Consider the following 72,089-nt stretch of genomic DNA (forward strand, 5'->3'; position numbering starts at 1 on the left):
GTGTGTGTGTGTGTGTAATATCAGGTGCCAGTGGGGTTACAATCATGTTTTCCTCTCCCATATTCCCCAGGTTTTTGTTAGCGAGGCATTTCGTCTGTTGACAGCTAATGGAATTGCTCTTCACCTCTTGTGCGTATGATCCCGCGGAGATAAGGCAGGAAAATGAATGTGGAATCTGCGCTGTCAGTTGTGAGGCTGAGATGTCTTGGAAGCCGTCATTCATCTGCGAGACAAGTGTCTGAAACGGTGGGAGCGAATCCTCTGGCATGTTAGACCCCCGTCTCCCCACCGGAGCCTCAGCATGGCAGCTGACAAATGTTGATTCTACATTAACCACAATGCTGCAACGCTGTGCAAATAATGTTCTTTCAGATGGCAACCCTCATCCCCTTCATGGCTAAAACTATGCAATCCTTCCCACCTGTGCAGTTTAGCACCTTTGAAAAGTAAAGGTAAGGGGGGGGGGGGGCAAACTGTCTTGCACAAGACAGTAGTCTCTTTATTTGGCAGTGCCTGGGAAGGCCGAGGCCTCTCACTGCCCGTGTCGACCTAAGCAACAGCTGGTGTTCACAGCAACATTTCCTATTTCTGCCCAAGGTGGATCGTGTAACTCTCACTTTATCACCCTTAGAGGCCACGTGAAGGACAAAGCCAGCACGCTCGTAAACAAAACTAATGTTTTGATACTGGCCCCTACGGAGATTGATAGTTAGATCCGTGCTGCTTGCCTCCACCGATGCATCACAAAGAACCTCTTACCGATACGGTTTCCTCTATAGGTTGAGATCTGTTTGCTCATCTTCTTACTTCTCGTCATGTGTAGTAGTAATCTGGGGTCCCTTAGGGAGATTTTCTACATTTCCCGTCAGCACAGAGTTTTAGCTGTGAGGGTACAGTCACTACTCCCTGTGCCTGAGGCTTGTCTCAGCGTTAGACGAACAGAAACATGGTGACATGCATCCTCCTCAGGCAGAGACGAGGTGGTGACGGGAGACTTGCTTTCACCGTGACTTGACAATGAAAAAGATGAACTGGATATTTTATCAGGCTGAAATTGCTGAATGAGACACTTTTATACATGAGTTTCCAATCTGTCTCATAACAGTTACAACAGAGCAGTGTAAACGCAGCCGGACAAGGCAGCTTGCTTCGATAAGTGTTGTATTTTGTAGCTTTAATGATAGTTCGGTGGCTGGGAGTGTACCGTCACATACTGCAGCGTATTACCTTTGAGTATCTGGTTTATACATGGGTCTTTAAGAAGGTTATGTACAGTATTTGTCAATACTAATAAAAAATAATTTCCATTAGCGATTAATCTTTCAGTATTTTTCAATTTCAGAAAAATAAGCGATACAAGTTTCCAAAATGATGACTTCAAATTGCCATTTCTGTCCAACCGACAGACAATTCCCAAACATATTAACATTTCAATGACATGAATTCACAAAGAGGCAGAAAACCATCACATTTGAGAAGTTTTTTACTTCATAATGAACTGAAATTGATTATTCAAATTGTTGTTGATATCTGCAGCTTTTGATCGTATCAAATGATCTTCCTCGGCGGACGAGTTGCCCAGTTGTCATTTTGTTTAAGTCGATTACTAATCGTTGAAGCACTATTTAATCTGAAAAAGGTAGACCAGAAGTTATTGTTTTGAATGTATTGATTTCATTTACACCAGATGTATTCGTCATTTCCCTGTATTATACTACTAACTTACTACTAATAGTATTGATTTTTATTTCCCCTTTTCCCCATTTCAGAGGTTGGAGGTAAATTCCCATTTTCAGCACATCTTTCTAAATGAAATGGCATGACTTTATATAACCACATGTAATATAAGGGCAGGCCAACGCCTTTGCACCACCTCTAATTGGCCCCTTGTGTTCATGTCCTATTGTAGTAACAGTTAACTCAGATCTTGGGCTCCTATTTGTCCCCGTGTCTCATTATTGGCTACCGGCCTGGAGCCTCAGATGCACAGGCAACCCTCACTGACCTGATAACATTTATAGTTGTAATGGATTTTTTTATGCCCGTCATTAACTCGCTCAGAGATTGGAGAAAGAAATTGCTTGTACCTTTTTTTTCTGTGGTATTTCAACTTTATAGCATTATGTTCAGATATGTCACCTTCCATCATCTCTTTTTAAGGCCTGTCCTGTCGCTGGTTTTGTTTTAAATGAACAGGTCTTTTGTGCAGGGCCCTTGTAGTATCTAGGACTTGTAATGAATATTTAATGATGTTGAGTAAAAGCTTTGAAAGATATAATTTCTGTCCAATTATTGGCTCTGTCTCTGCCAGACTGTTAGGGGTGATTTAGCGGACTACTTGGTAAATGTAGACAGTTTATATGAAGCTGCTCAAAATTAAATCATTTTAACAATGTGGCAATAAAACTCGTGTTCACTTTAAAGTCATTGAGGATTTTTATTTATTTTCACAAAAACGAGGTTTGTACAAAAGAACTTCAATGCTGGATTAAAAAATATACACAGTAGAAAACCGTAAAAAAACAAAGTTCTCGTGAATTATGATCAACAGTTAACGCTAGACCTGGGACCAGTCCCATCCGGTATGCGTTTTAATCACGCAACACAAAGAGTAGGAACTGAGGGTGGACAAAATAACAGGAACACCCTACAATATCATTAAGTCTAGCACCACCACAATCTATGGCTTTAAAAGTTACCACAAAATGTAATCAACACCCCTCCCCGTGGTCTTAACCATAACGAAACCTTTCAACAGGTGTTCTTATTAGTGTGGCCGCCCCCTGTAGCTTTAGCATACAGACACAGAGCCATCTATGTGAAGGCTGCACACTGCTTGTCTATTTGTGATTGTTTGATTAGCCAGCAATAAGGTTTGAAGAGTTAAGTTTCATTGATCCAAGCAAAAATTCCGATTCAGATATGGTAAAAGAGGGGACGGATTTCCTGAATTTATTTGGTCCATACTGGAGAAATATCTCCATCCGTTCGTTGTTTTATGTCATCGGAGTTGACATTTTGTACTCCAGTGATTTTTCGGGCCACAATATCCCTTTAAGAAGCATTTATGTAGGGCTGTATCTAATGATTATTTTCCTTAACGATTAATCTGCAGATTATCTTCTTGGCTAAACATTTGGTCAATAATCATTTGGTCAGTAAAAATGTCAATTTTTATTTCAGGGAGCAAAGAAATCTTGTTTTGAGCAACAGCCTAAAACCAAAGATGTTCAATTTACTATAATGCAGGAAGAGCAAACAGATCAATCTCAGTTTGACTTAAATTATTGATTATCAAAATTGTTGCCAATTAATATCCTTTTGATTATTTGCATTGGGGACACGATGGCACGAGTGAAAGCCTTTATGCACATTAACAGCAGACGTAACCCGCGGTGTAACACTGGCTTCCCTAAAAATGTGCAGTGCATATCACTGACTCCATCAGTTGTTCTTCTTCTGGCTCTTTCTGCTAGGTGGCTCGCTGAACTGGACAATATTGAAATATATAAATGTTCCCAAGAAGTGCGCGAAAGCAGTAGAAGACACCAACACAGGAAACAAGTCGGGTAGATGTGGTGGAGGAGCCAGAGCGACAGTCACGACGCTCAGAACAGCCATGGCCGCGACGCTGATGTAGAACTGTAACACAGACGGGCGGAGTGGTTATCAAGCGATTCAACTGAGCACAGGGACACGAGAGCAGATAGTACGAGTTCATAATGAAACACTAAAAGACTTCACAAACCCGGACTGATGGGAAATAGCTGGTCAGGTGCTGCTTTAGAAAGACTAAACATTAGCTTGACAAAAAGCTGTCGACTTATGTGTATGATTTTTAAAGATGTGGAGGTGCAGGGAGGGTCTAATAACAGTTGTATTATGTCAAGCAAAGGATCCAGCATTCTTTAAGTTTGACCTTTTCTAGGGACTATCATTCAGGATATCTCAGCCTCTTGCAGAGATTCCCCTTTAACGTAGACAACTCTTTGCAGAATCGCTTATATTGTGATGACTGAATTAATATTCCAAACCAGAAACTGTTCCTCGTAAAAAACAATGAAAGGACCGGTCACCTTAGGCCAAGAACAAACTATTAGCTTTCCCCTCAATTTTAAGTGGAACTATAATGACGGAGCTCTCAAATGACATTGCCTATTTATCCCTGGATGACTTACATCAAATTGGCCATTTGAGAGTTGCTATAAAGTATCACACCGCCGAATAGCAGATTTGAATTAAGGCCTACAAAACTACTTTTTTGCCTTTTTACAGAGTTGCAAAGAGAACTGCCGGTGAGCTCATTCACGTGTCTATTTGGGCTTTATGAGATAAGTCGGCGAGTCAGATGCAGGAAACGCCTCGGGCCCACACCCGCCCTGCCACCCTAAACCCATGAAACCTTATCGCCGACATCGGGGCTCGCTATTTACGCTGCTTGTGTAAATAAATATATCTAGGCAAACCTGTGTTAATGACACGCGCTATAAAAAGACACCTTCTCTTAATCTCTGACACCCTACCGGGGCCCCTGTCGCTAAGGGGCTGGCGGTGCAGCCACTTCAGACGCTGTGGAAACTTAAATAAGTGATAAATAATTCTTCGCCTGGCAGCGGCTTTCATCCCCGGACAGCTTACACAACTTACAGCGGCACATGATATTTATTTATACAGTTGGGTATATCTCCTCACACGATTGCAATTTAGGTCTTGTGCCTCTTTCAAAGTACAGGCCACCTGGGATCTTAAACTCAGCCCCCGTCTTATTACAAATGCATCAGCTGTGCATCCTCCTTCACCCACGTACAAGAGCAGAGAGGAACTATTAACTGAACCAAGCAGCAATATCTACACTTTGTTCACTAAGCCCGGGCCAGAAGCAAAACCATGCTTTAAACTGAAAGCCCATGTGTGTGTAGGTTAGAAGATTTGTGATTCTGGCGACTCCTAGTGGTAATGTCAAGAAAGAGACTGTGGTAGAGGGAAACTAATGCCAGCTGACCTACTAACAATGAGATTAATGGGCTGAAGACATAGATTACACCATTGTTTTACTGGGATTGTCTCTAAAAACAAAACCTCATGGCATTAGAATAATTTGAAAAAAGCTGTAATCAAAAAGATATTCTGTGCACAGTGGCTTTAAAATGACTCCTATGTGCTGCTTACATTGTTGGAAAAGATGAAGACCTACAATACTGCCTCCCCTATCTGTGTTAATAGGTATTAAGTAATCTGCATGACCTTTATTTTATTGGCAGCCAATTAGAGCTGCAACCACAATGGCATAAATTACTGCCGACTGTACTAATCTTTGGGATTGCAGACCGCCGCAACCTCTGCAGCTTGACCTACAAAATGTACCTGATATATACCACAAAATCACATGAGCGCTTAGTTAATATTGCTCCCCCGAGAGGACAATATTGTTTTGACTTTAACATGACTGGGGACACAGTCTTTGGTGAAAATTGTGCTTTTTTTTGGGTCTATGAGTCGGATACAGGAAGCAGTTAAGCAACATGCTTAACTGCTTCCAAAATGACTATATACAGATGTCTTTGAATCAGTGCTGCTCGCAGTGTTAATCGTCGTACCAGGGCTCGGACCACACACTGACCTTCCATCTTACAATCCGGGCCAGGTCCAGTCTGGGCAGGCAGAAAAGCAGCTTGCGGTAGGCTCCCAGTCTCAACTCATCCTCTGAACAGTGCTCCAGTGGAGACAGGAGATAGATGCTGAAGAAGAGGAAGGCCAGCGAGGTCACAGCATAGGGCACCAGCAGACCGTCCTTCAGAAACAGAGGCAGCATGCTGCACAGAGGGACAAGGACAACAGTGCATCTAATGTTTAGAATTAGGCCTTTTTGCAGATGTCAATGTCAGACCAATGTTTAATGACTCTGAACTGAGTAAGCAGGGAATGTGTAGCTGGAGCTGTGATATACACACACGCAACAGATGATGTAAATATATTTAATTTATATATGTCCAGCAGTACGTTCTTATGTTTAGTATCATGTTTGCTGACCAGCACAAGCAGTCCGTCCCCTGAGGAGAGACGGCTCTGACATTCATGCCAAGCTTATCTTGGTTTAGCAGAGGGGCACGGACAAGAACAACAGTTGACTCTTAGTAAATCGCACATCACCCCAGCTTGTAAAAACCCATCCACTCACAAAGAAACCACTCATTCGGATTTTTACTCCAATAAAAAAAATAAAAAAATAAATAAATCCATTCAGCAGATAAATGTTTAACAATTTGGAAATACATACTTTGTCAATTTAAAACAGACTGGCTGCATTCTGTCCCCTTAAAATTGCTATGGTTGAGCATCCATTCAGCCAATTGGGCGAACAAAAGATGTATTTCTTTAAGTGGAGTCTGTAGAGGACGCAGATAATGTGAAAGTCCGAGTCAGACTGTACTGAGAAGCAGCTACAGAGGGACCTCCTGTCCCTACACAACACACACTTAGACAGCAGGCATGCAGACTATGCCGTGTAATCCCCAGATATCCTTATACTAAACCACACGCACGACAATTAGTGCTGCCGGAAGAATTTAACAGCTGGTGAAAGTTAGACAGCGTTTGTAGCACTACTTCTCTTTTCCATTCATGGTCCTCAGCTCAGCCCACATCCAAGATCCTTTTATCTTTTGAGTGTCTCATTTAAAAGTTGACAGTGGTGAGAAATGAAGAGGGGTGCCGCATTCAAGCGCTGCAGTTATGTGGTACGCGCCAACTTAGCTCCCACGTCATCACACAGGTCAGTATTTTTCTGAAAGCGAGACTTTAGAACTTTTGAGGACAATGACCACTGTGGTCCCAAGTGACAGGTAAAGTATGGAATAAGGGTAAATGATATAAACTCGATGTGATAGCAGCACAAGTAGAACATATCCATAGAATCAGTGAACTGACTCAGTAATGTCCGCAATATGTAGCCTAATTTTCCCAACATTAGACATTAAACGCATCTGGTCACACCAGACCAAGTGAGGCTTAACCTCTGATAACTTTAGGGTTGTAAATCGAAAATTGTGCAATTTCTTCTTTCCAGATACATATCTGTGTGCTTTAACGATAACATTTGAGGTCTGCCTTCTACAGTACTTTTGATTTGCTTTAATCTTTCTGCATTTTTTTGTCTTCACTAATAGCAAAAGATAACTGAAATAATTCAACAAAGGTTAGTGCAAAGTTACTGATGGTTGCATGGGCCATTATTAAAGGAATAGTTTAACATTTTGGGAAAAAGCTTATTGGCGTCTGATCGTTGATCAGGAAGTCAGTGTCCAAGCATACACTTTAGATTTTGGACAGATTAAACATTGGGATATCATTAATTAATAACTAATCGTTATTGGCAGATTTTGTGGTTTCCCGCTTCTTCCAGTCTTAATGCTAAGCTAACTTATGAGCATGGATCCCGACCCCCAAAAATAATTTAGCTTATGCACTGAAAAGCAACAGTAAAGACCCAGCCTGTAACCATCTTCTACCTGTGTTTAGTTACAGTCTCACCTGAATGTAGAAGCCTGCAGGAACCAAATAACCATCAGGGGGAGGTCACTCAGCAGGAGGCAGACAGGCCTTGAAAACATCAAAGTTGGACATACTCACTGTTAAACACACTCTGCAGTAAGCACCATTGAATAACGATTGGCATTAAGACAGGGAGTGAGGTCATGTTGGGTCGCAGCTGGATGTGAACTGATATCATGCGTGTATAATATTAAAGCAACGCCCACATCAATCAATTATTGACAGTCAAGTGTTTTTTATCATCTTACATCCTTATATGCTTTTTACTGCAACTGCCACGGCATGTATACATACAAATCCAAGTATTTAAATTCACCAATGAAGACGTGAAAATGTTTTTCCAAGAAGCTAAAATGATGACTTCACGGCACGTTCGGTTTAGTGAAGGCCTGTTAGGTGAACCTGGTTGCCTGCATCGCTGCTAGCCAGCGCTAGCTGTACACAGCTCCGAGGGGGGAACTTTCCACTGGTCCCCGAGCCCATAATTACAGCCAGTGCTCTTTGGCGATCCCGTTACAGCCCAATAATTGATCCTGCGCAAACAATGCCAAAGAGCTGCCGCCTGCCATTCTTTCCTAATCCCTGGACATGCATTACTGATTGATTCAGGCGGACAGGTGGGAGATATAACTCAATAGTTAATAAAGCAACAATCTACCCTAATCTAGATTAATAGATGAGCCCAGATCTAGGAACCATTCCCCCGCTGTCAGATCTTTGCCAGGCTTCACTTTGTACCGACACCGCTTATATATATATATATATATATATATATATATATATATATATATATATATATATATATATATATATATATATATATATATATATATATATATATATATATAAAGCGGTGTCGGTACAAAGTGAAGCCTATATATATAAAAGCCTATATATATGAAGCCTATATATATATATATATATATGAAGCCTATATATATGAAGCCTATATATATATATATATATATATATATATATATATATATATATATGGAGGTGAATGGTAATGAATCACATTTTAGGCTTCATTTCATGCTGACATTTGCAAGTCCTGCATTTAGTCATATCGTGACAATGGAAGCTGGCAGGGCTACCTGTGTGTCTGTGTGGCACAGAGTATGATGACGGAGGTGAATAAGCCGTCAGTTAGCAAGTCTGTACTTAAATAGATTGTTCCTCTGCAGAGAGGGGAGCACAGCAGGAGGATGATGTCACTTTCACAGAGCGCGCACATATTCAACTCATTAACAATCTGCAGGACATAAACTGTGATCTGAAGTGGGGGAACGGGCAAATGGCTCCTTTGTGAGCAGCAATTAAATCTATACTGGTGAATATTTGAGGTATCGCTACAAGACATAAGACGTGACATTGATGTTTGGTACCATCACTGTTGTCGCATGTCGAGAACGCAACACGTGAGAAGAAAAACCGAGAAGTGTTACCTCTGTACTTACAAGGCAACCAAGAGGATGGACTTCTCGTGGACTTGATAGGAGAAGAGGAAAAACGCCAGAGATGAGTTTGCCTAAAAGTGAGAACAACTACTGTTGAACAATTATACTGGATAACATACTTTTTAATAAAGGCAGGGAAGGCAATGTATGATTGGACGCATCAAAAATGTTCACATTGTACTTATTTTATATTATTTTAGACACTACGGTGAAATGCAGAAAGTTCTCAGATTAAAATGATTAAATTACACATATTTGGAGGTTAAAAGAACAGGCCTACTTTCTCTGTAAGGGGAGGCTCCGTACTTTCAGCTCGTTATTGTTTTGACATCAGTTCGATGCTACTAACCAAGGCCAGTTTAAACTGCCAGAAGGTGGGCTTCGTCAAAAGTCTGAGGCAGGATGGTAGGACTGCCAGGAGAGTGCAGGCCAAGCTGAAAAACAACGCAAACAAGAATTAAGATGATCTCACATCAGCATACTCAAATGCATAAAAATCCTCAGTGAGAGATGAAGATACTGCAGCAGGAAAACAAATGATTATACAGCAGAAGACAGGTCAAGTATCAAATCAAAGATAGAGTCAATATGAAAACGTGCATTTGCCAATTAATCCAGGCGTAAACATACTGAACACCTTTCTGTTGAGGTGACGTAATGTGAAAACTGATGGTGATGAACGGAAACGCAGTCCACTTACCGTTTTGCCAGAATGACAAAACATAACATTCCTTTTCAGTCAGTGGTACTAGATAATCTGATTTTGATGCAACAGGCAAAACAAAAGGTCAAACCAAAATCTAACTGTGGATCCATCTTGCTGTGTTTTGTTTTTGTTTTCAGACACCGCCTGCTCCGAAAACTAAGACCTCCGCTATGTGGGAAATGACCAAATACTGGCCCCTTCTTAGGGTTACAGGCCTTAGTTTAACCCTTCAATTGTCACCTGCTGGGGGTGGAGGCACCGGAAGAGAGTGACTATGTGTCAGTGTGAATGTGAATGTGCTGAGAGGTGGAGCAGCGAGTTAGTTCATGGCGTGAGGGCAACAATGTGTACAATTTGTACTACGACAGACAGATGGACAGAGATAATGATCCATAGATAGCAGTACGGCACCAGTAAGTGGGTATGACAGCGAGTGTGTTATGTGTGTGTTATTATGTGTGTGTGCATTATGTTTAGGGCAGGGTTTTGCGGTCCGGAAGGACGTGGATCACTTTTCACAGCTGATTCATTCTATGTACACAGTATGCCCACACCAGAGCATTTAGCCAATCCGCTGCCCGTGCCAAAAAGACAAGAGTGTTTTTCATTTGTTTGAAATGCGCTACAGTCAAAGAAGTCCAACTTGATCCCCGGACTTAGCAGTCTAGCAGAAACGTGTCCATGCTGCGAACATAGGACTCCTAAATTTAGCGTGCCGGGTTATTTAAGCAGGCTCCACCATGACACAACTGTTTTCTCATCATGAGCGGACAGGCTCTCAGCTTTTAGGCAAAATAACTTATCCGAACACTTCATGGGAGGCTCTGAGGGGTAGTGGGCAGAGAAAATCTAGTTGACTGTCATGAGTGTCAGTGTTTACAACGTCGTCTCCCCTGATAGCAGGATTCATTTTGCTCTCACCCACTTTAGTTTTGTTAAGGGATGATTTCATTTGCACCCAGCTGGATCACGGTTTTCATTCCCTTGAGCGACCACTGCTTTCCCAGAAAATGAAAGGAGCAAAAATAAGAGGCAGGGAAGGAATAGACACAAAACAGAGGGATTACCTGAGGTAGATCTGGGAGTCATTGGACAGAACGGATCTGATCTTTATCAGGATGTTCAAGCTGCACCACGTGTTGGCCACCTTATCCTACACACACACACACGCGCACACACACACACACACACACACACACACACACACACACACACACACACACACACACACACACACACACACACACACACACACACACACACACACACACACACACACACACACACACACTTGGTTAAATAAGAAATGATGTCAAAACATTTTTTAAATTCAACACCTCTTGATGCCTGTGTACAAAAAAAATACTCTGCGTTCCATTTGAAGAGAAAACACATAAGTGGCATTGCTGGAAATAATTATTTCCCATTGAAAGTGCAATAAAAAACATTCCCCGGAGCATTCCAGAGGGACATTTGTACGTAACCCTCCCTCATAAATTTACTCCCCTGTCAGACAGAGCACGGGACTTATTTGCAAACTTGGGGACCCAAGGTCAAGTGTCAAACCAGAGTAGTTTCTGCATAACCAGCAGACAGGAACCAACCACAGAGCACTACCGGGAAATACTATACATGTCAATATGTTCGACAATCCTCTATGTCATTTCATTTATTACATTTTCTTTTAAAACCATTTGACTACAGTAATTTGCTGAAAACAAAGGCTGCAACTAACAATTTTAACTATCAAAAAATGTGCCAATTATTCCCAGAGTGATGTCTTTAAATGACTTGTTTTGTCTGACCAACAGTCCAAACCTACAGATTCAACTTACAAAGATGTACAAAGAAAAGCAGAACATCATCACATTTGGGAAGCTGAATACAGAGATGATATGGCTTTTTCTGCTCGACTATATCGTTTGTAAATCAGATCTGAATAATATGGAAGACATGTTGCAGCCTTCTTGTGGTTTATAAGAGATGAGGAGGGCGTTGCTGTGAGATTCAGTTGATTTAAGTGCTTCAGCAGTTGTGCAGGGATCAGATGATATGGAGGCCCAGGTGCACCATGATATCACACGTCACAGAGACGGCGTGCGTAGATCAGCTTTATGATTCCACTGTGAATGGTTTGAGTGCAAGGCCCTGTCTAGGAGAAACTATTTCTGGCCTCCGCCCTCCTCCTCTGTGTGCTACAGCTGCTCACAGCACAGCTGTGTGGATCTTAAGGCCGCCTGGTCAGCAGCACTGGGCCGTCCAGCGTTGTGTTGTCTCAGCCCCATCGCTGTCTCTTTCCTCTTTGCCTCCCTGCTCCAAATAACCGCCGCGGGAATGTTCCTGAACGCCGCCTGAGGGCAACACATGAACGGTGGGGGGAGCAGTGCGGCTCCTTCACCTATAAGCTAGCCTGGAATTTCACAGGGAGAAGCATTTGGTGCCGTTTTTTGTGAGCAGGCAGCAACGTGAGACGCCAGAATGCAGCTCAGTGGGTAAACTTACAACTGCTCCCACCCTGAAGCAGCCACAGCCAGCAGTCAGCAGCCCACCTCTTCCCCACCTCACCCCTTGTCCAAAGCTTCTGCTTACGTGCACAATTTCACAATTAGTCCTGGACGACTCGACCCGGCAGCCTCTCGTGCTGTCGTCACAGGGGAGTATAGTGTCTCTCACACCCTGTGTATTATGTTTGCATCATTTCGTTGAACAAATACTGCCACAGCGCATGCTGCCATCTGCTCCCCTGGTAGAATTTTCAATTACTTCTCACATCCGTGACACCTTGCGGTGGGTGCCACCTCGGGGACCGGGGACAAGAGGAGGGATACGGGCTTTCAGAAATGAGAGCTGCAAACTTTGGCCTCTGAGCTGTCAGTCACACATGCAAGCACAGAAATACACACCGTTACTTTACCACCGCTCCTGCCATGAAAGCTCTTAACACGGCCAGCTGAAGTCTTTCCCTGTTCACAATCGCTTTCTTTTTTAAATTAATATCATATTCCCTTTCTCTAAGAGGCAACGACTGACTGACCACAGCATACGTGTGCATGCTATGAAACAGTCTATCATACTTATATGCTTTCCAAAGATAAAGTCGGCATCGGGCAACAGTTGTCGGACGTGCTCCGATACGCCATTAAATGTAGCGTTTGCCCCACTCTTCACTGTCCATAAGGCTAGAACATGGCTCTGCTATGAAGTGCTGAAAACAGCCAGGCCATAAATTATTTAGATTTATCTATATCCTCCTACTGTACTGTACGTCCCGAACCCCCCAACACCTCCCAGAGATAGAGTGAAACTGATCTCCTGACCTTTCACCATTTTATTCCTCTGTTTTCTTTGATCCTGCCGGGTATCCATTTCCCACCGGCTAAGCAGTGCCGGGTGGAGGGAGTTCACCGCGCTGAGAGTAAGGGGAGCAGTGTGTACGGCACGAGGAGTGCCACACTGGTTGTGTTTGACTTTCATTCACTGGTCAAAGCCCTGTGCTGTAAACTGTTCAAATTGAAAAAAGCTATAACTTCTTAGAGAAATGTCACTTCCTAGAAAACACATCCCAGACATCCCATAATATCAAACAGCCTTTCTCTCTTTAACAGGATTATAATTTAGAATGATCACTGTGTTACGTCTTGAAACAACATCACCTTTCAACAGAAATGATATTGATTTAAAGCCCGTAGATACCACCTCACAGGCATTTAATTCACACTGTTACTTAAGCAATATACTGATATTAAAAAAGAGCCAATTAATCACAAACTGATTGATTGAAAGCTCCAAAATTGTGAGACACGGTCATATCAGGAGACCAGTGCTCAAAGTAAGCTCTAAAGGACTGTGTGAAATGATTGGGAATGAAAAGGAGGGGGGGGGGCTAAATCTGTAGCACTGGTCATTTTGTCTTTAAAAAAAAACATGTAATAGCCTAAACCCAATACCTCAAAATAATATATTTATGGAAAACATAACCAAATAATTCCAATACAGCCATTTACAAATAAAAGAGTTGATAAACAAACCGTTATTACAGCCACAGAGTGAGTGAAAATAAAAGACCCTCATCTCCTCTCCAGGGGAAAAAACAAAACAAAACCCTTGACCCTCCTCCCCCTCTAATTATTTATGTGTCGCGTTGTACTGATCTATCAGGAGATATTACCTTCTTCCTCTTGTTTCTTTAAATGACACATGGGGATTGTGAGTAGCTATTCTTATATGCTTGCATGACAAATAGTACAAATGTTTTTTTGTTTTTTTTACAAGACTAAGAGTCTCAAAGAAAAGATCGAGCTTCTCAGATGTGGTTCTCAGGCCGACCTTTCATTCCAGACACTCTACTGTACCTCAAACAGGCCGCGAGCCACGGGAAAGATCCTCCTGACCACCTGCATGGCGTGACCGGGGTCAGACAGGAAGGGCAGCCAGCAGAGGGCAAAGGTCACCAACACTGCCGAAGCAATTCTCACCAACAGGAAGAGCCTACATGAAGAGGGTCACAAAGTGCAGGAGGTACAGATATGCCATCTATAATGGAGAAATACGTCAATGTCATTTCTAAAAAAAAAAAATACAAACATTGACATAAGTCATTAAGTTTATCTTCGTAAACTTAAAAAACAATGTCTACATTTCTGTCTGCAAGTCCTAAATTTGGGACTTGACCCTCGTGCCGAGGAATGCAGTGAAAGCCACGCATCAGCTGAAAGTCTCCCGTGTGGGTCAGGCTATCTCGTCAGCTGTAACTGTGAAGCTGCTGGTTAAGTTGCACACGCAGCATAGCTGAGGAGTTTGGGCATGGCGGGAGCGTCATCTGGACATATCTCTCCCCGGCCCTTCTAATCCCGCTCTCCATTTGCTACTAAATGCCCTTGGTACATTGTTACTAGATAAACAAGACACTGGACACACTGGTAACAGCATCCAATCTGATTACCTCAGTCATTCTGCGGCTCTCCTGAGGACACGGCTCGCTTATCGGCGGACATTACGTATCTGCTTTGAGCACTCACCTCACACCGACAAAACAAGATAACGAAACAATGACTGAATAATAATTATGAATAATTATGCCTTCTCAGACACAAAATAAATCCATATAATAATTCTCGATTCTAGCGGTTGCTTTATTGAGACGTAAGTTGTGATCTGAACTAATTCAGTATATTATACATTGACGTTTGACTGTATCCGACTTTCTCTTCTTTCAAGAAGGCAGTAGATGAAAATGACAAATCCATTTTGCTGCACTCCTCCTTGTTTCTTTCCTGGCAGTTCTCACATGATTCATTCTTTGGTCTCACTTTATTGTCAGTGAGCTGTGGCTTGAACAGCGACTCTCTGACTTCTGCAGTTACAAGCGCGCATGGAAAGATTGAGGAGCAGCTTATATAATCTAAAAAGAAAAAGACATGCTGATTTCATGATAACAATCCCAATCAAGAGGGTGAGAAACCAGTTAGCAGAGAGACAACAAAAAAAGCTAAAAGTCAAAGAGACGTGGTTGAAACATCAACTTCAAGTGATAGCAGTGAATGATAAAACACAAACAAACAGACTCACCCTCGCCCCATCAGGCCCAGTTTGACACTCTTCCCCAGCAGGTAGCAGAAGAAGGGCAGAGCGTGGTACAGCTCCATCTGTTTGTAGTTGAGAGCCAGACAAAAGGCCACGGAGCCCAACGCATCCCAGCCCAGACCCAGACCCAGAGCCCCCCACAGGGCAAAGCCCAGACTCACTCCATTGTACCCGATTGGGTTAAGGTCAGTGTTGTGGTAGGAAGGAAACAGCTCAGTGTACAGCAGCTGATCCAGGGTCAGTTCAGTTGCTCAGTTTACTCATCAACTCTTTTATTGTTGTGTGTAGTTGTGTCTTTTTCTAACTGTTTTATAACTCGGTCATGATAAGAGAGAATGACAGGACACTGCAGACATGAAATATAATACCTGTACCCCATGTCAGCTCATGTTTCTATAAAAGGGTGATTCTATGAAGAAAAACGGCACATTTAATATCTTATAATATAAGATATAATATGGATATTATATAATATAAGTTGTAAGCAATCTTGTCTAATGTAGCTGTGGGGCAAAATGTCCAAATAGTAGCTTCATAATGCCATTCAGAAGACACTCATTTAGTGGTACACATCTAAAATAATACAATTTCAGTCCTTAAAAAAACGTATTACATTGTCAATCAATACATAAAAAGCTACAAAACTGAGAAAATATATTATATGAATTATTAACTTGATATACTACTACTACTACTATTGGATTGGGACTTTAAAGCCAAGCTTTGCAACTTTGAAGGTCAGTATTTCACAGGAAGTCATCAAAGCAAATAACAATAATGATATCTCATATTACAGTGAATAAACGGTATTAATGAACCTGTACATAAAGGATACTGGAAATGTCCGTAGTCAATGAGAATTAGGCCGGGGTAAAGAAGGAAGCAGAACACAGTGGACACCTGGAGAAAAAGAGCATTTAGCTGTTAGAAGGTAAACATAACTACAGTCCAGTTAAAACTATACGATGATGCATTAAATGTTATGTTTCACAAGTTTGAGTCATCTGGTAACATGTGCAGACTTTATTGCGTGACAAATCAAAATAAAGTAAGCTGTTTTCTTTATTCAAAGTGCCTGTCCCACTGTGCACTCAACATAAGGCAATGCATGCTGGGATAGACTGTTCTAGTGCTGCCTGTTTACAGACTAAGCTGGTCTGTTGTAGCTACCAATCTTGTAATAACTGTTTGATAATTTAAGACACAATCAAAATATGACAAAGATCCCTCTTAATTGATTGAACTGTAAATGTATTCATACATTCATAACTTCCTGGAAAATGTAACGGCATCATATTTTATTGCAATAATGACTTTATAATTCCTCAATTTGGATGAGCAGCACTGTAATCCGTTTTAATAAGGGTGGGCTCCCCACACTAAGAGGAAAATGTGGCTCATTTGGGTCTTTAGCTGAAAAAACAATTAGATGTCATGTTAGGCAAGTGTGTTACCTTCTTTTTAAAGGATCCATCAGTCAGATATAAACAGTATAAAACCACAGCAGGGATGAATATCATCAAATCTGCCACCAGGACTGAAAGAGAACAAAGAACCATATTATATTATAAGTAACAGGGTTCCAACACATTTTCTATTTCACAATCCAAACCTTTCTGTTGATTTTTTCAGACCATATTTGACATCAGTGCTTTTGCACTTGCCTATGGCTTACAGTTGCCGCCTTCTCTCGTGTTGAAGGTGTTGGACGAGTTTACATAAAGTTTGCATCTGTCTTTCTTCTCACATTTAGAATCCTTCGCCAGCCAGTCTTTATATTTGGGATCGTCAAACCAGCCCTCAAAAAACTTGCCTTTACCCAATGTACTTGGGGTCGAGCTGTTTTGCAGAATGTGCCGTACAGGTGTAGAGGCAGCTCTGTGGAGGAGTGTGCGTTCTGGCCTTGCTTTTCTAAGTCATCAAGCACACTCTGGCCCGTGCTTTCTCACACGGCGGTGGACATTTTGGCTGCACTGGCTGCCCGCTCCAAACGCCATGAAAGGCACTCTGCTTTTGTGATGAATTTTTTGTCTTTTATTCCGTTAAGAATATGGGGCTATAATGTGTACACACAAATCATTTTCCATATTCTCTTTTATTTTTTCTAAACTCATCCAGACCTGGAAATGACTAAAAATCTAATTCCATCCCCTTCCATGCTGCATAGGAACCCTGGAGTAAGTAAATGAGTCTTTAGGTTGAGGTAGATCATGGTGACTGTACCTGTAGCTCTCATGAATAACTTGTGCGTTGGACTTTCATAACCTCTGGATTTGTGAAGCTCCACCCATTCAGGGTTTATCCACTTGGCTCTGCAGGAATATATAGGTATAGTATAACAATTAGTATAGAAATTATAGCATCCTAAAAAATAAAGCCTAAAATGACATGCAAGCTTTTGTATAGACAGTAGAATAGAATACAGAAGTAGAAACTAACATCATATGGAAACTCTTTTTACATGAATGCACTGCAGCAGAGATGTCCTTTATTACACATTCTCTAAATAATAAAAATGACTTACACGTAGGCACAGATCAGACTGTGGTAGGCAGTCAGAGGCGGGTAGTCAAGACCCCAGTAGTTCAAGTCATTCTCAGTAGTGTTGAAGTACCTGAATGAGTATAAAAACATGTTTATTTATATCTGAAACTGTGGAAGTGTCAGATAAATAGGATGGATGGACAATAGAGGATGCAGCCATTGATGTAAGGTTATCGATCCCTTTAATGTTTTTATGGTGCATGGTGCACACTTTACTGTTATATACATGCAGTTTCAACTTTAATTTTGTTACTTTTTTTGGGTGTTCTTTTGGGATATTTTCGTTATCCCACAGCAATTTACATGAGTGTGTTTTGAGGCCCATCATTACAATTATTTCCAGTCACTGTCAAAGCCCAAAAAGAGCTCATACTCTTTCCAGGTGGCCGAACGAGCTCGGCTTTCTCAAACTTGCTCCCCCGAGTAAACAAACTTCAGACTGACCATTCCTGGAGAGGGAGGTTGTAGGTCACTTCTTGCCAGTGCCTTTGAGCTTCATAGTCGCCAAACATGGGAGCTTTCCCCGCCCCTGGAGAGAAATCATTCAGTGTGATGAATGGGAAACTACACTAATGATTGACAGCGCTTAACCACATGCACACACATACACGCACAAACACGACAGACTGGCCAGCCATGTAGATGACCGCTAACAGCAAAACAACTTTCTGTCAATATTCTATGACAAATTAAATGAGCTACACTGAAATAAACAGCGGTGTGGCAAAGAAGACTGTTGTGACTTCTCTGAGTGGTGCAGGATGTTAACGTTAAACTCCACACTCTTCCTACCTGAATATGAATTTAAGGAAACGCCCCATCTCACAACAACGCCGAGCAACACACAAATTGACACGAGACTCCACGTTTGCATGACTTCGACCGGTAAAATTAGCTTAAAGGGGAGAAATAAAAGCTTAAAAGTCGTTTGCTTTTGGAAGCTATATACATGTCCTGGTACGTCATCCGTCAAGGATTCGTTGCGCGTTTTCATTGGGCACTGCCCGATGACGCGACAAGCCAGAGACATGAGGCATTCAGTAACATCTAGAGAAAGACGGTATTTTTCTTAAATCAAGGCATCGCAGCATAGCGTAGGCTGGAACCTTTAATCAAACGACTTGTTACCTTAGCTATAGAGGATCGTTTAAGTAGTATCTGGTAATCTAAAATTTAAGGTTACATCACTTGTGACTTTAATCGTTTTTTGTTCATAGTTACTACTTTGATTTGAAAGTTTCAAAATTCCCAGCCTCATGAATGCAACATTGGTTGAGACGAGATTCATGACAAATTGATGGATATTGTGCATTATTAAAAGTCTATTTGTCCACTAATATCTCAATAACTTACAGCTGAGGTTGAATTCAGGGGTCGGAACTTGAAGAACTGTTTTTCATGAAGCAGTAAATGAGAATGTCCAATAATATAATAACAAACTATGCTAATGATATAATACAGGCGGTGGAACTAAATGTATAACTTATTAAATGACGACTGAAATTCCCCTCTTTTCCAAACACTGCTAGTAAATTCCTCAATTATTATACCAGGGTCATACGATTGGCCCAATTCTGGATGTCAATTTGATATAGGCCCAACAACAACCTACATCCTACAATATCCCTAAAGGCACAATTTTATCATTTTTTGAGACATCTCTAAAATATGAATATAAGTTACTAACTGTAAACATATATTTCAGATACCAGATTTAGAAGCGCCCAATTAAATCCTTGTTTTGACTCAATGTAGGCGTCTATTTTAAACATTATAGCATCATACCATGACCTGGCAGTATCCACTGTATGGAGCAGTAGAGGATCAGCTGTCTCATGTTTGGTGTAACCTCCTGTATACAGATGTGTGTATGGTTATACAATGCAAGCCTCCCCTTGCCCTCCCTTCACAATGTAAATCTCAGCCCAGAGGCATATTCTCCTCTGTGACCTTTACTTCTGTTGACTCCACCGTCTTTGCTCCCAAGGTGTTGGAATTTGTTGGGTGAGACATGTTTCTTGTGGTTCCGGCATCAATTATGCATAAATAATAATAACCTCGGACAACTGCTGATTTGCAATGACACTTTCATTACAACGGCAGCAGCCTATAACTCACTGGTACCCATTAGTTATTAATGCCTGGCCACGCCAGCTTTACTTTGTCATTTATTGCTTCATCTCTATGCCTTTTTAAATATTCAGTAACTGCTGTACCTACATTTACTGTCTGTGGTCTCCGCCCAGAAGAAGGCTATAGCTTGTGGTGGAAGATGACCTAGTTATTATGGAGGCCTGGGCCTTGCTTGCCAATGTCATTGTCGTCTATCATATAAACAGTCAAGTTTGCTAAACTTCTGCTATTTTGTCACTTGTTAACATGAGACCAAATAAAGACCCATAATTCAAAACTTAATCCTCATGGTATCATCAGTGAATTGTTTGGTAAATCCTGCAGTACTATAAAATGCATTAACAGGTATTTCACATCTGTCTGAGGTTTTGTGTCAAAGCAGCATGATTGTGATACTTATAAGCATGACAGTGGAACTATAAAACCAAATGAGTGTGAAAGTTCATTCTTAACTAAAGTAAAAAAAAAAACTCCTCATCCATGTTGACTTATAAGTTAATATTGAAATGGATATTAAAACATCTGTATTTCCATGACGACTGGGCAAATTCCATCTGTTGATAAAAATCCTGATATGATCAGGACAGAACTTGTGGCCATTACATTGGTTATTGAGACACTAGAGTCACTCTGACGCGTCACACTGCAGGTGGCATAAGCATTACATACAGCAACTATTTATTTGGTGTGTGGACAAAAGACATTCTTAAAATTGTTAGTGTTGCTGTTGAAGTTATTCCCCAACCAGTCGTGCTCACAGTGATTATTTGACACCTAGTTTGTGCATGTGTTTGACTCCCAATTTGTACTGTCTGCTTCAGTGTTAAGACAGCTACTTCTAATCATAGACACAACACACATACACATAAACCATGAAGCATGTAAAGCACTAATGCTTTGACATTTTTCTTAGCTCGAACACGTAGTCCGATCAGGGCCTTCAGGTGAAACACTCAATTGTAATGAGCCCTTGTGGTTTCCTGAGATTTGGTCAAAGTGTTTGTGAGAGAATATTTGTGAGTAAATTAACCACATTGAGAAGTTAAGGCTGCATATGACCACAGCTATATACTTTGATGTGTTTGTACAAACAGCATTCATCTATTTTTTTCAATTGGGTCAGGTGTACTGAAACACTGTCGAAGCATGAATCTCATCACAAAGAAGGAATGATTGTGCGTATACTCGTGAGAGAAATGGTTACCTTTTTAGCAGTATGCATTTACTTTTACTGATATGTGGGCCACAGAATGGTAACCTTTGGGGAGGTCACATTCTTCGGCCTCTGAATCACTTTACCAAGTTAATTTACTGATGTGTATACTCATTTTTGTGTCTCTTTGTATTCTTGATATTCAAAACTCCCCCAAATTCCCTATTTTTGAAGGTATAGGAACTATATATGCATATTAATAGGACGAGCATTAATCATAACTTGATGAAGGTATTTGAAGGATGAGTGAACAAACCTTTTATGGATGTTTCTAACAAGATCAATGTTAACTTTCTCCTACTTAGGCCTACACAAAGGTATATTTACAGGTGTGCAAAACAAATAACACACACATTATTAACAAAAAAACTCACTTATTTGTTTCAACTTTTTAATATACTTGTCTAGAAGTGAATGATTTAAAGTCAAAATGAACTTGTCATGTTATTTCAATGTTTCCTCTTTTATTTAAGCTCTTCCTGCTCTGTATCTGAGTTCACTTGTTGGTAAAACAAGTCAGCAATCAAACACACAATGTGGACTTTATTTTTAAAAGACTGTGGATTGAGACTAATATAGACTGGCTGGTATAGAGCTGTGGGAACCACAGTCCAGGCTTCCCTACACTTGTGCACAAGCACGTGCAAAGGTCATTATCGAGTGTGCGCGCGCGCGAGTGCGACTGTTTGCGCTTCAAATAAGCGCATTCCTCCAATGAGCAAATTGAATTGTTGTTGACATAATGACGTGAAGCATTTGTTTACGGTAAAGAAATTGTAAATGGGTTAACGGCATAAAGGAGCCAGTTTCCTTAATGGGTTTAAACAAACTGCAGCGAGGTAGGCTACAAAATATATTTGTCTATCGCACAATTAAATTCATATTTGAATACCTCCTTATCACCCGTGGTACATCTTTTGTATTTTTTTTCAACACTGTTTTAGTTTAAGCTCACGTGGAGTCAGGTACATTTCAACGTTGTGTCTTCTGCTACTGAAACCCTGTTTTAAGTCAAAGATGAATAATGTGTTAACCTAATACCAGCAGTGGGCATATTGTGATTGCTGGGGCATAAGGATACGAATATTTACTATTAATTTCGCTCATCAACTATTGCCAATGAAAAGTAACGATTGGACCAGATTTTAATTTATTTCAGCTTGTCCTCCTTAAAAATCAATTCCGATGTATATTCTAGAAGATGTATCCATTTATGATTGTACAAAATGATTAAATAAATAAAAAAGATTGCTTGATTGTGTGGAAAGGTTTATCCTTAATGTTTTCAGGTTGTTGTGTCCTCCTAAATATTTATTTGATTTTTAAAATCCCTAATATAGAGCCAGGTGTCACTTAACGCCCCCTAGCGGCTTGAATCTCTTCCCCGGTGATGTCAGCCTGCGTGCTGCAACATCACAGCACACACAGAGACATCACACTGCCGTTTTACTGCATGTGAGCTGAAGAGTTTTGCTTAAGGACCCTGCTTAGGAGAGGACTGAACTCGTTTCTGTAACCACACAAATTGTATGACTGAAATAAATCAAATAATAGACATGACAACTATAAACGTGTTAATAAGCGCACGTTTCCTGTTTGAATGCTTTGATGCTTTCTTTTGGAAATGATTTGTCAAATACCCCTCTAAAAAGAAACACACAGAGCTGCATTTTACAAAATCCCATATTGCATATTCCCTAAATATAAATTATATTTTGTGACTGCACCCTGAAAGTGACCTCTGGTGGTGCCTGCACGTCTCTTTCACAACCTCTTTGAACTGTCTCTTCGAGTGATGTGAATATTTAAGACATCAATTCATATGAGAAAAACATAACGACAGAAATCCAAAACCCATTACATAGCCGATATTTTTTACAATTCTATTTTTTCTATGATATTACATGTTATTATTTGAGGATACTCAACGGGGGAAAACCGAGTTTGTTTAGCAATCAAATAAATACTAAACTACTATAATGATAATATCATACTGTACGACTATGTTACAATTAATAACGATAATAATAATGATATGATGCTAATAATAATGGCTCAATAATAATGAATGAAATACCACGGTGACATTGGAGAAGCCTTTTGCATCATCAGCACCTTCTTCGGTGTCTGAAAGTGAATTGAAGCAGAGAGGCTCCTTTCTCTTTCTCATGGGGATCAGATATATATAGCGCCTGTAACCCCCTCACACACACACGCACACACACACTCACACGCATCAACCCGATCACCATTTGCTGTTTGCGTAGAAGTGATTAGCCAGACACAACTGCGAAGCTGTTACCTTTATAGAAGCCAAGCCGCAGAATATCCTGTAAAACGACACGAGCAGTGATGTAATGTTGAATTAAAGGGTGTCTCAACTGTGACCTCCAGTCAGAGATCATTATCAGGAAACGACCATAAATATAGTTTAAAAACAACTGTTTTATTATTCACCCCTAAATGTTCATATGTTTACGCCGGTTTGTCTTCACGTCTAAAATATGATGTGAGATTTATATCAGCCTAAAAAAACTACTTTAGCGTTTAAATTTCAGCACATGATATGTCTTCCCTTTTACATCATAATCACCCTATCCACATCTTCTTTACATTTAAAATCCATGTAAATATATGTGCTAATTGCTTACTCTTTTTTAAAACGTCGGCAACAAATTTTGTTTTATTAAAAGAGTAATTTCAATTTTTTTTAAGCTCTAAATAATGTTGCGATGCAGGCTAAAAATATATTATACTGAAAATGGTTAATATAGTTGACTGTTTAGCTGTAAAAACTCGATACATTTAATTGTAATAGTAGCCTGGATTAAAAATTAACCATAAAAAGCCCAAATTAAAATTGTAGACTTTAAACACCGTAGAAATGAGATGATAATAATAATTAGTATAAGCCTGAAAATTCTTAGTAAAATCAAGCCCATACTATTCAGACAATTTTATATCTAGGCCTACATCTACAATTTAAATAGCCTTGTCTCTTTGACTTTCTTGCCATTATAGCGTGAGAGGTTATTTATATAAAATAATATTTGCCAGAATATGCTTCTCAATAAATCTGTTATCAAACAATTTAGCAATGTTAATCAAGAAAATTGATTTAATTCTTTCTTAGATTTATTTACAAATAAATTCAGTTTACAACACAATATAGCTACATAGAATTACATATATTTGATATTTTTTATTATTATAAACATACTTTTCAGAGCTTTTTGTGTCTCATATGAAAAGGAAGCAAAAAATGTGTCCAGTTGAGCTTCCGATACAAAAAGAAAACCACAGATCCCAAACAGGAACAAATGAGAAAAAAATACAGGTAAAATTGTTTCGTTTTTTTTTGTTTTTTACAAATATTTACAAATATTACCTGTACAGAAATATGTCCTTTTTCTTTTTTCTCTGTGTCTTTACATTGGCTACAGAGTCCAGTGTTGCCCATTGATTTGTGCTGTTCCCACTCCCCCCCCCCCCCCCCCCCCCCCTCCCGCCTGTAATAATAACGTCTCTATATAAAAATAAGAGTTTATTTTCTCATGGTTTAAAGTCAATGTGACGGCCATTTGGACACCGCCGCCGCTGCGGCTGAGGGTAAAACATGTCCAGAAAGCATACTTGACGGCATACTGAGCATGGGCGCGATAGCGGCTGAGGTCCGGGTCAGAGAGAGGGACTGAGCGCTCAGCAGGGCCGACTGAACGGTCACCGGAGGCCGCAGGAAAGCAGCGCCCGGTGAGACCGAGGAGGCGCTGGAGACCCCGATGATGTTCTCTATACTGAAAGACGGTCTGTTTGAAGGCTCGGATTTGATCATGGACGCGGTACTCAGACTGTTGAGCTGCATTTGAAGACTCGGGCTGAGCTGGGAGTTGAACGCTTTCCTGTTCAGCTCCGCCGAGGACAGGAGAGGGATGCCCGGGGGCAGCATGTGTCCCACAGGCGGGATGTACGGGTACTGCAAAGCTGCCGGATGGGCATAAGCAGCCGGGTGGATCCCGTAGTGCCTCCCGTATGGGCCCCCGAGGCTGTACGCGCCGAAACTTTGCATCATGAGGGCAGTATGGTCCCTGAGCATGTCCGGCTGAACTCTCTTGAACCGTTTCCTCCTCCTGAGGAAGCTGCCGTTGTCGAACATGTCCTCCGAGGCGGGGTCCAGGGTCCAGTAGTTGCCCTTGCCGGGGTTCCCGGGTTCCCGGGGGATTTTCACAAAGCAGTCGTTGAGGGACAAGTTGTGGCGAATGGAGTTTTGCCACGCCGGGAACTTCTCCCGGTAATACGGGAAGCGGCTGCTGATGAACTCGCAGATCCCGCTGAGGGTGAGCTTTTTCTGCGGGCTCTGGAGGATGGACATGGTGATGAGCGCGATGTAGGAGTAAGGCGGCTTCACCAGGCTGTTTTTGGGCTTCTGGATCCCGCCTCCCGTTGCGCTCTGGTCTTGACCCTCTCCCTTTCCGGTGCCCGTCTCTCCCTCTCCGGAGCTCTCGCAGCACGGACTCCCTCCACCGGACCCCGTCTCCTCCTTCTCCAAATCGATCTCGTCCTCCACCTCCTCGTCGCCCGCTTCTCCTCGGAGGTCGTGCAGGATGCCTCCCACCGGGCTGTCGCAGTCACTGTCCGCCCTCTCCATGCCCTCCTCGTCTCCCTCGCCAACCACGTCGATATCCACGTCCTCCGCCGTGAGCACGGTTTGGCCGGACATGTCGCTGGCTCTTTCGCTGCCTCCAGACAGGGTCATCTCACGGCTTACTTATACTTTTTTTTTTTTTTTTTAAATTATGGAGCCAAAAGCAGCCACAGCAGCCGGTTGTCGATGGTCAGCGCGCGCGCACACTGCTGGACTTCTGGTCTCTCCTGTCAAGAGATCGGGTCGTCTCCAACAAATCTAAATGCGATGGAGCCGGCAGCAAGCCGGTCAAGTCAAAGAAACTTCAACTTCTACAAATATTTCTCCACTCGGTAAGTGAGCAGGCCTGCGCGAAGCGGCGAGTCTTGTCTCGAAGTTGTTTGGGGATGTTCTGCGCTCCGACGTCCCTTCTCGGTGCGTATATTTCCTACAGGAGCGATATTTGGAGAACCAAGTCGAGGTGACACATGCCGCTTTTAAAGGCCGGGGCTTTTAAAAGGACTGTCTGATAGATTACTTTTCCCAGTATAAGATATACGATCAGCGCAGGACACGTGGTCTGGTGACGACAGACGCCCCCTCTCCTCTCCTCTCCTCTCCTCTCCTCTCCTCCCTCCTTCCTCTCCTCTCTGTTAAACCATGCAAACTGGAGTTGTTTCATGGATTTGTCAACAATGGGACATCAGCAATGCTGCTTTCCGCTGATTTCTGTGTTCGTCCGTCATAGACCATTTAACGGTGGCGGAGGAAGGAGGAGGAGGAGGGGGAGAGAAAATTGGCCCGCATGATTGAAATATCTGATGCGCATTAACGTGGCGGCGCAAAAACAATACAAACCTATAACTTTGCCCAGGCAAACTGCTGAAAGCTGCAGAATGAAAACGACGACAGCTAAGTTCACATAGTCCTCCTTTAACGTCGTTAAGGCCCTATGTGTTGTTGTTGTTCTTGTTATTGTGCATGCATGCATTTTTTTCCTCACTTTATTTGAAACTAGTTCCCGTGCATGTTGCTCATCGTATTGGAGACGTTGTCAGTGCGTAAGGATGCAACATTTGTGCTTTGTTTATTTGGTGCATGCCTTGATATTTCCAGTTTTGCAGTCCGCCGTGTAGATCCGAGCTACGAATGCAAAGCATGAATTCAAGTCTATTTATTCCTGCAGGATTAGCCGAAGGTGGGGAGAGCATTGAGCAGCAGCGGCGGCGGCCAGCAGCACCGGCGACTATGAATGGAGAGAATAAAGAATTTGGAAGAGGTGCTAACGACCCCAATCAGTGCACGGTTTTGCATTTGAAAAAAGTAGGAAATGCGGTCAGCGGGTGAATGCAAAGAGAGCGTTTATTCACAAGGTAAGCGGTGTAGGCTGGGCTCAGGGAGGGGACGTCGGAGCCAATGCGGAGTGGTTTCCTCCGCTGTGTGGGAACATTTGGGAAAAATAGTGAAAGATTTCGTACAGCGTTCAAAGCGACCGAAGAAATGTGCCGTAAAATTAACAGTATAGGAATTAAAACTCGGATGTTTTGCGAGGTGCCACACGTTCGATTGCTTTTTATCGGAAGTCTTTTAGCACGTTAATAAAAATATGTATATTAAACACCTGTCAGTTTGGTGACTGAGCTTTAATTGAATACATTTAAACATATAAATAAATTGAAAATATAGATATGGTGTTAACGATTATTTCTCAGATAAGCTAATTTAAAACAGAGTGAGGCTGCATGTTAATGCAATATTATTATTATTATTATTATTGATACTACCATTATTATCACTATTGTTACATTTCAATAAATTACACATGTCACCTATTAATGACATAATTATTAATTGATTAATTGACTCACATGAAGCAAACTGAACGTATCTGAACTAAAATTGCATTTTCATGAATTCATTTAGCATTTTACTTCTCTTTAAAATCCCATCAGTGTTATTTTGTATCTTATAATGTGATCCTTTAATTACCTTTAGCGGCGCACAGAGGTGCTGCTTCACGCGCCACCTCCGACACCTCTGCTCTCGGGATGAAAGTCGGATTAATCAAACGCTATCATTAATAACGCGCGTATGGGTCAGAGGAGGGAAACATGTCTTCCGATTAGACTCGCCTCGTGTTAATCTCTGTGACCTGTGTGATCTGGAGGTCCGTCAATACGGACTACTTAGCAGATGAAACCAGAGTCTACATCAACTTTTATCCTGCTTATCCGCGGGGCGCGTGTGTATTTAGGGAGGTTATATTTCTCTTTAGTTTCTGGCTTTTTCGGGCCCATAAATTAGAAGAAGCAACTTGTGTTCTAGGTTGTTGGTTAGGGGGGGTTTGATCAAATTAAAAAAATGTTTCTTTCTCTCTTGTGCACCGCTGATTTGACACAGTTGCATTTATCCATAGCAACATAGGTCCATTGAAGTCTTTTTTGATATTAGACAAAACCTCATTTTGAGTGCCTTTTTAAAATGCAGCATGAACTGTTTTTTAGCTGGAGCTTTATGAGCCACACATGGTTGCTATTTTCTTATTTTGAAGGATTTCATTGAAGGAATCAAGTCAGAGAGCCAAACGATTCTGACCCACTGATCTAAGAGTCTGTGTGTGCGTGTATGGAGAGAGACAGGTGCAGCCTGCCTCCTTTAAAAAAAAAACCATGGTCGCAGTGTTGTGTGAAAGGCGGCGTAACTGCTGATATAACCTGACTGCAACAGCAGGGTTTCAAACCCGTCCTTCCTGTGATCTTTTGAAGCCTCATAAATCCGCTTTTATTCCTCCGCAGTTTGTTAATGAAATGTACGTTTTAAGCACACATGCACGGCTTAGCGCGACAAAACCTTTTAGTATAATAAGCCAACTCACTCCGGCATGAAACCATTTGGGGGGTGGGGGGGGGGGGGGGGGGGGGGGGGGGGGTTTGGGGATACAGAAGAGACAGCAGCAGCAGCACAGGTGATGGAGAGGAAACAGTCACCACATGTGATCCCTGCAAACTACCAGCAAGGTCACCGAACAAATAATTGTGATCATAATAATGTGATGCTCTGGTGATTCCTGAGAGGGAGACTTTTTTTTTGTCTCTCTTGTCCCACTGTAGGATTCTCCTGCTGTCTCACGTGGGGTCAGAGGTCAGGGTCACCTGCAGAGGAGGACAGGGTGTTTGCTCAAAGACACTTCAGCGGACGCTTCAGACTATTGTCAAGATGAATGAGGGGGACAGATTTGAGATGCTAAATATTGTTTATTCATTAGTTTTTGTGTGTGTGTGTGTGTGTGTGTGGGGGGGTCGTAAATAGTGGGTGGTGAGATCATTTCACGGGTTTCCACTTTAAGTCAACTTGCTTCGATATTTTGCCCTTAGTGTAACATTATTTAAGGCCTCTGATTTCTGTTTAACAATTTCCATTTAATAACGTTTCAAAGAAAATCTTCAAAACTTGGCCAGTGCTCACTCTTGTGCCTTTTTTTAGACCTTAAGTCCAAACACGGGACTGACTTGTGGAGATTTGAGAAGATTTGAGACATTTCTTTTATGTGTGTGAGCGAAATGTGGAAAAGATGAAGCGGATTTTTTTTGGATTGGATGGACTTTGACCTAATCAATAGTGACTCTCGCTCTTCCTCCCCTTTAATCGGTTGATTTATTTCAATACGTAAATACTCGCCACATATGTACACAAGCTTATTTCTCTCGTGTAGGATTTTAAATTTCATTTCAGGAAAAAAAGCTTTCTAAATATTCGTTTTTTCCTGTGTTGTGAAATCGTCCATTAAAATTGATGATACTATTTTACATAATCTGCACATATGATAAGTGCTCAAAATACAAACACGCTAGGCTAATCAAAATCCAAAACTCACATTCTTGCATCAAAATCAGCTCTTTGTAAAATCAGATTTTTTGAAAGGCAACTCATTTCATTAATTAGGTGAGCGAGCAGTTGGGTGCAACAGCTAGTAAAACGATGTGATAAATTAATGGCATTGTTAGCCCGCATCTAATTACGACCATTATGTTAATTATCTTACACCAGTAGCCAAAATCTTCAGCTTGTCAGATTTAATAAAACAAGTTGATCTAAAAAATAATTGAGAAAAATAATCTCACCATATCTGCAAATATTTGTGCCTCACGATAGTTATGTTGTATGAAATATTTTTCATAGCCTATAAATAATAAATAATTGTACATGGTCGACAATGTGAATTCTGCAGAAACCTCGTTACTCTTCTTTGTGGGAATCACCATTTTCAGCTCTTCTTAAAGAATCCACTCTATCAACCTGCGAGTTTCTGTCAAACAATATGATGGAGCCCATTTTTAACCTGCAGGATCTCTCATAGACCCCTCTCAAGGGCCCCAAATAGACGACACTGATCCACGCTCGTGCATGTGTTGTTGGACACCAGCAGATTATAGCAGGTGATGTAGAAGGATAATGTCTTAACTGACCTACGATTTTAGTTTTGTTCATATAGTTTTGTGTTGAGATAGATTATATTATGATGAGGCCTGGATTCATGGTTCACAGTATGGATTACAATAGCATGTTTAAAACTGTTTCCAGTTGATTTGACTGGTGACCCATCTTCTTAATTATTGTTTGCAGGTGTTGCTGCTGATGTCAGTGAAAAAATATATACAATTAGGCAGAATCAGTGGACAACTGGATACTTCGGTCTGTGCCTATAAGCGACCCTCATCTACAATATATATTTTAATGACATTTCTTTCACGTTGTCATCAGTCTGAGGTCTTCAGGCTCTTTTGGGGCCTGTCTCCTCTTGCTGCCTTTCTAGGTGTCACCATCTGCAAGTTGTTGGCCTTTAAGTTCGCTTCGTCGTTTTAGAAATGATTGAGAGGGAGGCCTTCTGTGAAATGCATCTCATCAGCTGATTTTTGCGGTGTGAAAAATCTAATACAAGCAGCGAAATGAATCATCCTTGTTACAATAAGTGTCTGGCGTCAAAATGTTTTAACATGTTATGAAAAACCTTAACGAATATGTGCTCACACTGGCTCGTCGGCGAATGGTCTCAAACCCCCTCTCTCATTCTCATCATCTTTGATTATAATGCTATTATTTTCCAGTTAAAACAACAGTAATTTGCAGGACAATTGAAATATACATGTTCACATAATTCATTTATTAAAAAATATACTTGTATGTGTCCGATTCTGCAAACCACTAACAAACACGCTGCACCGTCTCCACGCAGCCCCTCCGCCCGTCCATCGCTCCTCTTCTCCGGGCGTCCGTCGGTGGGAAGCCCCCCGGGGGATGCCGCACGTTACATGCTCCTCGCGGGTGCTGGTGGGAAAGTGACACCTTCCGCCAAATGCAGCGGGATTACCATGCCAATGTGTATCTGTTAAATACGTGCGATGTCACCCAGTTTGTAGGCTTTTTGTCATTCAGATCGAGGTTGAAGAGTTGCACATCAGTTTATCACCATGTTGTGTGACTGCAGCAATTCAGGCTGTAAACAGTGCAAATTGGTTCAATAGCGGGCATTTAACACGGTGTCAAAACAGAGGCAGCCTGGCTTTGCACCAAATCATTGTCTGCATAAAACGATTGTTAACGATGTGCTAATACATGCCAGAGGGTGTTAAATGGTTGTGGTAAATAGTGACCAGGAAAAAAATGAAACAGAAGTCGCCAGAAATGTGTTTGTCCATAAATAAAAATCATATTTAGGAGCAAAATATAGTTTATTCAAATAAGCAAAGTAATAGCAAAATTGTCAGTCAGTAGTTTGAGTCACTTGTCATAGATAATAAGCAAACATTGACATATATTTTATGGTGCACTGATGCTCTATCCAACAGGAAAAACGATAATTTGTGTAAAAAAACCCAAAATCCAAACCAAAATCCTATACAAGGTTCCCAAAAAAGGAGTTAAATGTTGTGACTCCCCATGCACTAACCTTAATGTTTGCATGTGAAGTAGCTTTTCACATTGTTGACATCAAAAAGAAACTCTCACCCAGTATGACCCCTGACTCAATATCCCCTTGCCTATTGATGCATATATGTAACATCACACATAATTACCTCCTACATCCCCGCCTGCCCTGCCCATAATAATATTCCTTCACATAATCTGTCAAATTCTTCACAAAGACACTTTACCTCTTCTCGAACCCAATTATAGGAATTATAGAAGATGATGGTGAGGAGATAAATAAAGCGTTAGATGTGGAGAGGAATGATGTTTTGATTTTGATTGACCGAAATGTGTGTTTATGTTAAAAAGTGCCTATTTTACAATGTATCCTGAAGTGTTTCATAATATCACGAGTAATCTGTAAAATGCTTTATTCTCATAAAGGCCTAATGATATCACCTTAAGGCAAATGATCTAATAGTTCTCCTCTAATACATAGATTGTACTCCATCCTCTTATTTGCTTCATAAAAAGGTGTCCTTGTCTGTTAATCCAGTGGGGAAGTGAATATCCCACATCCTAATCAAAGTCATTGTGCTGTCTCTTGAAATTAAGGACTACACCTTTAAATTGTCAATTACTCAGAGGTTAAGTGGACTGAATAGACCCAATGATTCAAATCAGGTGTTACAATTTACTGCACATAGCCATCTGACTTCATTTCATTTGGGCCTGAATCTCTGCTGCAGACAATGAAGTGATTTATTACACAACGGGACATATTTACACTCCAAATCCATGATTATTTACTAAATAACACATTTTTATATGATTTTAAACTACACATCAATATATCTTTATTCTATATGATTAGATTCAAATTCTACACTGGGTAAAAATAACAATGTGGAGGAAGTATCTATTACCAACTGCAAAAAGTCTCCATTACAAGTAAAAGTACAACTGTTTAATCAGTTTGTTGCAGTTGAGGTGCAGCTAATTCTTAAATATTTTACATTCAGTAGAGCTGCAACTAATGACTATTCTCATTCTGGATTAATCTGCTGATTATAACCGGTTTATTACAGATTGTTTGGTCTGTACATCTTCAGGAAATAAGGAGAAATGCACATCACATTTACCTACAGGCAAAGTGACATTTTCAAATGGCTGGTTTTGTCTGACCATTAGTCAAACCTCAAAATTATTCAGTTTTCTGTAATTTAAGATCAAGAAAAAGCAGCAAATCCTTACTTTTCAGAGGCAGCAAACATTCATATTTGGCATTTTTTTGCATGAAATAATGCATGAAATATGTGTGACTGTAAAAAAATAAAGTAGCATGAAATATTATAATTATACTTATAATATAACTACAAGTTCCTCAAATGAAGCACACTAAATAACCCAAAAGTAATGTAATAAATAACACTAACAGCAACCCATTGGTACTGGGTAAAGTTAACCCAGTATATTATGTTGATGCTATATTAATCCAAACAGGGCATATAATATAATTTAGTGGATTTGGCTCATATTGCGGCGTTTGCTAATACTTTAAACTAGACTGTTAAACATGTCTGAAAAATAAAGTTATCAGCCGTTAGCACCCAAACAAAGTTACCACCCGCACACCCATGCCGGGAATCCAAAGACAGCCACACAAGCATCAATATTTTACATTCCCTCAAGAATCCTTTTTAAAGATGCAATCATGTCCTCCTATTCATTATCCATGTGTATGTCTTCTAGGTATGGCCTTTGTCATTAAGCAATAATTCTCCCCTCTACAGTCCCACATTACTCCACTGCTCCATACTTTTACAAATGCCTCGGGGCTATAAATACTAATGAAATCTCTTTGCTTAATTTGATTTTGCTGGTACACTTGCAGTTATGGCTGAACTTTCCCACGAGAGAGGCTGATTGAACACTTTCAAGTCCTTATGGAAGCAGGAAAACATTCCAAAGAGCTGGCGAGATCATTTCCATAATTACCCCGATTGGCAGCCTAATGACCTTCTGTGACAATAAAAAGATCTCTTGTTAATTCCATTTCTGTCGCTGACATTCAAGAGATTCCTATCTTACATGTTTGAGGGGTTCACAAGATAACAAGTGTACTTTTTTTTCCCCTCCCGTTTTCAGCCAGCGGAAAGAGCAGCCCCATTCAGCTTTGCTCCCCCAGCACACTGCAGTGATGTGGCTCTGGTCTGCTCTGAAAGGGATCTACTTGTGCCTGCACGGCTCGTCCACCCTGCCCCAAAAAGTTGGATAATTTATGGGCCTTGGGGAGATTATAAAGATGGATCTTTGAGGCAATCAATTCTCATGTTGCGTTTTGAATGGTGGGATAGAAATGAAGTGCAGAATAATTAAAAAGATCACAAGTCCCCCCTCGCATGTAATAATGAGTGGCTCCAGAGGCAGTGGGCTCTGCCACATTGCCGGAGGAAGCGCTTTTGATTTGACTGAGAGGACACCCAGCCGGTCCGACACAGTGCTACACAATGGGGGGGGGGGGGGGGGGAGCAAATCATGCTCTGTGATCTCTAAGTCAGGATGACTCAGAGCTGGCAGGAGAAGTGATGGAGGAGGTTGTTTGGAATATGTTTCACAGTGACCACAATGCTCAGAGTGTTGTTAAAATAAAATCCATCCGTTCTTTGCATATGAATCAGTGTCAAAATGTACCCTCAGCCCTCTGCAACTGTGATCTGTTGTGCCTGGTCAGAGTCAAATGGTAATCTAAGGCCTTTTTATACTTTTGAATGCATTACACTAAATGTGAAATGGCCATCTGTTATTGGCCTTTTGCATGCTTCTTAGGACAAGGACAAGCTTTTTTGGAATAAATGTGTGATATCTTGACCCACTTTTGCTGTATTGTACTTGTACTTTGAATAGTACACAAGATATTGTTCAAAGCATGGTAAAAAGCATCTGACACACACAAGACAGTCCCTCAATTATCAGTAAAGTAAAGGACATTACGGTGAGCTGGCGAGGGCGTCCCGGTAACAGATGGTGGCATGTGTGACTGCTTTCCTCTACTGATTGGGGAATTGTAATGACACCTGGCAGCGTGCTCACATTGAATATCATTCTGCTGGTCACTTGGTCAACTTAACATTGGCACACTGCACACACTTCCAGAGAAGTGCAGCGCTGCAGGCGGTAGGTAATTCAGTGAGGATTTCCCTTTTAAAGGTGCAAACATTTCGTAACTAATCGGACCTAGACGGATGCTGTGTGCGTGTATCTTATGTTTTTTGACCTGTTCTGTACCATATCTAACACAAATGGCCATGGTCTTTTTACCTGCACATGGAGCAAGCATCATTCCTAGGTTGCAAATATCAGTGGCATGTCATAGAAAAATTGCCAGCACAACGACAAAATAGTAGAAGAGGCTCTTCAGATGCAAAATAAGTACTTCTTTATGTGCAAAAGGTATAAATAGGACTTATAGGCTTTCAGACAAACAGTCCCTCGCCAAACTTTTTTGTCACCTTTCTCTCCATTAGATGAGTATTGTTATCAAAATATACAAATTTTTATTCTTTACGTCCAATCTAAACACATATGTAGTGGCAACTAATGTAAAACATGCATTAGAACACACCAACACAGAATGTAAAATTATAAATATATATAATTTTGACTTATTGTAATGTTTTTAATAGGTCATTGTTTGTCCATTAACACACCTTATTGGATCACTGCTGTGATTAATTGTGAAAAAAGGCCACTAATCTGCAGGATACATTTTTTATTTTATTTTTTAACGAATAAAATCATTTTCTTTTTACCCCTTGTAAACAACAACAATTGGTTTAAACTCAATCCTGTGGCTTCTGGTTTACTGAAGGAGCTTGTGGAGGATCAAGCAAATCATTTAAACATTTTCCAAAAGCATCAAAGTGCTGTGGTTAATAGTTACTTTGTTGCTTCTTCTTGGGCTGTAATGTCACAACTGAAGAACCAAAGCGGGGGCTAAATGGCTAATGGGCCCATGTGATTGGACTTGAGAAAGCAACCTAGAACAGCAAATTCAATTATTATGTTAGAATTCTCCATCAAAACAATCTATACTAGAAATTAGGGGTATTCCTGTCAGATGACTCGTGTTAGTGGCGCTAATGTGGCTAATGTTATTTGGAGCAGCCTTACACCTTCTTTGAATCTTATCAAATGTTTACAAAAGAGCTTAATGTACTAAAATGCAATAAGAGAATATACTGGTTACTTTGTGACAGCAGTGTTCCCTGGCTTGGTGAGGCATTGTGGGTAACAAACATTGAAACAAAGGTTGCCTAAATGTTTATCTTATATTCTTAATTTCCACAAGGCTGTACAAACTCACAATAGGAGGTTATTTCTATACATTTCTGGATAGTATCAATATGCTTTTACTAGACTGCAGACAGCAGAAATGTAACCTAAAATGGGGAGAGAGAGGGACGTCGGCGGCGCTGGGAACGGATGGTGACATTGTGATTACACGGTCAACACCATAAAACTGTACGCCACCAGGACGCCCTGATGACAGGTGAATCTGCAGTGACCACTCCATCACCATGACAGCATTCTGTGATCGTCTCACCATGTTTTTGTGTTGCAAACTGACATTTCTGCATAATTTCCGACACAGTTTTAGGTGTTGAAAGGTTGTTTCTCCAACACAGATGCTTGAGTGGAATTATAGTGCAGTATCAGGGAATCAAACTTATTCTTCAATGAGCTCTTCTTCTGTTGCTTAGTCATTGGGTATTTGTTGCACTTGTGTTATAGTTACCCGTCTTATTTGCTCCTACAGGGACTCGTCCTCCTGGGTCAGGTTTTGCTGCATCCTGCAAAGGGGCCTTCAAACTTTCGGAGTCTCACAAAGGCCCCATTCTCTTCTGTGTTGCTCTTCTTCATCACCCAGCTCCAGGGCATAGCAGATCTGCTCAAACCCTGGTATTGTCTGGGCAAAACCACATATTAAATTTGCCCCGCACAAGCCATTTCATTGAGAAGCAGAAGGAATTCCTTTGCTGGGTCATTCATCTGTGTACATGGTTTGGACACACATTTGAAACAAAGCAAGCCAGTCAAGGATAATATTGAGGAAGTTACATACATTTCAAGCTTTGCAGCAAATGTCATTTCTGTTTCTTGCTCTTTTCGCACTGGAGCTGGTGCAGATTCATGCAGCGGGAACATTGCCAGACTGTAGCTGCGAGCGATCCAAAAATGTCTCCCTGCATATGTAATGTTTTGCACTTCATTAGGAATTCTGGATTTTCCCCATCAGGAATGTCAACTGAATAGAAAGAGATGGAAACTAAGAGAGCTCTCTATCCACAGCAAACAATTAACAATGAATAATAAAAAGAAAAAAACGAGATTCAAGCCAGCCGCTTGTCCTGTGGATAATTCATCAGTTCTGTATTGGAATAGTACATGAACCTATCTCTTGTGTGTTCATTTCAGTTATGAATAGATTTTTTATTCCATATTTGTAACTTAATCTCTGAACAAGCACAGCGTGGTTTACAAAGCTAATCACTCTATGACCATGTTAACTTTGTATATTGTGTTAAAAAAGTGAATGCTTGGAAAATCTCGCCTTTCTAGGAGAGACTTCTTCACATGCAGAACATAGCTTGATAGATTAAGGATTATATATGACTTTACAAACCTACTTAACCATCAAGCACACCATTTTGCTCTTTGACAAACTTCTAAGATAAAGAAAACTCATGCAGATGAAGCATCGCGGAAACACACTGCAAATTCAGAAATGCACTGAAGTTGACTACCCTTCAATGTGTTTTAACATTCTGATGATTCTCGTGGTACTGCAGTGAAAACAAATCCCGTAAAACCCCAAAAACATTTTCTCCATAGATCACCATCATTAAAAAATGATGGCAGGACACCTCCAACTGCAAACACGGTCAATCATTGCTCTTTGTATTACACATTTTTAATACATAGAGATTTTATGTTTTTAAAACTTTCCAAAAGCCCAGAAAAACTTCAACTTGGGACGTTCCACCTCACAACCTGAAAGCTAGAAAAGCTTTTTGGCCTATGCACTCGGCTAGTAATTTTCTTTCTAAGTTAATGACATCTGGTATTGAGTTAATAATAATACTGGCAATGCGATCCAATCGCATCCTTTTTCTCTTTACTTTTAGTATATACTGCAACTGCCCTTTCAAAGTTTGCACCGTTGCATGCGGTATCCATTCAATTGGGACATACTACTTTGTTACAACATTGCGCCTTGAACTTTGACCGTCTAGTGTATTTGCTTTGCAGAGGATTGTGGATCAGTATAGCCAGAAAAGCATGTTGGCTTGTATGCTGCAAAATCCGACCGGATGCTGGAGGACATTCTGGTATTTTGGCATACTGCATTTGACGTACTATGTATTGGGACATACTGAATCTTTCCTGGCATGCTAAATAGTATTGTAGTATGGGTACTGGTATGCACAGATGCTCACATCCAAGAGCGTGTTCATCAGTTTTTTAGTGTGCCCTAACATGTATTTTAAACTGTTTTGTTCTGCACAACTTGCAGCACTGTTTATAGTTTTTGGTGTTTCCTACTTTTTGGTTCTGTTTATATCTGCAGTGCATTTTGTTACGATGTGTATGTGTTGTCAAATTGGTTGAAGATATTTTCTTTATCTACTAGTTTTGTTCTCTATTTGCATTTGTGTGGTTTTCTGTTTTACTTGCAGTGCACTGAGCTCTCAGGGCCACTGTCTCTCACGCCTTCTTAAAAATGTGTGAAGTCGGTGCTCAGATAATCAATTACATAAATTCCCACAGCTCACAGACCCTCATTAAAGATAGATTGTACATACAGGACACAGCTTACTTTAGAACATGTCAGTCCTGCAAGTTGAAAAAGGTCAAAGTGAGAGTTGAATGCTATTCATTTATCCAGCTCATTGAAAATGTTCGCACTTTAGTGTTGACCCACATGCTGGGTTGCTTTACAAACCCTCACAGCATACAGTAGTTTACTGTGGACCCAGTGTGCCTGAACTTCCATGACCCTTGGTTATTGTACCGAAATTCCTCTCAATTTAGCACATTAATCACTCCGTAAACATTTGATTTATTTCAAAGACGCTTCCACTTACCTTAAATTGTATTTGTCTGAAACCAAAGTCATCTGACAGCAATTCCTCTATCTGTTGCCGCTGCAGTCCAAACACAACTCTAATACAATATAAAACATCTGAGAGGTGAGCGGCTGAGGCTCACCATCATCATCTCACATGTTGTTGTATTTGCAGAGCAGTGGTGTTTTACAATAATACATTGATTTTAAGAGCCAACTTATTTATCACTGTCAGTTTCCTGTCTGAGGCTAAACTTCAAATAACAGCTGCAAAACAAGTTTTCATATGTTTTCTCTATGCTGTGTTTACAGCCTATCTTTGACCAAAAAAGATAATAGCTTAACTTCAGTTGGAATTGAAATTCAATTGAAAGGGACGAGATCTGTTGAGTGAAAGGAGCTTTATGTGAAAACAGGAGTCTACAGCCACACTACGGCTCTGTTAGGCTGTGTGTATTGGAGGCATAGGTGCTTAGAGCTAAATACTTACGTTGGCATGCTAACATGTTCAACGTTTGACGAATTTGGAGTGAGAATGTGTTGGATTGGAGGTGGATGGGTAAAACAAACCCAGGGCTTTCATCCAGGAGACCACTGTTTGTGTCCCATGCGAATCTAAAAGCAATTGTTGACATTTTGTAACATCAGTCAATGGAGTCGTTAGTGCCGTTTGTCATGTGAGTCAGATGGGAAGCCAGTCATGTGACTCCTTTGTCACGATTGCTAGTCTCGTGAGTCGTTAGTCAGTTGAGTTAACCACGCTCTTTTCCTAAACCGAACAAAGTGGTTTTGTTGCCTAAACCTAACTTCCTGTGAAGACGGAAGTGTATTTTGAAAAGACACTATGCATGTAATGAGTGGAAACTGACAGTGTGAAGTGTGAAGCTTAGGGCCAATGACCAAGCCTCTATTTGACGAGTTGGAAGAGAGAATGTGTTGGTTCAGCAGCTATCATTTTTACCATGTTAACCATCTTAGTTTAGCATGTTAGCATGCTAACTTTTGCTAATTAGCACAAACACCAAGGTCAGCTGTTTGAGGCTAATGAGAATGTAATTCGATTTATTTGTTCATTGGACAAATAAGAATTCTGACTTGATAATGGCGCTCAAGAAAACAATAAGAGATCACTTAAGTTATTGTATTTCATCCTGAGGAGGACATGATTGTACAAATGTTATCAAATTTCATTGCAGTTTATTCGATAGTTGCAGAGACATTTCACCTCAAACCATAACCTCATGTTGGCTCTTCAGGAAAAGTCAGAGGATCACCAAAGTCTGTATGATTCATCCTCTGAGCACCATAAATATCTGTACAGAATTTCATGGAAATCCATCCAAGAGCTGCAGACATATTTTAGTCTGGACCAAAGTGGTGGATCAACCAGCAACAAATTCTGAGAGTGAAAAGAACAAACTTCAGAGATCGTCTTTAATGTCACACTTTTTGCAATTGAGTTGAGCAGACTACCGAATAGATCAACGCTAATGTCCTGTTCGCTTGAAGAAGAAGTCCACTGGGGACTCATATGTCCTCACACTGGTCCATTCAGTTGGCATCTGTCCCATGATCCCTCAGAGTCACAAAGTTCCCCCTGTGCGTGTGTCCGTCTGGTGTATGTCATGATCTATGCCACTGTAATCCCAGGAGAAATATGACCATGTGTGTGTTTGTACACACTGTGGAGTTACTATTCTTCTGCACCTTGTGTAAAACTGCCTTTTCCCTTTACACCATGCAAGCATCTGTGTTTTGATTTTCCTTTTCTCAGCGAGTGTGTGTGTGGTATCATCTCCCCAGTGTATTCTAGGCCTCTTACTCAACTCTCACATGAGGGTGACACGAGGCTTCTGGTTTCACTGTAAAATTAGGTTGACATCAATAGAGTCACAAGTGTCACCATGTGGCCACCCTGCACTTCACTACAATACACAGAACTTACTGTAAATGAACAGAGACTTGACTGAGGTCTTTCTCTTCTCTTCTTTGTGTGTGTTTGTCAGTCAGCATGTGTCACCAGGCAAGACTTTCATTCATCATCTATTCTGTTATTCATCATAAACTTGAATGATTTAGGTGAAGCGAGACCGACAGTTCTGGGTGTCGGTCAAAGATTTCTAATGCTGTTTCAACCTGTTTTGTCAAAAGTCACACTTTATTTATTTGGTCGCGAAAGGACAAAATAATCAGGGCCAGTGGACTGCCGGCATCCAGGCCACTGTTTAAGTTAGGCTTGCACATGAACCAATTGGTCTATCTCGCTGTCAATCAACATATCAATACCCCTGGTCCTTATGAACAAAATGATCATGCTTGGTTGTAACCGCTCTGTTGTTACAGTGTCCCATCTTAACTAATGGGAAATGAGGTTGTACAACGTTCACTTAACGGTTGCCTTTGTAATTTATTGATAATGATGTTTTAGTGAACTATTCACATTCCGAAAAAAATGTGACATTGTTTGATTTCAGTAGAATACGAATTAAAGTAACTTAAAATCTGTGTTATAGTGCTTTATTCATTTTCGCCTGTGTCATTTTTTGATTATGAGGCTGTTGTAAACTCATAGCTGCTGTAAGTTTCACCAAAAACCTCACAGATGACACAGGTTAGTTGTGTTACTGATCTGTAATGAGCACTCATATTTAACAGCTTCACAATTCTAATAAAAGGCTTTTCTTGAATTTTGAATGCAACTATTCACATCAAATAGATCTTCATTTTCATTTAAAAAATGTGCAATACATCCGTTTTTGAAGCTAATGCTTTCCACTGTTCGCTAAACCCCTCCCCTTAACAGTGATTGCCAAATCATAGCAAACTTAGCTAGGTGTGGCAGGCCTGTAGGCTTTGGATTCTGTGGTTCTAATATTAGCTGCAAACGTTATTCGGTTAGTCCAGGATGATACGTATCAGAGCGTGGGGTGATGTTAACTTTATTGGATTTGGGGAAGTTAACACTCCACCCAAACTCGTTACTTGTTATAACTTTATGTTTGGCAAACACATGAATAATAATATATATGATATATATGAAAATATGATTGATAAGGCATCTGTATTGCTTGTCCAAGTATGTAAGCTAAGCAGCCAAACAGGGTTATATTAGATGCTATGTTATAATGAAAAATGTATCATAGTTGAACTAAGTAACTGTAAGAAAACCGGTGAGGATGCTGACTTTTTGCCTGGGACATGTAGCTTTAGCCTCAGTGTTTTAGCACAATATCGTGTATATAGCCTTGCAGAACATATCTGAGACACCTTTAACAGATACTCTTTTAAAAACAAGCCAGTTGAAAACATGAGAACTTCAGAGATGGTGTTTTCAACCAGCAAATTGAGCTAACGATAGCCTAATTAGCTATCTGCCAGTGACGACTGTCATGTCCGACAGCAAATCCGACAGTCTAGAAATGATAAGCCTGTCAACATTTTCTTTTCACTGCTAAATCTGCCACTGAAATTATTGATGACTACACACCTGCTGTGCTAGAATGAAAAACTTGACAGTCATAGCTACAATAACTAAGGGGAGCGGGGCTTAGCGAACAGTCATAATGCTGTACTAGACCAAAATAATATGATTAATGGCTGAATGGTCAACTTTTTGTTGAGATTTGTCTTTTATTTGAATACACAATTACCCAGAAAACCTGTCTCGGATAAATTATCTTGAAAACAAAAATACCCAAATGTTTTAAAACCTCTCCTGTAATACAAAGTAAATCCTAGCAGCTAAGTAGTGTTGAACCGCCGGCCATGAGTTGTTGCCCCTCCCTGGCCAGATCATTTGTTTCCAATGGCTGAAGGTCTCTGTTGCCCAGTCTTGTGGCAGGACCAAATTAAGAGGTGCACTCAGGATGGATGAGCACAGAGCGAATGAAAGATTGGCGTGCAGGCCAAGATTTTTCCTGTTTTCTCTCCCCTTTCTCCTTTCCTTTTGCTGCCTTCTGTCAGATAGATGATCTGCGAGGGAAATATTATTTGTTCTGTTTTCACAGTTGATTCTGTCTTGTCCTCTCAGTTGCTATCTCAATTTTGTGACAGAAACGAGAGATGACGCCAAAGTAGAAGACCCACTTAACTTGCTGTACTGCTGCAGCTCCGGGATGAATAGTTTACAGTTACAAATCAGGATGAGTGGGTCACTGATTATGTCATCCCACTTTATGTTTTACTGTATGTTTGAACAGCCAGCTAAACAACTTTTCATTATGCTAAACATCTTAGATTAGTTTAAGGTTTGGCAACTAAAACATTCACATCCGTAATCTGATTCAATAATAAATAAAATAAGATGGAGTTGATTTTAGTTGACTCATAGACTTCAGACTAAAAACCGATGCATCCAAACTGTATATTGGGCCAAAGAGGTTGTTTTTTTAGATAGAATGCTGCAGTGAAACGTCCTTGTAATCTGTGCTTAAATCTGCTAAAAACTAACAAAAATGTTTGCAAGTTTGCGCCTGAACCGGGTTTAAGTCAGCAAGTGATGTGTGCAATCGTGTCTCTGACATTACAAATGGCAAAGACCAAGAGAGAAAGAGAGGTAGGCGCAAATTGCCACCAACATTGTGACAAGTGTGCAACGACTTCCACTGTGCCTGGTGAAGAGAAGAGGCCCTAGCTGCACTCAGGGTCATAGGTTACGACTCAGTCCAAATGAAATACTTCATAGCTGTTGGATTTCCTGCTTGGACAGACAGAGGGGTTAGGTCACCAAATATATATTGATCCAACTGTCACACACATTGTCCCGTTGAGTTTTGTGTGTGAGGAACGGTTGTCAAGAGACAAGAGGCAGAACGTGCAGCAAAAAAATATTTTTAGGAGTGTTTTTTTAATTATTATGGAAGTCGTTCTGGTTTACTGTCAACTGCCATTATGGTGCTTTCAGACAGCGGGCGGTTGTTGCTGCTGCCTCCACTGTTTTCAACGCAGACGACTTCAGCAGCAAAGAGAGGGAGGGCGGCGACACTCGTAAACATGCAACCTCTTTGACAGTTGTTTCCTCGTGGATGTAGTGCAGTAAATAATTATGATTATATGTAATATTTACTATTAGCGCATAATATAACCACTGTATAATTAAATTATTTATTTATTTCTATGATAGCAACACAGAGGGTTTTAGAATAATAAAAATGTAATTTGAACAATTGCTTTTTAATTAATGTGTGGTGTTATTACAAAATATAAATCTTGAAAAGTTGAGATTTTATTCTCGTAAACAGTTGACAAAACAATCTCACCTCATCAGCCATTTAGCTATGATAAGCATTTGTGTGGTAGCTTTCAATCATATCTCATGATCTGCCTCAGCTCCTGATTATTCCCTGTTAGAATTGTAGATGTTCAAATTTCTTGCAAATGAGATAAGATAAGATAATCCTTCATTAGTCCCGCAGCGGGGAAATTTACAGGATAGAAATATCTGTTTCCAAGCTCTAGAAAGCTAAATGGTCATTGGAATAAGATTGTTTTGTCAATCTTTAAAGACGAAAAATCTAATGAAAAATTCTAAGGAAATAATTTATATTTTTGAACAGTGTTAACACCTTAAGAACTTTATAAAAAAAATGAAATCATCACATAGTTCCTGTAAATGAGCTATGTGGCAGTCATGTATGTGTATGTACAGTATTTTTCATCCCAGAAACAGTGACAGAAACAGTCATGTGATGGTGTTGTTGATGCTGGACTGAGTCAGTCAGCAGCCATGAGATCATCCTATGGAGACAGACCATCACCCCAATTACAAAGAAGTGGGCTATGTGTCGTATTTACCACCACAGCGAGGCAATATGTGTGCTCCCTCTCATTTTACACCCCTCAGCCACCACTATCATCATCACCTCTACCACTAACCTTAACTGTCGAAGGCCTATCTCATGATGGCCAATTAAATGCCTTGATTTTAGCCAAAATGGCGTGGCAAGAAATTACTTACCAGAGCTAGCTGGGTTATTTATCTGTGAATGGTGGTTCCTTAGCATTTGGTGGCATTTGAGGGCCCCGATCACAGGATAACTGCAGGTCATTTGTATGTTAATGACTCAATGACATGTAGTTAAGTTAGGTGTGTAGCTGAACGCCTCGCTGGAGCGAAGAGTGGGGCAGTGCAGTCAGAGGTATAAAATAGAATAGAATAGAACAAAGGGGAATAAAAGGCAAAGGGAAGACCATATATTAAACCACAGACACAACCTGTTCATTGGTTGACAAAACAATCTTACCTCAAGGTCCATTTGGTAGCTGTTCTGAAGTTTTTGATCACATCACATGATCATCACCAACAGATGGATTTTGTAGATTACATAAATTCTGAAAGTGCTCGAAAAAAAAAAGGAAATTTGAACATCTGTATTTCCATGACAACATGGGCAGACTCAAAAGCTCCAGAGCGGCTGCTAAATGGACCTTGAGGTGAGACGGTTTTGTCAACTGCTGTTTCCAAGGTCAAGGGTGAAATTTGAGACTTGATAAAATATAAAGTTATAGAATTAAGGGAAAGCCAAAGTAAGATTTCAAAATGTTTAAAAAGGTGTGCAATGTTTTGGGATCGTGGAGACAAAGCGGGAGGCTTACCCTGAGTAAGTCAAGGAGAAACAACAGCACACTCACAGGTATACTGTGTGTAGAACATAAATTGGTTATGTTTTAATATAATGAAAAGAGCAGAATTTACTGATCAGTTGCTTTAATTCGTAATTCTTAGATGATCGTAACTGGAGTGACAACAACTTCCTTATTGTTAGGGATGGGATATGATGTCATCCTCCTGCAGTCAAGTCAATTTGAGAAAACATCACCACTTCTCTTTGTCAAGAGCATTTATAATCCCTTTCATTGTTGCACACAAGGTTTCACAGTTAAGAAATGAATTGCCACCTAATTCTATAATCACTCAGACTTTGTTTGCTATTACCTAACAATATAAAATAAACAGTTTGTCAGAAAGCACTGTGGCATTGTTTTTAATTCTAAACAATTCCCATATGTAATTTAACACAGTGCAGGCCTCTTTCAATAAGCACCGGAGCTATTGATCTCTCCTCCTTCTGCAGCCCTCCTAAAGAGAAATCAGAAAGTTGTGCGAATGTTCTATGCAAATGTTTAGTGTATTAGCATACACAAATGTAATTAAAGCATAATTAGAGAGACAAATGGTGCTGTGAAGCTCTGCGCCTTGGCTCCGGAGTCTGTTTATCAGCAGCCCCTTGTTTAGTCGGCTAAAACAGGTTTATATGAAGCAAGCGCCGCTGACTGCTGCATTAATTGTTATCATTGCCTTGGAAAGCAAATAGGTGCCATAGCGCTGCGGACTGTGAGAGGAGAGAGCCGGAGAGGGACCAGGACAAATTAGTCTGGAAAATGAGAGTGTCGAAATTGGAGAGGGATTAGCACAGACGATAATGAAGCAATTAAAGAGTAAGCGCTCAGCACTCAGGTGCCTTTACTGAGCTGGTTCACTCCAGCTGCTTTCAGACGCTCCAATGCAAATATATCCCCAACGGTGAGGGGAGGTAACACTCTGTCCTAATACATCACTGATATAGGCTGAGAGGAGAGAGCACAACACGACATGCTGCGGCATAATGCAACGTGACAAAGTACAACACAATCTGACACAACATTGATACGACAAGATGGCACAACACACAACATGGCTTGAGAGAATACAAGACACGACACGACACATGATGGTGCAGCACAAAATCATGCAACTCAAAGATAATACACAACGGTGCGATCCAACAAAATTCACATTGGCAATACAAGAGAATTATGAGACGCATAAAGAAACGATGAACTGTAGTACTGCAACACTTTACAACTGTAGCTGGGTATTGAATCTCCGTACTTTTTGACCGAAATGTGTCCATAGCTCGCAGTATTGTGTTAACTGTCCAGTACGAGTATTCTTTGATTAGATAGATCCTGGCTTCATTCAAAATGCTGTCACTTAAAGATAATTTACGAAGGCAAAGTTCTTGTTGGCCAGCTCATATTTAGCCCAGACCTTGTGTAGCACTTGAGAACTGTTATGTCCGACTATATTTTTCTTATTGTTAACAAATGCCTTGATAATGAAGGAGCATGTGCATGAGTATAGCTCATTGATTACTTTTTAATTGTTTTGGACGACTATGGCAGAGAAAATTAAGCTATATCAATGATTGGTTATGTAGACAAACAGGATCAATGAATTCTTGGTTTTGGTCTTTGCCGTTGAATCAGATAGTAGGGAAATGCGTTTTTATCTCTCAAAAAGCATTATTTGTTATTGGTACCAAAACGTAAGTATTAGTATCAAGGCCTACAACGCCACAAGATAACAAAAGTACAAAATATTGTACAGTTGGAACCTCAGTTAAAGCTCTGTCTTAAAATACTTTAACTTTATTTTAATCATCAAATACATTAAATTCACCCTCAGCATTTAACCTAACCTAAGCATTTAGCAACCGTGGGCTGCTGTAAAGCGCCCAGGGAGCAACTTTAGGGTCAGTATCTCGCTCAAGGACACTGTGGCATGAGGACGGGAGGAGCCGGTGACTGAACCTTCTCTTTGTAACGAAAGGACGACCCGCTCTACCCCCTGAGCCACAGCCACCCCACTCCACTGTCAGGCACAACAGAACAGAACACAACAACACTCAGACGGACATGACGGAGCATATTGATGCAAAGTTCATGAAAGTGCAGTGCAGAACAAAATCAATGTTTAATATTTGGATCATAATCACACAGAATGAGAGTTGTTGTTCCTCGTGAGATTAGAAAGATTAGAATATGGGGGATTTCCCGTAGTTTTTCCATGCCATTTCAGATTTTTATTAAAATATACATTAGAAAATGTATCCTGATAGTGAAACAAAACACTGAAACATGGAGGAGAAAAATGAGAGGCCTGATTAAAAGCCACAATGTCCCATTATGACCAGCCAAGAGATGTCTGGGTTACAGTGAGGCTTCCGTGCAAAGTCGGTATTTTACTGTAGCGGATAACATTTTAATATTCTGTCTTTTTACTCAGACAGTCGACCCAATGCTGCCGAATGATGGGAGAAGAGGCAGCAGGAGCCAGAGGTATGAGAAGAGAAAAAAACGAGGGGAGAGAGGAAGGGACGGGGGGGCTGTCCACAGCGAGGCCAGACATCCATGGTTGGGGGTAATAAAGCCCCTCTCAAAGTCAACAGTTCAGAAACTCCTTTGTCCTCCTAAAAGAGCTTTTAATTTTTAACACAAACTTGCACTTAGGTATGCATGAACTTTGGTAAAATCCTGAGACATGTGTATAAAAGGGTTTAATAGATGACGGTCATGTGCTCTGCTGCCGGGTAATGATGTCAGCCCCTCGATCTCATTCCCTCTCTGCCTCTCTTTTGGCTTCCTTGATAGAGGAGGGCCTAATGTAAATTTAATTTGGAGTGATGTATGGCAGGGATGGGTGAGTGAATGAGAGTGGGGTTCTGGGTTTTGGGCGGTGTGTGGTTGGGAAGTGATGGGACATTGGGGCTAAGGTGGAGAGGGCTGAGTTGATGGGGATGGAGGGGTGAGGAGGTGGGGTGAGGGTGTAGGAAGACAGGAGGGTGTGTGGTGTGTGTGTGTGTGTGTGTGTGGGGAGGGGGGGGGGGGGGGGGGGTCAGATAGGGTGTCTGAAGTGTCTCTGTGGGGGGAGCAGCTGGATTGGGGCGCTGCCACTTTGCCAACACTGTCTTCTTTAAGTAGGATTAATGACGATTTACGCCCCATACCCATCCATGAGCGTGCAGGCCTCCCTCACACACAAGCATGTCCGTTCACACATGCAAACACTCCCACCGCTTCACACACTCTCTCCGTGTCTGATTTACACAGACGTGATCAACCCCCGCCATGCCACATTTACCCTCAACAATGTGGAGGGGAGGGACGGTTGCTTTTGCTTTTCAACAAGAGGGCGACATCTGAATAGGAGGCTAAACACTCCCCGATTTTGCCTCTTCAAAGAGCCCCAACCCTCCCTTCCCTGTCGCCCCCTTGTCTCACTACAAATGAAGTGGACAAATGCTAAATCAATGTTTTTAGTGTTGCTCCTCACCATCTTTATCCCCCACTCTCTCATTGTTTCCTGGCAGATTGAGAGGGTATTGATGGCCATGACTGTCATGACTGCAGCTATCAAGGCTTTTCCCGTCTCCTCTGGGAGTTTGTCCACACTCACGCTGACCAGGAGACACATTTAAATAGGAACAATCTGTGATGGTGGAGCCATTGTAGGAATCTCGGCATCCTCCATCTATTCTGCCTTAATGCTGCAGGATTTTCCAAAACAAGTTTTTTCATGTGCAGTCATCAAGGAAAAGGAGATGCAATCCAGATCCTATCTGTGGACTTAATGAGTTTCCGCAAACAATTGCACTGTAAATTGCCATGGGGTTATTAAACAAAACATGGAAACTGCAATGATCACATGTAGAAAGTAGGTATTGTTTCAGCGATGAAATCCTTGTTTAAAGTTAAAATTAGTTTTGTGATGCTCGGAGTGTAAAGAAGGCTGAATCAAGTCTCTGTCTCATCTTTATTGATTCATCTATAATGTACTTTCAGCATCTTTCTGGCTCTTTGTATTTCTTTTCAACCAAAACAAATTTAAAGCTGTGAGTACAACTCTCAAGTTTTTTTTCTGATATACTTTTAGTTTGAGTAAATGTTTTCGAATTCCCTTTATTGACAGCATCATCATCATCATCTCCAGCTCCACAGCCTGCTGTAATGGATGCCGGGTAAAGGAGGATGAGCAGGGGCCGAATGAATAGTGAGTGGTATTCATCAGACCAGGGGGAAGCGGCAGCCAAGATCCAATTATATATATTCATTAAGTGATAATGATATCATGGTCTTTTAACTGAGAAGAAAAGGGAGCGTAATTGAATAATAACAGTTGTACAATCCCAGAGGATTGAACCCACCCCCCCCTCGCCCTCCCCACATTCCCACCACCACCACACAGACACACACCCCGACATGGTGACCCCCCGAGGGGAGGGGAGCAGGAGGGAGGGCAGGGAGGCTGAGGAGCGAGGATTGATGGAATTCTATTACTCCTTGATAGATTTATTATGAAGGCCTGAGTGGACTCTCTGCTCCACTTTGTCACTCACACTAATCAACGAAGGGGAGGGGGGGCAACTTATGCCCCCCTTTTGTGTGTCCCCACCCTAAACCCCCCCCTCTTTCCCCTCTCCTGCCCTCCTGCCCGTCACCAAAGACAAGGTTAGCAGCCGTCTGACAGGCAGACGTGGCGGGTGGCCATTTTGGATCCCCGTGAGCCGAGAGATCGCTGTGGCAAATGGGCCAGCTGAGCTCCCCTGACCTCTAGGGTGAGCCCTTCATTTGTTTATTAATGGAGGGCCATGTGCAACACCATAAGGGCAGCGTGTCATGCAGAGATCAACAGCCTTCGCAGGGCAGCCCATCCTGAGCGCTCGCTACCTCCCAGCAACCCCCACAACAAGAGGACCAAAACAATTTGTAAACACTTAGCATGGTGATGAGGCGCTGGCTCACGCCCCCCCTTCAGTTTAGACAGGAGGCAGGTGAAGGGACGATGGTTCATGGTCATTGATGTTCAGCATGTTTACTTGCTCTGAGGTAACCAAGTTAGCGTAAGCATTCTGTAGTAACCTGGATTCTTAAAGGAAAAATGCAATCTATTTCAGCCCGGGTCTTATTCGAATAATTCAGGCTTTTTTTGACTGTATAGTAGTATATCCCCATGCAGTTAAAAACTAAAAAACAAAAGCTACTAGCTCGGAGGCTTATTTCCTGTCTTTAATTTGCGTTAAACTCAGAGACAAGCAAATTGTTCATGTCAAATGTAAGTTTTTCCCACGTCTCCACATCAGAGGTAGCGAGTAATTATGACTCAGAATGCCTTCACTTATGAGAATAAAACCCAGGTTGAAAAACACCATCAATTCTTTCTAAACATCACCTTGTATGAATCTGCATGACAAAGATTTCATAGGATTTATTCAAAGTAATTTAATTCAAAGTGCAACAACTGACGCTAACTCACTTCTAGAAATCTAAATAACTTAACAGCTGAACAGGTAACCAAGTTTAAAATTCAGACACAGTCCCACAGCAAGGACAAGCTATGCTTCCTGACTGAAGAGTCTGTCCTTTCACTGTGTCGTGACTACAATTTGAAAAAACAATGAATCCTTCAGGACTTTGAGAAGCAGCTTCTTAAAGTCTACGACTAAAACACTTAAAATAAGAAAGCCATGGCTTCAAAGTCAGGCCGGTTTGGCGCCGGGTTGCTACTATTTGTGCATGTAAACACATTATCTGATTTCCTGTGTGCATGGAAATGTAATGACTGACCCCAACAAAATGCCCTAAACCTACACTTCCTCTCAAGTCAAGTCAATTTTACCTTTGTATCTATTGTTTACTGTCAATTTTGCAGCCACTCTCCTGAAGAAAATAAATGTATCCACTTAAAAAATGTAATTCCAACTACTAACAAATCATTTTGTTAGTAGGTGGAACCGCTAGCTCAGGACATGTTTCAAGTATAATTTCCAGGAAAGCACAGTGGAGGAAATATAACAGTTTTTTGCATTATCTGTGCATGTGTATGTGCATATTTGCATGTTTCTATTGACATGAATGCGTGTGCATGTGTGCTGTCAGTGCTTTGCAGAGAGATAATCGGGAGAGACCATTATGCTGTGTGGGTTTGATCCCTGGATTAGTGGAGAAAGACTGAGAGAAAATCGTCGTCATCATTACACTCCTTCTGTTTACTCTCCACTTGTCTTTCGGCACTCACTTCCACACAGAATTATAAACCAGTCCAGCAGCAGCCCATGTTTGTATTCCCAGGGGCATCATGTCTGAAATACTAAGAAGCCCTTCAGACCTGAGAGTGAGTCAGTGTGTGTGTGTGTGTGTGTGTGTGTGTAAGCGGTTGTGTGTGTCAACAAGGTGGAAGTGAAGCTGAGGGATGTTCAAGGCTCAATTGCTGTTTCATATGTGGGTTTCAATTAACAAACAGTGTGCATGTCTCATGTAGATGAAAGTGTACTGGACATACGTCTGTACCTTTCTGACACGAGCTCCCTTTACATCATGTCTCCAGTCCTGACATTGTTCACATATCATTTTAGGTAATTTCATACTCTGCATCTCTAAGACACACACACTGAAATTCTGTTACACTTTTCTGCACCAATACTCTATTTATTCGTTTTTTAAGTCATCTGTTATTTGTGAATGTGGTTAAAGCTTTTGGGTTTGAAATTAAATAGAATGTGATTTCTGCTCTCCGAGGAACCCAACACTGCTTCCCAACACTGCTGAATGCTCCCTCAAATGATTTCATAGCATCAGAAGAAGTACACCATGTCAACCCCTTATTAGCTTTTCATCTGGTACAGATGACACCTACATTTTCTAATGTTATAAAGGGAACATTCTACAGTACTGTGAGTCCTTGGGAAGCAGAAAAAAACACCGTTACAGTTTTGGATTCAGCACCTGCACAAAAAAAGATGTCCGTGCATTTAGCACACTTACTGCATAATTTAAAAATATACCACACTTTTATGGTATTGGTTATACATTGGTTATACCAACCGTCAGCCTTGAATTGTACCTGAATTATATCGAGACAGGGACAGGCGTCTGATCTATTAATGAATGTATTATATTGTCTTACTTCCCAATTACATATTCATACTTAGTCTGTGAAAGTTCTGCTTAGTGCTAGCCTCCAGGGGGGTAGCAGAGGGTGGTAATGGGTTAACTGATCTAAATGTTTCTGTTCATTTGAAACGATTTTGTTTAAAGCTTCTTTATAGGATATTCAGAGCATTGATTTAACAGCAAACAACTATTTGCCATGTAAAGATATAGTGGAGTAATGTCTACCTGAGCAGAGAATGACATCGCTCTCCCCCTGTGTGTGTTCTAAATCATGCTTCTCTGTGCTTTGCTTACGTATACCGGCCGGCCATGCGTGCCTTTTAGTGCATGTGAGTGTGCACCACTAGCTAGCTCTCCTTTCATACAAGCGTTACAGCTAATGATGCCGCCCCAGATGATGGCATCCCGCCCACCCTCCGGTTCCCCCTCAGGTTACCACCGTTAGCTCTGTCAGCACTGTTGTCGTTGTTTGCACTGTTAGCGCTGTTAGCACCATTAGCTCCAAACGGCTGGCTCAGCCGTGGCCATGTTGCGGGCCGTGTGGAGGCAATAGATTTGCTCTGAATTTCATATTGAGCGGCTTAAAGAATTATACGTTCAGGTATGTCAGGAAGTAGTGTGACATCTATATATTTCTTACACATCAAACAATCTTTTGACATTAACCAAGTGGTTTTAGCTGCTTCACTTTTACAAAACCAGGATACTGATGCTGAGCTGGCTTCAATAACCAATAAATACAATTTTCTTTGTTGAAATAAACAAAACATAAACTGCGTGATTCAAAGATGAAAACGTTCTTTTTCCCAAAAATGCATGTTGAATCGATTCTGACATGAAAGTTTCTGTTTGAGCAGCTTGCAAACACATTTGGGTCTGTATGTTCCACAACTGGATATTTACGAGACATTATTATTGTTTACATAGTTGATCCATAGGACATCTCATCTATCTTTATTCTGTTAATGTGGCCACATGTGTGTTGGACCTCCCCTGGTCATGTTTCTGGCGACCATATCTTGTTAATGTTTTTCATTTGTTCATCTAATTATAACTCCATCACTGTAAAAGGGTTCTCAAGTATAATATGATCATTAGACGATCTCTATTTTGCTTTGCCTCTGTGTGATGTCAGTGCCAGAAATGTGTTCTCTGCTTGCTTTTTTGCATTTTTTGGAGCAAATGATGGGCTTTTCCCAAACTTCTCTCTCCAAACTTCGCCACCTTCCTCGGGTGGTCGCACATTGTCTTTCCACTCTGCTGTTTACACCCGCGTGCCTTTGATATGAACATCTATTTGTTTTCAGAGGCCTCAGCTTTGTATACCACGAGGCAAGATAAATATTTTGGAGCTTCATAAGCATAAATAATTGACTTGTGTCACACAGCAAAGCACGACATCCCCACTTCACACAGCCTCAGCAGTGCTTTGTTTTGGGCCGGAGTATGACTGAGAGGACAATAATGTTTACCCTGGTGGTATTGCAATTAACAGAAGAAAACAGCTGCATACATGCATTCAAGGCTGTGTTGAATTAAAGAGCGATTGTGAACAAGTACAACTCTGGCTTTTGTTTACATGCGGCTAGGGAGAGCAGTAAACAGAGCTGGGTGAGGCGGGTGAGTGATACGGAGAGATGCAAATTGATTCACACACATGCCAAGATGGTTCAGATAGGTCTGTTGCTCTGTCTGTCGTATGTCTGTCTTGTTGTTTGTCTTTTTACTGTCTCTTTTTCAGTCATTTTGAATCTGCTCTGTCCTCTCAGCTTCTCTTTGTCCGTCCTGTCTTTCCCTCTCTTTCACTGTCTCCCTTCCTTCTCTCACACACATACTCACACACACTAGCACAGAAATTCTCATTACCTCATTAGCAGAGGCAGCTCTCATTTAGCTCTTTAATGACGGTTCTAGATGAATGGGCCTGGTGCTGATCCCAGTGCTGTGACTGGATTAGTGATAATGACTGATCTACGGGAAGTGTGACAGCCTCATCTCAACTCTCCCCAGGTCTCATCCTCTAGCCCAGGGCCCACCAAAGTGATGTCCACAGGCCAAGTCTGGCCCTTCACACAGTTTAGGACTTGATGAGATGACCCCTGTTGGTTCTGTTTCAGAGTATGAAGAGATTAGTCTGTCAGGCTTTTTCAATCTGCTTTTGTGCATCAACGGTGTGATTTTCAGAGGAGAAGTTAGTCTTCTCCAAACACAATTTTCATTATTAGATTTTAGACTGAAAAGAGTCATTATATATTAAGTTTAGTATCCACGATTGCATACCATATGCATGTAGTCATTAATGATTTTATGGTATTTCCATTGTATCATTGTTTGTGTTTTGTTTTGTTTTGTATTCTGTATTATCTTGTTGGTTGATTTCAAAGGCCCATGTATGAATGCTATATACTTGTCCCTATTAAAATAAACATAACAAATGTGAAATAAATACACATAACTGCCATATATTCCAGATGGGGATATTTGTTACATTGCTATCTAATAACCCAAAAATCGAAGGTTCAGTATTTCAACATGAATTTTATTTTTTGCCATGCAGTGCGAGCACACTGCTAATATGATAACTATGACGATCTTTCCATACTTTCCATGAAAGTGTCCACATAAGCTAAACGTTTAAAATCGGGCTGCAAACTATACAGTGTTTAGGTACAATAATTGGCTGACCTCAGAAAATTGCAAAACACTGCATTCAAGTTGGTTGGAAACTATAAACATGTGGCATATTTTGTTAGAATGTAAAGAATAAATAATGTCTGCAACAAGGAGGAGCTCCAAATGAAAAAAAAAACATTTCCATGAAAACTGCGCATCTGTGCTGTTAATAATCACCCTTGAATCAATTTTGCATGTGCACATCCTCCCATTTCTTTAGAGAGTTTGTTAGTGCGTCCATAGAATCTTTTGGAATTAAGAGAGAGATATTTTTGCAAACATAAAAGACACAAAAAGGTTACAGTGTATAAAATCTTAGTGACATTGGGGGAAGTGAAATAGTTTAACCAGGGAAGCTAAAATGTCTGAGAGACACTAACATGTCCTCAGTGATCACACATTGACACACTCCTATTCATCGTGTCTGTCATGTCTATATGCTGGTGCATGTTGACACATGTAGTTATGAGTGCAGGCCTCTATATATATATATATATATATATATATATATATATATACTTATGATTCCATCTCACCTGAGTCTTTTTGCATGGCTTACTGTCAATCCTACCATCATGCCACATATTCACATATTTAACCCTGAGGCACCAGCTCGATCCCCTACAGTCAGCCCTCAGCTGATCCATCAGAGCCGCCGGTCGGCCCCCAGCATCTACAGACCCAGGGTCTCCAGTCTAAGACCACGGGGGACTGGGATCTCTGTCTGGAACACCCAGCAAGACCACTGAGACCCGCTGAGGGCCAGGCAGGCTGAATTAGTTCGGGCTATTATGGTGCTTGAGGTGTGCACTAAGACCTTATTGAGTCTGAGTGGTTAGGTAGCACTTTGTAGCATCAGCACTGAGATGGTTAGACTGCTGATAAAGCCACTATTGTGTTGTGAATAACTTGAAATAGCAAATACATCGAAGACACGTGAAAATCATGAATAAATATGTCAAGATATTATAGAAGACAAGTAGAAAAAAAATAAATAGTAATACAAAGTAGAATTTAAAATACATTTAAGCTGGCGGATTTGACAGTTTACAGCAACACATATTATGCATATACACATTAGTAAAAAAAAAAAGATGATCTAAATCAACATTATAGCACAACAATAGTACCCTTTTTCTATACACAAACATTTATATAATGGCTATTTTATTTGATAATTTACATACAAGAGTCAGTATCGTAGGGGCCAAAAGCATCTTGACTTCATTGCTGTTTTCTAACATGGAGGCATAGCACAGTGTGACAGTTTGAAGCTTTTTAGAGTATAATACAAACTGTCTTCTGATTGAATACAAAGACAATAAAAAAGCAAACATTGGTCATTGAGAAACTAGGAAGAGTAAAGTTCAGGCAATTTACAGCATTGACGCAACAACACAACAACACATTGTACATATAGTAAATTACATTTAAAGATTGAAAACAATAAACAATTTGAATGACAACAATATACAATTCTTCCTACAAACTATTTTCAAAAGCGTAGACTGTAGACCAGTAACTACTGAGTCGATACAAGTAAACAACATCATTAGCGTCATTTTTTAAAGGAAAATTCTTGAAAACAACACGTTTATATTCAACCTACAACAGCTGTCAGCAGCCATGTGAATTATCATTCTTATCTTTGAGGAGCGATGGCAGAAGTAGCGTGACGTCTTTTTAGAGCCTCAACATCTACGTAGGGAAGCTGTTTGGGTTGACCGACAGTCAATTTTATTTTTACCATGATGACGAAGGTCTCCTAACCTTCATCATCAAATAGTATTCAACCCAAACCATAATCCTTTCCTGACCCGAACCAAATCTTAACCATAATGATGAGAAAATGGTCATATGAATAATTTTGTTCAGTATTTTATATATAAAAGCAACAATCTCTATTAGTATTTGTGAAACTTTTCAATTCAGACCGTATTCATAAATGTTTTTTGTTCGTCTGCGTGAGGAAAGTCTGGCCAAACTGTATCAGAGTGTCTCTATCTGTGTGGGGTGAAGTCCAGGAGGACTAGATAATGTAATACTCTCTCCCCTCCCCCCCCCCCCCCCCCCCCCCGCACGTTACCCCACGGTGTGTGTGCCCAAGGCAGTGGGCGCCCTGGCTCCTGTGACTAGTGGGTTTGCTCCCTTCAGCAGCACCACTCATCTCCCTCTTTAATGTCATTTAGCTGCGGGGTGGCCAGCGCCTCACTCGCCCATTAATCCCATTCCAAATGCCATAACATTTCCCAAAAAGCCCCTGCTTCTTAAAGCCGATAATTAGAATGTCTATTTAAAGTTCACCGCTCTCCCTTGCCGTTATCAATTAAAAGACGTTTAAAGGAGATCGGTGGCAATCGTCAACAAATTAAATCTCTTCCTCGCTCTTTGACGTTAAGTCTAGAATGCATAATAGGGGTCACAAAAGGCCCCCGTGAAAAGAGAGCAAAACTTGAAATTTCCGAAGAGTTCTGCCGAGTAGAAGAGCTGCCATAATTCACTGTTGCTGACAGTAGGTGAAGGTGCAGTGAGATTTTTGGAGTGGCTATGTGTGATATAATTTAATAAAGGTACAGATTGGAAACAGAAAAGAGGCCAAGTGAGGTTCCAATTAACATTATCCAAGCCTGGGCGAAAAGGACAGTAAGGTTCAACTAACCAATAATGCAGCAAACAGACAGGACAATTGATTTTTTGTACAAATCATAATCAAAAGCCTCACATTCTTCTCCCTGCTCATTATGTTTGTGCAGTGAAAATTAATATCTTGCTAAATGGCACATGGTAAACAAACATGTTGTGTACTGAGGGTCTCCCCGAAAACAAACCTTCAGTTTGTTATTTAACCACGAGAATGAGTGTGCTGCTTTAACACATTAATTTCTTCAACACATTTACAGTCATATTTTTTTGGGAAATGCATTTGTATGCATGCGGTTTACCTCGTGAGTCAAAGGCCAGCAAACACACTTGCTTTTAATTTTAATCCCCCCAAAAAATAAGAAATACCGGTGGCAGAAAGAACACGTATTTCTGAGATTTTCATTTGAGAGCGTCGTCTCATTACTGGCTGACGATGATACATTAGTGTGGCTCACAGGAAAAGGATCATTTTCCAATGGAAGCCCAAACCTTATTGTTGGGAATGTACCATCTGGATCTCAAAGGGCTTCGCTCCCACATCTATCTTCTCTGGGATAACACAGGAGTCGGCACGGGGAGGCAAGACTGATTGGTGATGAATTATGTATACTTTTAGCAAATTGTGATATTTGTCTGGCAACGTGATGCTACATATGACATACCCAAACCATCAGCGTGAGCATGTGGCAAATGAGCATTTTTTGGGGGGCATTTTCTCATTCGACACGGATTTGATATATGAAAAAAAAAAACGTTGTGTTTCATTTTAACCAAATCGTTTTGAATATGTTTTATATCTTGATCACACTAATTCTGCAAGATATTCTTCGAAAGTTCCTCTGTGTAGGGCAGAATGACATCAGCTCAGGAGTCAAGCTGTAAAAAATAAAAGTCAACATATAATACAATTTGATGAATAACTTTTTGTTGGCTATGGGCATCCATGCAAAGCCCATTATGTTTGATGTCGCTCTCAGGGGCACACAGTGTCCCCTTGTTCCTCCTACCTCTGACAGTGACGGGGTGAGCCTGAGGAGGTGTGCCCTCTAATAAAACATTTATATCCGGAGAAACAGCGTGTCCAGCTCCAGCCACAACACAGGCTTTGACACCAGGGGCTCTTTTGAAGTTAGCCACCAAGATTTAGAGGCTTGTCTAAGGGGTGCCCATTGTTCAGGACTCTGATCCCTTCACATTCCCTCCCCCTGCATCAAGACGCTCGGTGCTAAAGTCTCACACTAGTCGGCAGTCACTTCAAAAGATGCCCCACATGAAAGGGCTCGGTTTGACCCCTGCGAAATAAGCAGCAGCTAAATTGGTAGATTGAAAAGTGGGGTAATTTGTATCAACTCAGTAAGTTATTATGCAGCTAAACAGGAAGGTCATGCCTTTGTGCCATGGCCTTAGCCCCAGCCCCATAGCAACAAGACATCAATGTAACATCAGTTCCCCAAAACACCGGCTTCTCTCAAAATGATGCGTGTAAACAAGGGCCGATTGTGGAGAGACAATCAGCCTCCAATTTTGGCGCACAGGCGTGCAAAAGGAAGCAAAGTGAGGACAGGAAGTATGTGTGTGTTGCAATTTTTTCCCCAACGCTGGCACGGGATAACTGTCCTGCTTGGCCTGGGAGATAATGGTAGGCTAATGATGCTTGGACTGATTGAGTTAGGCCAGGGGTCCAACGGGTCACAGCCCTGGAGCCTAAAAGTGACTCACCTTCCCCCCGCAGCTCCACACACACCCTCCTGGGAAAGGCAAAGATCGGTGTTTCCCCCCCCCGGTCCCAGTTTTTACAGCTCAACCAAAATTCTCATGGCACTAAAATCAATGTTGCCATTGTTGGGGCCAAACGGCACGTCCTGACCATGGCCAATGCAAAGAATTCCAAGTGGCAGGGCCTGCTGGCCTGTTGGGAGCTACAGATTTGATTATGAGGAGGGCCAACGTTGTTTTTCAAGCCTGTCACATAAAGGGGGTCTTGTTCAACATCAGGACAATGGGACCTCTAAGTGGCATGTGAAACTGACCCGACTATGTGCAATAATTCAAGCCTTTGATTTGACAAATGTTTTTGTGCCTTCCTCCACATCTGCAAATACCTCCACTTCTCTGCGTCCACTCTTCTTCTGTCTTTCTTTCTTCCTGTGCCAAATACTGTTCCAGCACAAACTGAAGGCTGACACAAGATTTACCTCACCCAATGAAAACAGGAGGGGAGAAAATGAAAAAGGCATAATGACTTAGGAGGAAAAAAGAGGAAAAAGAACTGTTGGAGGGAAAATGTTGGGCACGCAGATAAGTTTGGCTGTTTGGCTTTTGTTGTTTGAATTAAAATAAAGGTTTCCTTCTCTGCTGTCACATTGCATTAGCGGCAGCTGCGATGGCTGCTAGCAGCCCTGCTCCTGGCTGCGGCTCTGTGTGGAGCGAAGCTGACGGTGTGTGGAAACTAACACAGGCACTGTGCTGTGACCACGTCACCTGCAATCAGGCCCAGCAGCCAGCCAGATTAATCATGACAGTAGGCAATATTTCCAACATTATTAGAAGAGAAACCTAATATTTTGGGACATCAGGGATCCCGGTGCCGGTGTCCATCAAAGTGAGAGCCTTCATTTAATGCTCCTTGGATGGGTAACCCTGGCACTTAACCCCTTTTAGATATTCCATCTCTCTCCTCTCCTCCTCTTCACACATACACACACACACACACACACACGCACACACACACTCAGACAGACACACACACACACACACACACACAAACACACATACAGGCTGATGGCTTATGATGAGGCATCCCTCCCAAATAGAGGTGATGCATTTATTCCCAACACAATTTCTCACTGCCATTACGCCATGTTTTCACAAAGCCAAACAAGAAATTGAACACCTATATCTGCCCTGTAACATCAGTCCTATTTGCTGGGGATTGTGCAAAGGGCTGTGGGGGTTAGTGAAAACAAAATGGACCTGCCACACCTGTGTATGTGCGTGATTGTGTGTGGAAGCGAGGATTTTCTTGTATTGTGTGTGCACGTGTTTCAGTAACCACTTTGTATTTTTTCTTTTTTACAGGAGTGTGTTATGAGCCTTATATCTGTTTGTAGTGTGTCTGGAGGGTCTTATTGTACTTCTTTGTGCACTCTTAGCGCCGCTTACACTTTCTATTTTGTTTATCTGTGTGTGTGTGTGTGTGCCTTGAGTTCGATTTGATGTGATTGTGTCTGGCATGTAGTGTGTGCAGGTGCTGTGAATCGTAGAGATCCTAATCGTGACTCATCCCCGCTCCTCTCCTGTTCCCAGGACGTTTCACCCCTCAGAAGGTCTGTCGATAGGACAATGTGTTTGCATATGGATTAACAAATGTTCAGACACACACCTGCACACGCACAAACACACACTCATGCACCTACGAGTGTAGACACACTCACAATCATGTGAGCAACAAACAAAAAGTTCAGATTTTTGTACATACAATGCTTTGTTTATACATGTGTAAATATACGTTTGAACCTTTGTCAATCATATAGAAACTCACACATTGGTGAAATAAAGAGATGACAACGTTTGTGATATCCTCTCAGATGCAGTTAGGGTTAGTTTTTCATAATTTTAATCAATGAAGAAATCATGCTACTAAATGTCTTAAGTAAAGATACAAATACAAAGTGAGTTTCACAGCAGCATTACAGTAAGATGCCAATAAAACATACACAGCTGAACACTGGTGAGCACCTCACCTGCCAGCAATACTCACTCATTGACATCCATTCTTTGACCTACTGTGCTCACAGTCTGTTTACATACACTACAGCAAGATGCTGCATCCAAGACCAGATGACATATCAATCATATTGATCCTCAGAATCGGTGCTGTTTATTTCCTTGTCAAAGGACTCAATTGGCAATCAATGCACGGTTAGTTTAATTTTGCCCATTGACTGTGTGTGTATGCGTGCGTGTGTGTATGTGTGCGTGTGTGTGTGTGTGCCAGTGTCCCCCTCATTTTTAGAGCCTTGTTTAGGGGAGGAGAGGAGAGCGAGACAATGTTGTCCTGCTGGCGTGTGCCTCGGCTGTGTTCATCAGGGGGTTTAGGGTGCCTAATACACCATGGCGGTCCCCCATTTGTTTAATTTGTAAGGCTCTGACATCAATTGTTGAGCTTCATTTGCCCCATCGCAAACGTCACATGTCACCGCTAATGGGCCAAGCTGTGAAGTGTGTGTCTACGTGTGTGTGTGCGTGATATGTGTGTGTGTGCATGTGAGCTGGGGAGGGGGTGGTTTAGAAATGTATTCAGTTTCCATCAAGGGCTGCTGATTATCCTATGAATTTAATTCAATTATCTTTTAAGAGAGAATATATGAGCAGAGATGAGAAGGAGCAAGTACATAGTCGTGAACATGACTCTTTTGTGTGTCTAAACTAAACATTTTAAAGTTAACAGTGTGAGGGCCTGAAGACTAAACTGAAGATAGTCAGAAGCAATAAATCTTATACTAAACTGAACAAAAAGATTCAAATTAATAACGTTATTTGTTATTTACCACTTTCGAAATGTTGAAATTAGATGTCAATCCAAAAACATTTGGATTCAGTAACACCGTTTAAAAAAATACAAGTTTCAATGTTTCTTTAAACGATTTAGTCTTATAACACACACAATCAATCTGAGGCCGCCTGTTTATGGTTTGGGAAGGTTTGTGGTTATAATTAGAAAGAAGAAAACCCATCACCACACCATTACTCTCCCTTTGCTACACGACCTACACAAAGCGATCCACATGTGTTTGTCCATTTTGACCATCGGTCATGATAAGATTTGAATCACTGCCTCTGGCATAGAGATTTTGGAAATGCAGAATCTATAGAAAACATTGTTGATTGGGCCTCTGCAGCTGTATGGTATAGTGTGCTACAGGGCTGCAGCTGAATTTAAGGGGACTATTTCTGTATTTACTTCCTGTTAGATTCAGAGAAAAGGGTTTGAGATCATTTCTGTTGTAGTTTTTTTACACTGTTTACCCGAATCAAAATAAATCTTTGCATCAGAGATGAGTAAAGTGTTGGACAGAAACATGATAATAATGCTCAGGTTGGCAAACACCAGAATTTCCTATTAAACTGTGTCAATCAATATAAATTGCTTGCTGCAGATTCAATTAATACGATTGCAATTCCAAGGGATTGTGGACTGTGTTGGACAACAGAACAGATCATTAGGTCCTGCTGGCTGTTCTGAACGAATTAATTGTGTTTAGGACTCGATGGACCTTCATGAGAACTCACATTTGCACAGATGCTGCATGTGCGTGATAATGACCAGTGGTCTGCTTGCTGTTGGAAACGATGACTTCAGAGAGGTCTGCCACTGTGTGAGTCTTCGTCTGCTGCTGTGGTCCATTCCTCTCCCCAGGCTGCAGTGACACACACAAACACACACGCACACAAACACACGCACACAGATGCATACTCTATACTGCCACACATGAGCATATGCATGTCATTATTAACCCCCACACATACATACACACGCTCACGCTCAGGCTCACACACACATATCCATTAGTCAGACAGCGAAAAGCAAAGTGCAGCGCCGGACAAACAGAGCGACTGAAGGCCCCCGCACCACAGCGATAACCATGCCGCATGACTCAATTCAGGGAATATGCCCAGTCACATCAAAACATGCTCTTTGTCACCAGGCCCCCGAAAAACATGTTTGTCATGTTGCCCTCTGAGGGTTATGTGTTCCCCAACTCGCAGGTCCAAGTATAATTATTCAGCATCTCAATGGGCACCATTCATCTTCTCTCACAGCGAATCATCGCCCGGAAGTGATCTAAACATGACCGCGGGAACCTATCGCAGAATATTTGAAAGCAAAGCGGGGGAGTCTAGGGGCATAATTCTGTTGTGAAGGGCTAATGCATTCACACCCACACAGATTGACTCACCCCGACAAAGAGGCTGTGTTGTCTATTCTAGGCAGCTGGGCAGGATGGCGAAACTTGGAATCCTTTGTAGGCCGGAAGAGAAGTCAGTCTTTGTCAGATTTTTACAGAGTATATTTTACAATACGCCTTCGCACGGCCGGTCAGACATTCAGAGTTGCAACAAGGCTAGAGAAAGTTTGCATAGATTAGCAGTGTTATTGCAAATGTTGAGCCCACTTATGTGTTAATCAAGCCTTTTTTGAAATGCAGGCCTTGTCTGTTTGGGAATTCTTTTTTCTTTTTAAACACCGAGGCTGTTTATCTTTGCAAACTGCACACAGGCAAACTGTGAATGAATGAGGTCTGTTTGCAACAGTGATGATAAATTAAAGAATTACCAGTTTGCCTCAAGGTAGTTAAAAGAACATTGCAGTTTTGTGTCTCTTAGTCATGTGTTTAAAGAGCAAAATGTGGACATAAATTGTTTAAAGTCAGTAGAAATGAACAGACCAGTGAAAGCAAAAGAAAAATGTATCATGTTTTCCAGAATTATGTATTATTTCTCCTGAATAAGATACAATAAAATAATGCTTAGTGAAGACAGACAGGGAAGTGTTACTGCTACCATACACTACATTGAAGTCATCAACATTGCATTTACACTATTCATGCTGTTTTAGACAGTTTTATCTACACTATTTGGTTGCCCCAAATATCACATCCATATGTGGTTGTTTGTCTCATCGTCTTCCGGCTTTCCACCAGATTTGGGAACGTGGCTGCAGGGATTTACTCCCATTCAGCCACAAGAGCGTAAGTAAGGTCCAACACTGAAGCTGGGGGATAAGTTCGGGCTCACAGTCGGCGTTCCGGCTCACCCCAAAGGTGTTGCATGGGATTGAGGTCAGGCCTCTGACATGGCTTTGTGCACTGTCATGTTGAAACAGGAGAGGGCTTTCCCCAAAGTGTTGCCACAAAGTTTGAAGCACACTGTTGTGTAAAGTATTGTTGTACGCTGTAGCATTAAGATTTTACTTAATTCAAACAAAGGGTTCAATAGCCCAAATCATGAAAAACAGCCCCAGACTAGAAATACAAACTTTGATGGGGTTTCCACATACGTCTTGCCACATACTGTAACACAGGCAGCAGATGTGATCATAGCTGCTCTCACCCACCACAGGTTAAGGTTTATTCATTGCAGCATGTGACGTGAGAAGTTCCGGACCTGAGAAGAGGTTAAGGTCGCGGGAGCCAGAAGTGCAGCTCAGCGCACATTTTCAGCTTCCTGCACTGCTACTCTTTACGACACTGTTCCCTGTGTGTTGATACTTGTTGCTTGTAGGTCAGAAACTTTCCATTTCCCGGTCGTCTTGAACTAATAGATAGGGAGTACCCTTGCTGCCAATCAAAATGAGCCTCTTGCCCTCGGCTGGGTGGAGATTGTAGCAGTAGCACTGAAGCATCCTGTTTAGTTATTCAATTACCATAAAGGGCCGTTACCTCAAAACAAGTTTATTGAGATATAAAAAAAAAATCTATTTCGCACAAACAATGCAGAGATATGTAAAATCCGAAACCCTGCCAAGTCGGTGACCTTCGGAACATTTTGACTGTTAGGTTTTGGATATTAAATGTGTCTATTTACTCTGGTACACAGGAGAGCAGTTAAATAGTTTGAAATGGGCTTTTTTTGAGCACACAGGGAAGAGCAGAAAGATAGAAGGAAAAGAGAACAAGTCAAATCTCAGACAAATGGAACTGCTAATATGTCTCCATAATAGATATGTTTTCCCGTGATGTTCTGCAACAATTGTTCCTCAAATTCGATTAGCTTAATTTAATATTACTCTGAACACCTCACATTTTTCATTGTCTCCACTGTAATTTCTCCACAGAAAAAGAGAGAGCAGAAGAGCAGTGTGTGGCTTATCTATCTTCACTGGCGTGTCTGTGTGTGTGTGTGTGTGTGTGTGTGTGTCCGAGTGGTGGAATGCAACTAAGTACATTTACTCAAGTATTGTACTTAAATACAAGGTACTATACTTGAGCATTTACATTTCATACAACTTTACATTTCTACTCCAGTACTCGTATTTCTCTGACAGCTTTAGTTACTTTTGAGATAAGAATTCATACCTTTGCTGTTCAGTTAAAAACATGTCTTAGTTTGGTGATTTTTAATTTTTTTTTTTGATGGTTTTTTTCAGGTAAAGTGAAGGATGAAGTGTTTGGATTGGATGACAAAATGATCCTTCTTCTTAAAGCAGGTAAATGCATTGTCACGAAGCAGAAAACAGGGCTGTTTTCTTTGCATAAAGATTGCTTTAGGTTAATTTAGCTGATAATACTGACACACTTTCTACTTGTAGTGGAGTATTTTCACAGTGTGGTAATGCTACTTTTACTAAAGTAAAGGATCTGAGTATTTCTTCCAACACTTTCTGTCCGTCTATACCACAGGTGTCCATGCACATGTGTGTCACTGCATACCGTATGTGTGTGTTGCTCCGTTTTCCTCCGTGTGCACTGTATTTTGTGAAAAACAAAACGCACTACTGGCTGTCACAATGCATTTAGCGCTCCCTTCCACTGTGAAATGTTTAGTTACTCTGTCAAACCTCTCTGGCAGGGGGCCCAAATTGCAAATGAATGTATAGCTCATATGCACCTTGGAGATTTGTTATCTAAAAGACTGTTTAAATAAGGCATTTAGGCAGCGGTGTTAATCTACCAACAAAGGCTCAGCTGTTTTTAGCAGATACAACGACTGTCAGGAGTCTCGGCTGGAAGTGCATATTCATGCACAGCTGAGTCGCATCAGTGCCACAAACACACACGCACGCACACACACACACACACACACACATGGCAAAAAAGCACACAGTTTAGGCGGTTGGTACTTTGGCTCTGGAAACATAATAATTCTGAAGACATAAGACTTAATGTGAGTTTGGATTTGAACTAAAACAGCGAAGTGTGACAGAAGGTCCTGTGTGGTCTGGTGCATATATCCATTGTGACATATATCTTCAGAGGAGGAAGAGTTTATACCAGCTAATTCTCAGCACAGCAGGGTGTGTATCTGAATAACATGCATACACTGACTTCATTTCATATTTCTTTCTCTGCTGTTAGAATGCTTACAGATGCTCATCGGATGTCCTCAGATACGTCTTCCTCCATTTCAGCTGACTTATTATTAGGTTAGACTATATCATTTATTGATCTTTGGCACAATGAATTGTAACGCTATTGTGTTGCATATTTTGACAATGTTGGCCGCTGTTGTTGCTGCTTTGAAAAAAACCCGCTTTCCGTGAATTCAGTTAATAATAATGTGATAACTGAATGAATGACATAACATGAAGATATACAGTCAATCTTCCCCAAGTACATTCATGTAATTGTTGACTTCATGTAAAACACTGATTAAATCTAATCTAATAGATGAAATACAAAGGCTACAGCAGGGTGTGCACTTTGGGAATTTATTTTTGGTTTGGTGGATGATTCGATGACATTACTTTTAGTCATCAGAGTTTTTGTTTTTAATGTTGGGCATATGAAGGTCAATGAAGCCAGTTAACCCTGGTCATTCTGGTCCACACTTCAGAACACATCTCTTGTTTTCTCCTGTTTGTTGTGCTATAATGATCACTGCAATCTGATTGTTTATGTAATCAAGACAACAGAGGCCTCCCAGCAGCAATGTGTGTTCACCCCTCAGGTCCTTCAGTCGTTTAAAATCCCTCACTGCTGTGTTGTATCGAGAGAAGAATTGAGCATTCAAAGCTTAACTGAAAGGATGTTACAGATTGTGTTATAACAACAGTTGCATTTGATGATAATTATCAATGCAACCTTTTTACACAATATAGTGCTTCCAGCAAAGTAGCTTATTTTGAAATCAGCATGTTTCCTATTAAACCTCACATTGCAAGAATTCCTGCTTTCATCCTAAAGTGGCTGGCATCGGCAGCCTGTCGCACAATGGCTCCTCTTCAGCTGAAATTGGCCCACGTAAGGCTGCTTGTATTGCTGCTTGTTGAAGAGGTGGCACTTAAAGATCTGATTTCACTTTGAAAAGACTTATTTCTTGAGAAAATACCACATATATTGAATTTGAACTTGTGTTAAATTCAGCCACATGAGCTGAACAGTTTCATAATGATAATAATTTGGATTAGTGTTAGTGCCTTGTCTGTGGTGCTGACGGAAACATGGGCCCGATTAAAGGCGAGGCCGGTACCCCTGTGGGCTTGTCACATGTTCCACAAAGTGTATAAATCAACTTAAATAATAAGTTCAAGATTAAATTAGTGCGTAGAAATCGGTCCGAGAAAAGCCTCAATTGTGACACTAAATTTCAGAGCTGGTATGCTTACATTGGTGATAGAGCCACAAAGACTTATTTAAATGCCCGGAGCCTTTCATGTTTTTTTTATTTTAAGTGCAATATGCAGCTTTCTGACCGAGTGTGTGTCACATGTTCTTGTTGGAATGCAGCAAAATGCCACTGATCCATTGATCACCCTTAAACTATTTACTGAGCGTGATGATGTGCAGCTTTGCAAAATGTTACATCAATAGAGTATATAAATCCAAAATCCAAATCTAGAGAGAGCTTATTTTCAGAGTTGCATTACACTTTACAGATACATACAGTAACAAGGACAGAGCAAACGGACTCTGTTGCCCTGGGTGAGGCAGATGATTAATCCGGTACTGTGGCGGAAACATCTTGTTGTCAACTGAGATGATGAACAAATTAAGATCAAGATAATATTCCATCAACTATGTTTTTTTTTTACACAGATTCCAACATAACATGTAAAATAAACAATTGATAATTGTCCAAATAATGAAGAGAAAACACAAAGGTTGCATGCTGAATTGCCTTAGGTCAGACTCATGGCCACATTTCAGAGTTTGTTTTAGTTCTTAAAACAGTGTAATTTAATCTTGGAGTTTCGTTATAATAAAGGAAATACATGACAGTTTTGGCATTCCATAACTAAAGTGTACCATGAGTATGCGGGAGAAAGAAAAAAAAAGAGAGAGATTTGATCAAAAAGTGGCTCATCTATCCTCTTGACAGTCCTGTCTCTTCATCCTCTGTGTCAGATCCTACCCATCCAGCTGTGTGGCCAAAGTTCAGATAAGGGCCCTAAGGTGTTTTCTGATTGATCCAGCCAACAAACAATGAAGGCTGTGTGTCTCGTGCACCATTGCCGTCTTGGTGTGGGTCAAAGAGCTAGCCATCTTTGCTGCCTCTCTTGCAAACAGTTGACACATCATGATGAGTGAAAGGTGTGCGGAGAGCGAGGGAGCAGGAGCGGCATGGTGGGAGTAATGATACGTGACAGAGAGGTGGAGAGAGAGCTTTGTTTGGGTCTGAGTATGTTGCAGCGCTGCCTAATTGAAGGATGTTTTAATGCTGTCGGAGGATGGCAGGTTGGAATAATCATAGCTATTTGTTTACACAGCAGACACCCCGATTGACTTTTAATGGCTGCAGCCTGTGTAGTGCTTCCAAGCACCCGGGTGAATTAGACTTTCATTACCGTGTGGAAAACATTCGCTCATCTCTTCTGCTTTCCTCTCTTGGTTTACATGAAGACGCTGGATTCTGCATAATTGATGAGGCAGCTTGTTGGTTGGTGAGTTTCTCTGTGACTGCAGAGTTGCAGAGTTGATCGCTTCCACATCACGTCTGACCCTTCTGACGGGGAGTTTATGTGTCGCGTTAGCAATTCAGTAATTGTCAGTAAACTTCAATTTACTGTACTTTACAGTGAGTAAGTAAGTAATAAGTTCTATTTAATGTCAATATTCTCAATTTAAAGGTCTACTTATTACCTTTTTCCTGAGCTTTCAAGTGTGAAGCGTCACTCACATGATAACAAATGGTTTTATATTCATATTTTAAAAGAGCTAAGCTGTCTTTTGGGTTATACTGTAGCAGATTTGGCCTCTACTACGATACAGTTTCAGTTAAACATAGAAAATATTCCCTATCATATTCCCTAAGGTTTTGGTATTATATAGGGTTCATAACTATGTGCTCACTTTTGGTTTAACCTTCAAATGAAGCAATTTAGATAATATGGCAAAAGATCTGAACGCTTGTTTATTTCCTTGTTGGACTTTGTTGTAAGAATATCACCATGTTCCCATATCTCACCAATCACTTTGGGGTACAGTCATAATAAAAACAAACAAAGTCCAAACCTACAGAAATAAGACCAATGTCGTATTAAAGCTAAATTATCTTTTAAAATGAAGTCCAAAAATATCTGAGAGCTGCGAACAAATTATAACTGCCACTGCTGCTTCCTGTTAATTAAAAATCAGCTCATGATCCGCTTTGTTTGAGAATGCCAAGGCATTGGACTGCAGACAATCATTAACATGCTGACTTTAAAAGGGACAGCAGTTTATTCATTGAGAGATAAGTTTTCTCTGACCTTCTCTGAGGCTGGGTCGGGGGTCACATCACCAAAGGGGATTTAAAGATGGCTGCTGCTGCTGGTGTCCGTCTTCACGGTAGCTTCCTGGGCAGAAACTTCCTGTTCACCATATTAACAACAAAAGCCGCCTTGTTATCGTGCATTATTACTACCTAGCACATCTTAGTGAGTCATGGAGTCGGGGTGACAGGGGGGGGGGCAGGTCCTGTAATCCACAGCTGCAGTGGGGGGTTAATTTATCTCTTTTTTTAAACTTAGCATTCTCCCCTCACTTCCTAATAGGGCATTGATCAGCTGGGGGTGGATGGAGGGTGTGGGGGGTTAGAGGTGGAGAATAATGCTGTTATCTTCTTAAAGATGGAATATAAGGGTTACAATGTTGCCATTGTTGCCCAGCGTGTAAATGGGAACTGAGAATGTGTACAACACTGCAATTTTACCAGGAGCCTGTCAAAAAATACTTGAAAAGGTTGAAAAATTGATGTTGGACACAAAAAACGTAATATCTATTGTTCAAATTAATTGCTGCCATCACCACACAACTGCGCTAGAACCCTCTGACACACTCACGCTGTATTGATGTTTAATTACATTAATATGCAATATCAGTCTCTGGTAGCTCTTTAATTATGAATGAAGATGTAATGACACTACTATTAATATTTAATTAAAGGGCAATAAAGTGTTATTTGGCAGCATTACAAAACTAGACACTATTAAAGGAATGTCTTTAGCCAGTAATCATTACAGACAGAAGAGCCCTGTCCCTCTTAAAATTTGACTGTCTAAAAGAGTAAATACAGAGGACACACAGCGGTCAAAAGTGAGTATAAATGTGTGTGTTCACGCTAGCTTCACTGTTGTGACAGTCTCTGTGATCAAAACCCAACGAATAGCTAACGGCTCTAAAGCGGAATGACCTTATCAAGCTGCAGCAAATGTGTTATCCATGCTGCTCAATACAAAACACAACGTGACATCAACCTAATGGATACAAATTAGAGGGAAGAAAGGAAGCAAATGGGGAACTATAGAGATGGTAAAATCCCCCTCGAATACTCGGAATATCCTGCCATAGTAAACAACTCACAGGGTCGACACCATCCCCTGCTCTGGGTGCCAAAAGTTCAATACACTTTGCAATGGTTTATTTCTGCTCCGTTTCCTTCGTGAAGAACACTCGAGGAAGTTTTACATTACATCATTTGTCGTCTAACATTTGCTATCTACCTCTTTTGATGCAAACTGTTACAATTTGTCTATGAATCCTCAAAACAAGTCGAGAGGCCAAAGTCGTGTCCAAAGTTTGCCCAGGAAGGAATGCATGATGCCAACAGGCACAAAGCATTGCTTAGCACCAGACACCCATGCAGTGACATTGAGATGCTAAAGCTGCAGCTTGTTTACACAAGTTTCCCCCTTTTCTCTTCTCTGAAGCCACCATTTAGTCAGACAATGGGCACAATGTGGCCCTCATCTGTGAGTGGGCCGCACTGACAGGGCGAGCAGTCAGCTGGGGCACTCTGGTTTGCTCTGGAGTGGATGTTTACATCAGTGGGAGGCAGCATTGTTTTAACTAAGAAGTCTATGACACACACACACACACACACACACACACACACACACACACACACACACACACGACGTTCTGATGTGATACAAATGCAAAATACTGTTCATTATCAGGATGAAAATATTTGTTCTATGCATGGTCTAAATACAGATTGATAGTTTTTTTCTTATTATATATATGTTGTCTAAATGTTTTTTTTATCTATTTGCACTGTATTCACTTTATATGTTTATA

General features: G+C 41.0%; 2 protein-coding genes across 2 annotated transcripts; both read right to left on the reverse strand.

The window, feature by feature from the left end:
- Positions 1-2,423: 2,423 nt before the first annotated feature.
- alg6 (ALG6 alpha-1,3-glucosyltransferase) lies at positions 2,424-18,814 on the reverse strand. Its single transcript, XM_076088333.1, has 14 exons — positions 18,634-18,814; positions 18,286-18,370; positions 17,822-17,911; positions 17,521-17,609; positions 16,752-16,834; positions 16,133-16,197; positions 15,283-15,468; positions 14,067-14,202; positions 10,782-10,867; positions 9,358-9,442; positions 9,009-9,079; positions 7,531-7,599; positions 5,621-5,813; positions 2,424-3,642 (listed from the first exon to the last, which is right to left on the reverse strand). The coding sequence occupies exons 1-14, from the start codon at positions 18,713-18,715 to the stop codon at positions 3,445-3,447; spliced, it is 1,518 nt and encodes a 505-aa protein (XP_075944448.1). The 5' UTR covers positions 18,716-18,814; the 3' UTR covers positions 2,424-3,444.
- Positions 18,815-24,752: 5,938 nt separating this feature from the next.
- Positions 24,753-25,989, reverse strand: foxd3 (forkhead box D3). The gene has a single exon (XM_076088667.1). It carries the CDS (start codon positions 25,938-25,940, stop codon positions 24,753-24,755), a length of 1,188 nt encoding a protein of 395 aa, XP_075944782.1. The 5' UTR covers positions 25,941-25,989.
- Positions 25,990-72,089: the final 46,100 nt, after the last annotated feature.

This window comes from Anarhichas minor, unplaced genomic scaffold (assembly GCF_050575085.1).
Source record: "Anarhichas minor isolate MPS153535 unplaced genomic scaffold, ASM5057508v1 ptg000010l, whole genome shotgun sequence".
NCBI classification, from domain to species: Eukaryota; Metazoa; Chordata; class Actinopteri; order Perciformes; family Anarhichadidae; genus Anarhichas; species Anarhichas minor.

Bases quoted from the DNA above. Each gene is read 5' to 3' on its own strand.
- alg6 (XM_076088333.1), bottom strand. From the start codon at position 18,715: ATGCAAACGTGGAGTCTCGTGTCAATTTGTGTGTTGCTCGGCGTTGTT. The intron at 17,610-17,821 runs GTAAGTCATTTT...ATATTCCTGCAG, and splicing joins AGTCTGATCTGTGCCTACGT to AGCCAAGTGGATAAACCCTG. The intron at 3,643-5,620 runs GTCAGTGTGTGG...TCTGTGTTACAG, and splicing joins CCCGGATTGTAAGATGGAAG to TTCTACATCAGCGTCGCGGC.
- foxd3 (XM_076088667.1), bottom strand. From the start codon at position 25,940: ATGACCCTGTCTGGAGGCAGCGAAAGAGCCAGCGACATGTCCGGCCAA.